Source organism: Rutidosis leptorrhynchoides, chromosome 4 (genome assembly GCF_046630445.1).
Source record: "Rutidosis leptorrhynchoides isolate AG116_Rl617_1_P2 chromosome 4, CSIRO_AGI_Rlap_v1, whole genome shotgun sequence".
NCBI classification, from domain to species: domain Eukaryota; kingdom Viridiplantae; phylum Streptophyta; class Magnoliopsida; order Asterales; family Asteraceae; genus Rutidosis; species Rutidosis leptorrhynchoides.
The window spans coordinates 149,682,045-149,754,133 of record NC_092336.1 but is presented as its reverse complement, the minus strand read 5'-3'; the positions used below and the strand labels follow the sequence as shown (position 1 = coordinate 149,754,133).

Below are 72,089 nucleotides of genomic sequence, written 5' to 3'. Positions count from 1 at the left end.
TGTTTTAATATGTATTTATACACTTTTGAAAGACTTCAATACACTTATCAAAATACTTCTACTTAACAAAAATGCTTACAATTACATCCTCGTTCAGTTTCATCAACAATTCTACTCGTATGCACCCGTATTCGTACTCGTACAATACACAGCTTTTAGATGTATGTACTATTGGTATATACACTCCAATGATCAGCTCTTAGCAGCCCATGTGAGTCACCTAACACATGTGGGAACCATCATTTGGCAACTAGCATGAAATATCTCATAAAATTACAAAAATATGAGTAATCATTCATGACTTATTTACATGAAAACAAAATAACATATCCTTTATATCTAATCCATACACCAACGACCAAAAACACCTACAAACACTTTCATTCTTCAATTTTCTTCATCTAATTGATCTCTCTCAAGTTCTATCTTCAAGTTCTAAGTGTTCTTCATAAATTCCAAAAGTTCTAGTTTCATAAAATCAAGAATACTTTCAAGTTTGCTAGCTCACTTCCAATCTTGTAAGGTGATCATCCAACCTCAAGAAATCTTTGTTTCTTACAGTAGGTTAACATTCTAATACAAGGTAATAATCATATTCAAACTTTGGTTCAATTTCTATAACTATAACAATCTTATTTCAAGTGATGATCTTACTTGAACTTGTTTTCGTGTCATGATTCTGCTTCAAGAACTCCGAGCCATCTAAGGATCCGTTGAAGCTAGATCCATTTTTCTCTTTTCCAGTAGGTTTATCCAAGGAACTTAAGGTAGTAATGATGTTCATAACATCATTCGATTCATACATATAAAGCTATCTTATTCGAAGGTTTAAACTTGTAATCACTAGAACATAGGTTAGTTAATTCTAAACTTGTTCGCAAATAAAAGTTAATCCTTCTAACTTGACTTTTAAAATCAACTAAACACATGTTCTATATCTATATGATATGCTAACTTAATGATTTAAAACCTGGAAACACGAAAAACACCGTAAAACCGGATTTACGCCGTCGTAGTAACACCGCGGGCTGTTTTGGGTTAGTTAATTAAAAACTATGATAAACTTTGATTTAAAAGTTGTTATTCTGAGAAAATGATTTTTATTATGAACATGAAACTATATCCAAAAATTATGGTTAAACTCAAAGTGGAAGTATGTTTTCTAAAATGGTCATCTAGACGTCGTTCTTTCGACTGAAATGACTACCTTTACAAAAACGACTTGTAACTTATTTTTCCAACTACAAACCTATACTTTTTCTGTTTAGATTCATAAAATAGAGTTCAATATGAAACCATAGCAATTTGATTCACTCAAAACGGATTTAAAATGAAGAAGTTATGGGTAAAACAAGATTGGATAATTTTTCTCATTTTAGCTACGTGAAAATTGGTAACAAATCTATTCCAACCATAACTTAATCAACTCGTATTGTATATTATGTAATCTTGAGATACCATAGACACGTATACAATGTTTCGACCTATCATGTCGACACATCTATATATATTTCGGAACAACCATAGACACTCTATATGTGAATGTTGGAGTTAGCTATACAGGGTTGAGGTTGATTCCAAAATATATATAGTTTGAGTTGTGATCAATACTGAGATACGTATACACTGGGTCGTGGATTGATTCAAGATAATATTTATAGATTTATTTCTGTACATCTAACTGTGGACAACTAGTTGTAGGTTACTAACGAGGACAGCTGACTTAATAAACTTAAAACATCAAAATATATTAAAAGTGTTGTAAATATATTTTGAACATACTTTGATATATATGTATATATTGTTATAGGTTCGTGAATCAACCAGTGGCCAAGTCTTACTTCCCGACGAAGTAAAAATCTGTGAAAGTGAGTTATAGTCCCACTTTTAAAATCTAATATTTTTGGGATGAGAATACATGCAGGTTTTATAAATGATTTACACAATAGACACAAGCAAGTGAAACTACATTCTATGGTTGAATTATCGAAATCGAATATGCCCCTTTTTATTAAGTCTGGTAATCTAAGAATTAGGGAACAGACACCCTAATTGACACGAATCCTAAAGATAGATCTATTGGGCCCAACAAGCCCCATCCAAAGTACCGGATACTTTAGTACTTCGAAATTTATATCATATCCGAAGGGTGTCCCGGAATGATGGGGATATTCTTATATATGCATCTTGTTAATGTCGGTTACCAGGTGTTCACCATATGAATGATTTTTATCTCTATGTATGGGATGTGTATTGAAATATGAAATCTTGTGGTCTATTATTATGATTTGATATATATAGGTTAAACCTATAACTCACCAACATTTTTGTTGACGTTTTAAGCATGTTTATTCTCAGGTGATTATTAAGAGCTTCCGCTGTCGCATACTTAAATAAGGACGAGATTTGGAGTCCATGCTTGTATGATATTGTGTAAAAACTGCATTCAAGAAACTTATTTTGTTGTAACATATTTGTATTGTAAACCATTATGTAATGGTCGTGAGTAAACAGGATATTTTAGATTATCATTATTTGATAATCTACGTAAAGTTTTTTAAACCTTTATTGATGAAATAAAGGTTATGGTTTGTTTTAAAATGAATGCAGTCTTTGAAAAACGTCTCATATAGAGGTCAAAACCTCGCAACGAAATCAATTAATATGGAACGTTTTTAATCAATAAGAACGGGACATTTCAGTTGGTATCCGAGCGTTGGTCTTAGAGAACCAGAATTTTGCATTAGTGTGTCTTATCGAGTTTGTTAGGATGCATTAGTGAGTCTGGACTTCGACCGTGTTTACTTGAAAAATGATTGCTTAACAAATTTTGTTGGAAACTATATATTTTTAACATGTGAATATTATGTGATATATTAATCTCTTAACGCGTTTGATATTATGTGATAGATGTCTACCTCTAGAACAAGTCCCATTGACTCACCTAATAATAATGAAGAGTCAAATGTAAATTGGAATGATTCGTGGACTGATTCACAAGTTCCCGAAGAGGAATCGGAAGAAGAGTCGGAACCAGAAGAAGAATCAGAACCGGAAGAAGAATCGGAACCGGATGAAGAAATAGAACCGGTGGGGGAAATAATAAAACGGTTAAGTAAAAGAAAATCCTCAACCAACCGACCAAGGTTAATTATGGTCAATGGTGTTTCCGCTAAGGAAGCAAAATATTGGGAGGATTACCAATTCTCCGATGAATCGGATTCTGACGTGAATTCTGATGATGTTATAGAAATTACCCCAACTGAATTTAAAAAGGCAAAAGAAAATAATAAGGGAAAGGGCATAAAAATAGAGAAATCTAATTCCAACCCCGATGAACTTTATATGTATCGTCAACCCCCGAAGTCCTTAAGTTGTAACAATGACCCGGGAACCTCTAAACCACCAGGTTTTTCTAAACCAATGTGGAAAATAACGGCTCGTATTAGGGGAACATCATATATCCCTAGAAACTTGGCAAAGCGAACCAAAACCGAAGAAGAAGAAACAAGCGAGTCAGAATAAGATAGTTGTATTCGTGTGGTGTAATATATGTAATATAGTGTGCTTATGCTTTATGATATATGTAAAAATTGCTTGTATTAATAAGTATTTTTTTTTATGAATCTAACTCTTGTCTTTTTTACAGTATAAAAATACAAAATGGATAGACAACCCAATATTTTAAGAGACCTACCCGGAGACATGATTGATGAAATCTTGTCTAGAGTCGGTCAGAATTCTTCGGCACAACTATTTAAGGCGAGATCAGTTTGTAAGACATTCGAAGAACATTCCAAGAATGCCTTGGTTTATAAAAGGCTTTCGTTCGAAAGATGGGGGATATCACATTGGGAAATCCATAAGTTACGATGTGTTTCCTTTGACGCATATATTGCGGGGAACCCAAATGCTATTTTACGCAATGAGTTAAGATATTATTTTGACTCAATATATCCGAATATTGGACTTCGTGATTTAGAAAAAGCGGCTAACATGCAACATAAAGAAGCATGTTATGCTTACGGATTAGTAATGTTCGCTTCTCACCAAAGTGAGAACAAGAACATCGGGCTACAACTATTAAACAAAACGTTCCCACAAGTGACGGAGTCGGTAATTGGGGTAAGAAATGAGGTTTTTAGATTGTTACGGGACTGTTGGACATTACGTAACCCTCGTCCCTTTGACGACGTTACAACACGCTGTCTTATCAACGGCCATAACGGTTATGTTCCACAAGACCAAGGATGGGAAGTAGTCCTAGTAAAACCAGAATGCATGACTTGTTTCTGGACGTATGAATTACGTGTCTTTATTGCCTTTGCTGAACGACTTGTGTACTAGCTAGAATTATCTTCACAACTATCTTGTATCAAAGTTATTGTGTGCTATAATTCATGCTTTATGTAAAATAAGCGGTATTGTAAGTTTGTAAAATATTGTATAAAAGTTTGAACGCGAAATATTATTATAATCAGTTTTTCATATAGAATTGTAGTAGTTGAATTGTATATTAGCTACTAAGTATGAACTTAACGGGTAGGTACTACCCGAATTTAAACTTATAAAACGCTAATATGAAGAAAAAGCTTTTATAAATGAGTTCATATTATGCTACAAAATACTATTAACTACTCTTAATATTCTGTATGATTAACTTGTTCCATTTGACTATTTTGAAGGAAATGGCACCGACTACTCGACACGCCGTGAATATGAATGAAGAGGAATTCCGTACTTTTCTAGCTTCAAACATATCCGCAGTACAGGCTGCGCTACATACCAACAATAACCTTGGATCTAGCAGTACAGGAAATCGTGTAGGATGCACCTACAAAGAATTCACTGCCTGCAAACCTTTGGAATTTGATGGAACCGAAGGACCGATCGGATTGAAACGGTGGACCGAGAAGGTCGAATCGGTGTTTGCCATAAGTAAGTGTACTGAAGAGGACAAAGTAAAGTACGCTACGCATACCTTCACAGGTTCTGCGTTAACATGGTGGAATACCTATCTAGAGCAAGTGGGACAAGACGATGCGTACGCACTACCGTGGTCAGCATTCAAGCACTTGATGAATGAGAAGTACCGTCCCAGAACCGAGGTCAATAAGCTCAAGACAGAACTTAGAGGGTTACGAACCCAAGGATTTGATATTACCACGTATGAAAGACGATTCACAGAATTGTGCCTATTGTGTCCGGGAGCATTCGAAGATGAGGAAGAGAAGATCGACGCGTTTGTGAAAGGATTACCGGAAAGAATTCAAGAAGACATAAGTTCACACGAGCCCGCCTCCATACAACAGGCATGTAGAATGGCTCACAAACTAGTGAACCAGATTGAAGAAAGAATTAAAGAACAGACTGCTGAAGAGGCCAATGTGAAGCAAGTCAAAAGAAAGTGGGAGGAAAACGGTGATAAGAATCACCAATACAACAACAACAGCAATTACAACAATAATCGCAACAATTATCCCAACAATCGCAACATCAATCGCAACTACAACAAACGGCCCAACAACAACAACAACAACAACAGCAACTACAACAATCATCCCAACAACAATAATAACCGCAACAACAACAACAATCAGAAGCAGCTATGCCAAAGGTGTGAAAAGTATCACTCGGGGTTCTGCACCAAATTTTGCAACAAGTATAAAAGAAATGGTCATAGCGCGGCGAAGTGCGAGGTCTACGGACCAGGGGTTAATAGAACGAAAGGAACAAATGGTGTCGGAACGAGTAATGGCGGAGCAAGTAGTGTCGGAGCAAGTTATGCCAATGTAGTTTGTTATAAATGTGGAAAACCGGGCCACATTATTAGAAATTGCCCGAACCAGGAGAACACGAATGGACAAGGCTGCGGAAGAGTTTTCAATATTAATGCGGCAGAGGCACAGGAAGACCCGGAGCTTGTTACGGGTACGTTTCTTATTGACAATAAATCTGCTTACGTTTTATTTGATTCGGGTGCGGATAGAAGCTATATGAGTAGAGATTTTTGTGCTAAATTAAGTTGTCCATTGACACCTTTGGATAGTAAATTTTTACTCGAATTAGCAAATGGTAAATTAATTTCAGCAGATAATATATGTCGGAATCGAGAAATTAAACTGGTTAGTGAAACATTTAAGATTGACTTGATACCAGTAGAGTTAGGGAGTTTTGATGTGATAATCGGTATGGACTGGTTGAAAGAAGTGAAAGCAGAGATCGTTTGTTACAAAAATGCAATTCGCATTATACGAGAAAAAGGAAAACCCTTAATGGTGTACGGAGAAAAGGGCAACACGAAGCTACATCTTATTAGTAATTTGAAGGCACAAAAACTAATAAGAAAAGGTTGCTATGCTGTTCTAGCACACGTCGAGAAAGTACACACTGAAGAAAAGAGCATCAATGATGTTCCTGTCGCAAAAGAATTTCCCGATGTATTTCCGAAAGAATTACCGGAATTACCCCCACATCGATCCGTTGAATTTCAAATAGATCTTGTACCAGGAGCTGCACCAATAGCTCGTGCTCCTTACAGACTCGCACCCAGCGAGATGAAAGAACTACAAAGCCAATTACAAGAACTTTTAGAGCGTGGTTTCATTCGACCAAGCACATCACCGTGGGGAGCTCCTGTTTTGTTTGTCAAGAAGAAAGATGGTACATTCAGGTTGTGTATCGACTACCGAGAGTTGAACAAACTTACCATCAAGAACCGCTACCCACTACCGAGAATCGATGACTTATTTGATCAACTACAAGGCTCGTCTGTTTATTCAAAGATTGACTTACGTTCCGGGTATCATCAAATGCGGGTGAAAGAAGATGATATTCCAAAGACTGCTTTCAGAACACGTTACGGTCATTACGAGTTTATGGTCATGCCATTTGGTTTAACTAATGCACCAGCTGTGTTCATGGACCTTATGAACCGAGTGTGTGGACCATACCTTGACAAGTTTGTCATTGTTTTCATTGATGACATACTTATTTACTCAAAGAATGACCAAGAACACGGTGAACATTTGAGAAAGGTGTTAGAAGTATTCAGGAAGGAAGAATTGTACGCTAAGTTTTCAAAGTGTGCATTTTGGTTGGAAGAAGTTCAATTCCTCGGTCACATAGTAAACAAAGAAGGTATTAAGGTGGATCCGACAAAGATAGAAACTGTTGAAAAGTGGGAAACCCCGAAAACTCCGAAACACATACGCCAGTTTTTAGGACTAGCTGCTTACTACAGAAGGTTCATCCAAGACTTTTCCAGAATAGCAAAACCCTTGACTGCATTAACGCATAAAGGGAAGAAATTTGAATGGAATGATGAACAAGAGAAAGCATTTCAGTTATTGAAGAAAAAGCTAACTACGGCACCTATACTGTCATTGCCTGAAGGGAATGATGATTTTGTGATTTATTGTGACGCATCAAAGCAAGGTCTCGGTTGTGTATTAATGCAACGAACGAAGGTGATTGCTTATGCGTCTAGACAATTAAAGATTCACGAGCAAAATTATACGACGCATGATTTGGAATTAGGCGCGGTTGTTTTTGCATTAAAGACTTGGAGGCACTACTTATATGGGGTCAAAAGTATTATATATACCGACCACAAAAGTCTTCAACACATATTTAATCAGAAACAACTGAATATGAGGCAGCGTAGGTGGATTGAATTGTTGAATGATTATGACTTTGAGATTCGTTACCACCCGGGGAAGGCAAATGTGGTAGCCGATGCCTTGAGCAGGAAGGACAGAGAACCCATTCGAGTAAAATCTATGAATATAATGATTCATAATAACCTTACTACTCAAATAAAGGAGGCGCAACAAGGAGTTTTAAAAGAGGGAAATTTAAAGGATGAAATACCCAAAGGATCGGAGAAGCATCTTAATATTCGGGAAGACGGAACCCGGTATAGGGCTGAAAGGATTTGGGTACCAAAATTTGGAGATATGAGAGAAATGGTACTTAGAGAAGCTCATAAAACCAGATACTCAATACATCCTGGAACGGGGAAGATGTACAAGGATCTCAAGAAACATTTTTGGTGGCCGGGTATGAAAGCCGATGTTGCTAAATACGTAGGAGAATGTTTGACGTGTTCTAAGGTCAAAGCTGAGCATCAGAAACCATCAGGTCTACTTCAACAACCCAAAATCCCAGAATGGAAATGGGAAAACATTACCATGGATTTCATCACTAAATTGCCAAGGACTGCAAGTGGTTTTGACACTATTTGGGTAATAGTTGATCGTCTCACCAAATCAGCACACTTCCTGCCAATAAGAGAAGATGACAAGATGGAGAAGTTAGCACGACTGTATTTGAAGGAAGTCATCTCCAGACATGGAATACCAATCTCTATTATCTCTGATAGGGATGGCAGATTTATTTCAAGATTCTGGCAGACATTACAGCAAGCATTAGGAACTCGTCTAGACATGAGTACTGCCTATCATCCACAAACTGATGGGCAGAGCGAAAGGACGATACAAACGCTTGAAGACATGCTACGAGCATGTGTTATTGATTTCGGAAACAGTTGGGATCGACATCTACCGTTAGCAGAATTTTCCTACAACAACATCTACCATTCAAGCATTGAGATGACGCCGTTTGAAGCACTTTATGGTAGAAAATGCAGGTCTCCGATTTGTTGGAGTGAAGTGGGGGATAGACAGATTACGGGTCCGGAGATTATACAAGAAACTACCGAGAAGATCATCCAAATTCAACAACGGTTGAAAACCGCCCAAAGCCGACAAAAGAGCTACGCTGACATTAAAAGAAAAGATATAGAATTTGAAATTGGAGAGATGGTCATGCTTAAAGTTGCACCTTGGAAAGGCGTTGTTCGATTTGGTAAATGAGGGAAATTAAATCCAAGGTATATTGGACCATTTAAGATTATTGATCGTGTCGGACCAGTAGCTTACCGACTTGAGTTACCTCAACAACTCGCGGCTGTACATAACACTTTCCACGTCTCGAATTTGAAGAAATGTTTTGCTAAAGAAGATCTCACTATTCCGTTAGATGAAATCCAAATCAACGAAAAACTTCAATTCATCGAAGAACCCGTCGAAATAATGGATCGTGAGGTTAAAAGACTTAAGCAAAACAAGATACCAATTGTTAAGGTTCGATGGAATGCTCGTAGAGGACCTGAGTTCACCTGGGAGCGTGAAGATCAGATGAAGAAGAAATACCCGCATCTATTTCCAGAAGATTCGTCAACACCTTCAACAGCTTAAAATTTCGGGACGAAATTTATTTAACGGGTAGGTACTGTAGTGACCCGAACTTTTCCATGTTTATATATATTAATTGAGATTGATATTTACATGATTAAATGTTTCCAACATGTTAAGCAATTAAACTTGTTAAGACTTGATTAATTGAAATATGTTTCATATAGACAATTGACCACCCAAGTTGACCGGTGATTCACGAACGTTAAAACATGTAAAAACTATACGATGACATATATATGGTTATATATATAGTTAACATGATTATATTATAAGTATGTATCTCATTAGGTATTTTAACAATGAGTTATATACATAAAAATGAGACTATTAATTTAAGAAACTCGAAAACGATATATATAACGATTATCGTTATAACAACGTCTTACTAGGTACATATGAATCATATTAAGATATTGATACACTTGATTAATTATGTTAAATGATAAGTAAATATATTATTAAGTGTATTAACAATGAATTGCATATGTAAAAATAAGACTACTAACTTAATGATTTCGAAACGAGACATATATGTAACGATTATCGTTGTAACGACATTTAACAGTATATACATCATACTAAGATATATTATATATCATAATATCATGATAATATAACAATTTAACATCTCATTTGTTATAATAAACAATGGGTTAACAACATTAAACAAGATCGTTAACCTAAAGGTTTCAAAACAACATTTACATGTAACGACTAACGATGAGTTAACGACTCAGTTAAAATATATATACATGTAGTGTTTTAATATGTATTTATACACTTTTGAAAGACTTCAATACACTTATCAAAATACTTCTACTTAACAAAAATGCTTACAATTACATCCTCGTTCAGTTTCATCAACAATTCTACTCGTATGCACCCGTATTCGTACTCGTACAATACACAGCTTTTAGATGTATGTACTATTGGTATATACACTCCAATGATCAGCTCTTAGCAGCCCATGTGAGTCACCTAACACATGTGGGAACCATCATTTGGCAACTAGCATGAAATATCTCATAAAATTACAAAAATATGAGTAATCATTCATGACTTATTTACATGAAAACAAAATAACATATCCTTTATATCTAATCCATACACCAACGACCAAAAACACCTACAAACACTTTCATTCTTCAATTTTCTTCATCTAATTGATCTCTCTCAAGTTCTATCTTCAAGTTCTAAGTGTTCTTCATAAATTCCAAAAGTTCTAGTTTCATAAAATCAAGAATACTTTCAAGTTTGCTAGCTCACTTCCAATCTTGTAAGGTGATCATCCAACCTCAAGAAATCTTTGTTTCTTACAGTAGGTTAACATTCTAATACAAGGTAATAATCATATTCAAACTTTGGTTCAATTTCTATAACTATAACAATCTTATTTCAAGTGATGATCTTACTTGAACTTGTTTTCGTGTCATGATTCTGCTTCAAGAACTCCGAGCCATCTAAGGATCCGTTGAAGCTAGATCCATTTTTCTCTTTTCCAGTAGGTTTATCCAAGGAACTTAAGGTAGTAATGATGTTCATAACATCATTCGATTCATACATATAAAGCTATCTTATTCGAAGGTTTAAACTTGTAATCACTAGAACATAGCTTAGTTAATTCTAAACTTGTTCGCAAATAAAAGTTAATCCTTCTAACTTGACTTTTAAAATCAACTAAACACATGTTATATATCTATATGATATGCTAACTTAATGATTTAAAACCTGGAAACACGAAAAACACCGTAAAACCGGATTTAAGCCGTCGTAGTAACACCGCGGGCTGTTTTGGGTTAGTTAATTAAAAACTATGATAAACTTTGATTTAAAAGTTGTTATTCTGAGAAAATGATTTTTATTATGAACATGAAACTATATCCAAAAATTATGGTTAAACTCAAAGTGGAAGTATGTTTTCTAAAATGGTCATCTAGACGTCGTTCTTTCGACTGAAATGACTACCTTTACAAAAACGACTTGTAACTTATTTTTCCGACTACAAACCTATACTTTTTCTGTTTAGATTCATAAAATAGAGTTCAATATGAAACCATATCAATTTGATTCACTCAAAACGGATTTAAAATGAAGAAGTTATGGGTAAAACAAGATTGGATAATTTTTCTCATTTTAGCTACGTGAAAATTGGTAACAAATCTATTCCAACCATAACTTAATCAACTCGTATTGTATATTATGTAATCTTGAGATACCATAGACACGTATACAATGTTTCGACCTATCATGTCGACACATCTATATATATTTCGGAACAATCATAGACACTCTATATGTGAATGTTGGAGTTAGCTATACAGGGTTGAGGCTGATTCCAAAATATATATAGTTTGAGTTGTGATCAATACTGAGATACGTATACACTGGGTCGTGGATTGATTCAAGATAATATTTATCGATTTATTTCTGTACATCTAACTGTGGACAACTAGTTGTAGGTTACTAACGAGGACAGCTGACTTAATAAACTTAAAACATCAAAATATATTAAAAGTGTTGTAAATATATTTTGAACATACTTTGATATATATGTATATATTGTTATAGGTTCGTGAATCAACCAGTGGCCAAGTCTTACTTCCCGACGAAGTAAAAATCTGTGAAAGTGAGTTATAGTCCCACTTTTAAAATCTAATATTTTTGGGATGAGAATACATGCAGGTTTTATAAATGATTTACAAAATAGACACAAGTAAGTGAAACTACATTCTATGGTTGAATTATCGAAATCGAATATGCCCCTTTTTATTAAGTCTGGTAATCTAAGAATTAGGGAACAGACACCCTAATTGACGCGAATCCTAAAGATAGATCTATTGGGCCCAACAAGCCCCATCCAAAGTACCGGATGCTTTAGTACTTCGAAATTTATATCATATCCGAAGGGTGTCCCGGAATGATGGGGATATTCTTATATATGCATCTTGTTAATGTCGGTTACCAGGTGTTCACCATATGAATGATTTTTATCTCTATGTATGGGATGTGTATTGAAATATGAAATCTTGTGGTCTATTATTATGATTTGATATATATAGGTTAAACCTATAACTCACCAACATTTTTGTTGACGTTTTAAGCATGTTTATTCTCAGGTGATTATTAAGAGCTTCCGCTGTCGCATACTTAAATAAGGACGAGATTTGGAGTCCATGCTTGTATGATATTGTGTAAAAACTGCATTCAAGAAACTTATTTTGTTGTAACATATTTGTATTGTAAACCATTATGTAATGGTCGTGTGTAAACATGATATTTTAGATTATCATTATTTGATAATCTACGTAAAGCTTTTTAAACCTTTATTGATGAAATAAAGGTTATGGTTTGTTTTAAAATGAATGCAGTCTTTGAAAAACGTCTCATATAGAGGTCAAAACCTCGCAACGAAATCAATTAATATGGAACGTTTTTAATCAATAAGAACGGGACATTTCACCAGCTGTGTTCATGGACCTTATGAACCGAGTGTGTGGGCCATATCTTGACAAGTTTGTCATTGTTTTCATCGATGACATGCTTATTTACTCAAAGAATGATCAAGAGCACGAAGAACATTTGAGAAAAGTGCTAGAAGTATTGAGGAAAGAAAAACTGTACGCTAAGTTTTCAAAGTGTGCATTTTGGTTGGAAGAAGTTTAATTCCTCGGTCACATAGTGAACAAAGAAGGTATCCAGGTGGACCCGGCAAAGATCGAAACTGTTGAAAAGTGGGAAACCCCAAAAACTCCGAAGCATATACGTCAATTTTTAGGATTGGCTGGTTACTACAGAAGATTCATCCAAGATTTCTCCAAAATAGCAAAACCCTTGACTATATTAACGCATAAAGGGAAGAAATTTGAATGGAAGGATGAACAAGAGAAGGCGTTTCAATTATTGAAGAAAAAGCTAACTACGGCACCTATATTGTCATTGCCTGAAGGGAATGATGATTTTGTGATTTATTGTGACGCATCAAAGCAAGGTCTAGGTTGTGTATTAATGCAACGGACGAAGGTGATTGCTTATGCATCTAGACAATTGAAGATTCACGAGCAAAATTATACGACGCATGATTTGGAATTAGGCGCGGTTGTTTTTGCATTAAAGACTTGGAGGCACTACTTATATGGGGTCAAAAGTATTATATATACCGACCACAAAAGTCTTCAACACATATTTAATCAGAAACAACTGAATATGAGGCAGCGTAGGTGGATTGAATTGTTGAATGATTACGACTTTGAGATTCGTTACCACCCGGGGAAGGCAAATGTGGTAGCCGACGCCTTGAGCAGAAAGGACAGAGAACCCATTCGAGTAAAATCTATGAATATAATGATTCACACTAACCTTACTACTCAAATAAAGGAGGTGCCACAAGGAGTTTTAAAAGAGGGAAATTTAAAGGATGAAATACCCAAAGGATCGGAGAAGCATCTTAATATTCAGGAAGAAGAAACTCGGTATAGGGCTGAAAGAATTTGGGTACCAAAATTTGGAGATATGAGAGAAATGGTACTTAGAGAAGCTCATAAAACCAGATAATCAATACATCCTGGAACGGAGAAGATGTACAAGGATCTTAAGAAACATTTTTGGTGGCCAGGTATGAAAGTCGATATTGCTAAATATGTAGGAGAATGTTTGACGTGTTCTAAGGTCAAAGCTGAACATCAGAAACCATCAGGTCTACTACAACAACCTGAAATCCCGGAATGGAAATAGGAAAACATTACCATGGATTTCATTACTAAATTGCCAAGGACTGCAAGTGGTTATGATACTATTTGGGTAATAGTTGATCGTCTCACCAAGTCAGCACACTTCCTGCCAATAAGAGAAGATGACAAGATGGAGAAGTTAGCACGACTGTATTTGAAGGAAGTCATCTCCAGACATGGAATACCAATCTCTATTATCTCTGATAGGGATGGCAGATTTATTTCAAGATTCTGGCAGACATTACAGCAAGCATTGGGAACTCCTCTAGACATGAGTACTGCCTATCATCCACAAACTGATGAGCAGAGCGAAAGGACGATACAAATGCTTGAAGACATGCTACGAGATTGTGTTATTGATTTCGGAAACAGTTGGGATCGACATCTACCGTTAGCAGAATTTTCCTACAACAACAGCTACCATTCAATCATTGAGATGGCGCCGTTCGAAGCATTTTATGGTAGAAAGTGCAGGTCTCCGATTTGTTGGAGTGAAGTGGGGGATAGACAGATTACGGGTCCGGAGATAATACAAGAAACTACCGAGAAAATCATCCAAATTCAACAAAGATTGAAAACCGCTCAGAGTCGACAAAAGAGCTACGCGGACAGTAAAAGAAAAGATATAGAGTTTAAAATTGGAGAAATGGTAATGCTTAAGGTTTCACCTTGGAAAGGCGTTGTTCGATTTGGTAAACGGGGGAAACTAAATCCAAGGTACATTGGACCATTCAAGATTATAGATCGTGTCGGACCAGTAGCTTACCAACTGGAGCTACCTCAACAACTCGCGGCTGTACATAACACTTTCCACATCTCAAATTTGAAGAAATGTTTTGCTAAAAAAGATCTCACTATTCCGTTGGACGAAATCCAAATCAATGAAAAACTTCAATTCATTGAAGAACCCGTCGAAATAATGGATCGTGAGGTTAAGAGACTTAAACAAAACAAGATACCGATTGTTAAGGTTCGATGGAATGCTCGTAGAGGACCCGAGTTCACCTGGGAGCGTGAAGATCAGATGAAGAAGAAATACCCGCATTTATTTCCAGAAGATACGTCAACACCTCCAACTGCTTAAAATTTCGGGACGAAATTTATTTAACGGGTAGGTACTGTAGTGACCCGAACTTTTCCATGTTTATATTTATATATATATTAAATGAAATTGTTATTTACATGATTAAGTATTTCCAACATGTTAAGCAATCAAACTTGTTAAGACTTGATTAATTGAAATAGGTTTCATATAGACAATTGACCACCCAAGTTGACCGGTGATTCACGAACGTTAAAACTTGTAAAAACTATACGATGACATATATATGGTTATATATATAGTTAACATGATTTTATTATAAGTATGTATCTCATTAGGTATTTTAACAATGAGTTATATACATAAAAATGAGACTATTAATTTAAGAAACTCGAAAACGATATATATAACGATTATCGTTATAACAACGTCTTACTAGGTACATATGAATCATATTAAGATATTGATACACTTGGTTAATTATGTTAAATGATAAGTAAATATATTATTAAGTGTATTAACAATGAAATACATATGTAAAAATAAGACTACTAACTTAATGATTTCAAAACGAGACATATATGTAACGATTATCGTTGTAACGACATTTAACTGTATATATATCATACTAAGATATATTATATATCATAATATCATGATAATATAACAATTTAACATCTCATTTGTTATAATAAACAATGGGTTAACAACATTCAACAAGATCGTTAACCTAAAGGTTTCAAAACAACATTTACATGTAACGACTAACGATGACTTAACGACTCAGTTAAAATGTATATGCATGTAGTGTTTTAATATGTATTCATACACTTTTGAAAGACTTCAAGACACTTATCAAAATACTTCTACTTAACAAAAATGCTTACAATTACATCCTCGTTCAGTTTCATCAACAATTCTACTCGTATGCACCCGTATTCGTACTCGTACAATACATAGCTTTTAGATGTATGTACTATTGGTATATACACTCCAATGATTAGCTCTTATCAGCCCATGTGAGTCACCTAACACATGTGGGAACCATCATTTGGCAACTAGCATGAAATATCTCATAAAATTACAAAAATATGAGTAATCATTCATGACTTATTTACATGAAAACAAAATTACATATCCTTTATATCTAATCCATACACCAACGACCAAAAACACCTACAAACACTTTCATTCTTCAATTTTATTCATCTAATTGATCTCTCTCAAGTTCTATCTTCAAGTTCTAAGTGTTCTTCATAAATTCCAAAAGTTCTAGTTTCATAAAATCAAGAATACTTCCAAGATTGCAAGTTTACTTCCAAGTTTTCTAAATCCATTCCAAGTAATCATCCAAGATCAAGAAACCTTTGTTACTTACAGTAGGTTATCTTTCTAATACAAGGTAATAATCATATTCAAACTTTAATTCAATTTCTATAACTATAACAATCTTATTTCGAGTGGAAATCTTACTTGAAATTGTTTTCGTGTCATGATTCTGCTTCAAGAACTTTCAAGCCATCCATGGATCCTTTGAAGCTAGATCTATTTTTTTCATTTACAGTAGGTTTATCCAAGGAACTTGAGGTAGTAATGATGTTCATAACATTATTCGATTCATACATATAAAGCTATCTTATTTGAAGGTTTAAACTTGTAATCACTAGAACATAGTTTAGTTAATTCTAAACTTGTTAGCAAATAAAAGTTAATCCTTCTAACTTGACTTTAAAATCAACTAAACACATGTTCTCTATCTATATGATATGCTAACTTAATGATTTAAAACCTGGAAACACGAAAAACACCGTAAAACCGGATTTACGCGGTCGTAGAAACACCGCGGGCTGTTTTGGGTTAGTTAATTAAAAACTATGATAAACTTTGATTTAAAAGTTGTTATTCTGGGAAAATGATTTTTATTATGAACATGAAACTATATCCAAAAATTATGGTTAAACTCAAAGTGGAAGTATGTTTTCTAAAATGGTCATCTAGACGTCGTTCATTCGACTGAAATGACTACCTTTACAAAAACGACTTGTAACTTATTTTTCCGACTACAAACCTATACTTTTTCTGTTTAGATTCATAAAATAGAGTTCAATATGAAACCATATCAATTTGATTCACTCAAAACGGATTTAAAATGAAGAAGTTATGGGTAAAACAAGATTGGATAATTTTTCTCATTTTAGCTACGTGAAAATTGGTAACAAATCTATTCCAACCATAACTTAATCAACTCGTATTGTATATTATGTAATCTTGAGATACCATAGACACGTATACAATGTTTCGACCTATCATGTCGACACATCTATATATATTTCGGAACAACCAGAGACACTCTATATGTGAATGTTGGAGTTAGCTATACAGGGTTGAGGTTGATTCCAAAATATATATAGTTTGAGTTGTGATCAATACTGAGATACGTATACACTGGGTCGTGGATTGATTCAAGATAATATTTATCGATTTATTTCTGTACATCTAACTGTGGACAACTAGTTGTAGGTTACTAACGAGGACAGCTGACTTAATAAACTTAAAACATCAAAATATATTAAAAGTGTTGTAAATATATTTTGAACATACTTTGATATATATGTATATATTGTTATAGGTTCGTGAATCAACCAGTGGCCAAGTCTTACTTCGCGACGAAGTAAAAATCTGTGAAAGTGAGTTATAGTCCCACTTTTAAAATCTAATATTTTTGGGATGAGAATACATGCAGGTTTTATAATTGATTTACAAAATAGACACAAGTACGTGAAACTACATTCTATGGTTGAATTATCGAAATCGAATATGCCCCTTTTTATTAAGTCTGGTAATCTAAGAATTAGGGAACAGACACCCTAATTGACGCGAATCCTAAAGATAGATCTATTAGGCCTAACAAACCCCATCCAAAGTACCGGATGCTTTAGTACTTCGAAATTTATATCATATCCGAAGGGTGTCCCGGAATGATGGGGATATTCTTATATATGCATCTTGTTAATGTCAGTTACCAGGTGTTCACCATATGAATGATTTTTATCTCTATGTATGGGATGTGTATTGAAATATGAAATCTTGTGGTCTATTGTTACGATTTGATATATATAGGTTAAACCTATAACTTACCAACATTTTTGTTGACGTTTAAAGCATGTTTATTCTCAGGTGAATACTAAGAGCTTCTGCTGTTGCATACTAAAATAAGGACAAGATTTGGAGTCCATGTTTGTATGATATTGTGTAAAAACTTGATAATGCTAAAAACGAACATATATTTCATAGCATTATTCCTCAAGAAAGACAAGCTTTTAGTTGCAATTGTTCTATTTACAAGTGATATTCGTTTAAATAATAAAAGGTGAAGATAAAAGACAGATTCAATTGAAGATGCAAACGACCAAAAAGCTCAAAAGTACAAAAGACAATCAAAGAGGTTCCAATTATTGATAAGAAACGTCTCGAAATTACAAGAGTACAAGATTCAAAACGCAAAGTACAAGATATTAAATTGTACGCAAGGACATTCGAAAATCCGGAACCGGGACCAGAGTCAACTCTCAACGCTCGACGCAACGGACTAAAAATTACAAGTCAACTATGCACATAAATATAATATAATATTTAAATAATTCTTATAATTATTTAATATATTATATTTATTTAAAACCGTCGGTAAACAAAGAGCCAAACTCCTCTGAGCTGTAAAAGCAAACTCCGCGACTCGCGGAGTTTGAAGGCCTAAAATGCCGCGAGTCGCGGAGCCCCAATTTCTGAAAATCCCTATAAATCTCGCGCATTCTGATCGTAAAATAATAATCTTTTTCTTCTCCTCATTCATACGTAAAATATATATATATATATTTATAATTTATATTTTAATTTTAATTTTAATTCTAATAATAAGGGTATGTTAGCGAATATTGTAAGGGTGTAAGTCGAAATTCTGTCCGTGTAACGCTACGCTATTTAAATCATTGTAAGTTATGTTCAACCTTTTTACATTAATGTCTCGTAGCTAAGTTATTATTATGCTTATTTAAAACGAAGTAATCATGATGTTGGGCTAATTACTAAAATTGGGTAATTGGGCTTTGTACCATAATTGGGGTTTGGACAAAAGAACGACACTTGTGGAAATTAGACTATGAGCTATTAATGGGCTTTATATTTGTTTAACTAAATGATAGTTTGTTAATGTTAATATAAAGATTTACAATTGGGCGTCCCTATAAATTACCATATACACTCAATCGGACACGATGGGCGGGGTATTTATATGTACGAATAATCGTTCATTTAACCGGACACGGGAATGGATTAATAGCCACTAGAATAATTAAAACAGGGGTGAAATTATGTACAAGGACACTTGGTATAATTGATAACAAAATATTAAAACCTTGGGTTACACTCAGTCGACATCCTGGTGTAATTATTAAACAAAGTATTAAAATCTTGTTACAGTTTAAGTCCCCAATTAGTTGGAATATTTAACTTCGGGTATAAGGATAATTTGACGAGGACACTCGCACTTTATATTTATGACTGCTGGACTGTTATGGACAAAAACCAGACGGACATATTAAATAATCCAGGAAAAAGGACAATTAACCCATGGGCATAAAACTAAAATCAACACGTCAAACATCATGATTACGGAAGTTTAAATAAGCATAATTCTTTTATTTCATATTTAATTTCCTTTATTTTATATTTAATTGCACTTCTAATTATCGCATTTTTATTGTTATTGTATTTAATTGCACTTTTACTTATCGTACTTTTTAATTATCGCAAGTTTATTTTATCGCACTTTTATTATTCGCAATTTCATTATCGTTATTTACTTTATGCTTTAATTTAAAGTCTTGTATTTATTTGGTTTTAACTGCGACTAAAGTTTTAAAATCGACAAACCGGTCATTAAACGGTAAAAACCCCCCTTTATAATAATAATATTACTTATATATATATATATTTGTATTTTTATAAAAGTAAACTAATATAGCGTTAAGCTTTGTTTAAAAAGATTCCCCGTGGAACGAACCGGACTTACTAAAAACTACACTACTGTACGATTAGGTACACTGCCTATAAGTGTTGTAACAAGGTTTAAGTATATCCATTCTATAAATAAATAAATATCTTGTGTAAAATTGTATCGTATTTAATAGTATTTTCTGTAAAAATAAGCTATTTTATATACTACTCTGCTAAAACATCAAGTATTTTTGGCGCCGCTGCCGGGGAGTCTCTTAAAAGCCGGAAGCGCAACGCTAATATAAAAAAAAATAAAGAAAAACGCATCGAATTTAAATAAGCTGTCATCTGAATTTCTGAACCCCGCGACTCGCGGGGTTTGATGCATTAAATACCGCAACTCGCGGAGTAATCCTGACACGCTGACAGAAACCCTAAACTGAATTAATTACGGGGTAATTAATTATTATTATTATTATTATTTAACCCTAATTATTATTATTATTATAATTAGTTTTATTTTAACTTTTACTTTTTATTTAATTTATGTATTTAGTATTAATTAGTTTTATTAAATTGTAAAATTAATAGTTTTAATAAATAAATAATATAAAAATAATATTTTTATAAAAATTGTACTTTTTACAACTTTTTGTATATTTTTATATTTTGTCCCTTTTTAATCGTTGTAGCGTAATATTTGTATTTTTAGCTAGTTTTTAGTTTTGAACTCAGTTTTTGCCATAGTTATTTTTACTTCTAGATTTTTAGGATTTGTCGTAGAATTCCTTAAGTGCTTTTTCTTTAGACTAAGATTTAGGTACTTTAGAATTTTGCGACACCTTTTTAAGTTTTAGTTTCTTTTTAAGTTATTTCCATTTGGGATTTAGTTTTTCCTGTAAACTTTAATATTTTTAGACACCTTTTACCTATGTATCAATTATCATTCCAATTAGTAATTTCAATTTGCGATTATAATTTTAAGTTAGTTGTAGTAATAAGGTTAGGTTAGTCAAGTACTTTTAAGTTTTATAAGTTTCTTTAATTTTTCCGTCACCTTTTATTTTTCAACCATTTTTCTTTTTCAACCTTTTTCCGACGAACTCTTTTTCTTTCTTATTTCTCGCTATTCTAGTTTTTAGGACATAGATTTTTATTCTACTTCTTATCTAATTTTCTTAAAATTACGAAAATTTATTTTAAGTGGTTAAATTGATAGACATCAAAATTTTCTGGTTCGTAGTAATAGTTGGATTTGTACGTGGACCGGGTTATTGGAGCCAAACAGTCCTCAATTATATTGAGACCAAACGAATCCTGCCCCTCTGCTGCATCTTTTGGCTATTCAAAACGTGGGCAAAATCAGAAAAGTCTATTAATTGGATAACTTATTATAATTTTTCTTTCCTTTTAAAAACTAATAGGATATTCAGTGAATGCACCGAGCAAGACGATCACCACCTTTTGTACGTTCACCACCTGTAACTAGATCAAGACATTTAGCAAATATAACCGCCGTTGATTTTTCTTTAGAATCGTCATCCAGTCGACCAAGTACTTCAGTTCAAATTTTCGATAATCCATTTTTTGAACCCGACCTCACAATTGAGAATCCGGAGAATATTCAGGAACGGTTCGTAGATCCTGAACCATTAAACTTTCCTCCGGAACCACCAAACATTCAAAAAGAGATTGTTGAGGAACGAACCATTAAATCAGAATCCTCTAGTGATTCCGATTCAACAAATTCAATTATGGAGAATCTGGAACCTTTAAGTATGGAAGACCGAATGAGAGCTAAACGCACTGGCCAAGGTCACGCAATTACTCATCCAGACATTAATGCGCCAGATTATGAAATCAAAGGACAAATTCTACACATGGTGACTAATCAATGCCAATTTAGTGGTGCGCCGAAGGAAGATCCAAATGAACATCTACGTACCTTTAATATGATCTGCACACTATTTAAAATCCGAGAAGTGGAGGATGAACAGATATATCTCATGTTATTTCCCTGGAATTTAAAGGGAGAAGCCAAAGATTGGTTGGAATAGTTACCTGAAGGGGCGATCGATACATGGGACGTTTTAGTTGAAAAATTTCTTAAACAATTCTTTCCTGCATCTAAAGCCGTAAGACTTCAAGCAGAAATCGTTACGTTTACACAGAAACCGAATGAAACTCTATATGAGGCATGGACTAGATATGGAAAATTGTTAAGAGGATGTCCGCAACATGGTTTAGATACCTGTCAAATAGTACAAATATTCTACCAAGGATGCGACATCACTACAAGGAAAGACATAGATATAGCAGCTGGTGGTTCTATTATGAAGAAAACCGAAACTGATGCTTACAAAATTATTGATAACACTGCTTCCCACTCACATGAGTGGCACCAAGAAAAAGATATCGTTAGATCATCTAAAGCAGCTAGAGCCGATTCTAACCATGACTTAGATTCCATTTCTGCAAAGATAGATGTTGTGGAGAGACGAATGGAAAAGATGACTAAAGATATTCACTCAATACGAATTAGTTGTGAGCAGTGTGGAGGACCACATTTGACAAAAGATTGTCTCAGTATTGAATTAACAATGGAACAAAGAGAGAATATTTCATACATAAACCAAAGGCCTGGAAATAATTATCAGAATAATTATCAACCGCCAAGACCAATTTACAATCAAAACCAGAATTATAACCGAAATATTCCATACAACAACCAACAAGGTCCTAGCAATCAACAAGTATCCAATAATACTTACAATCAGCAAAGACCTAATTTTCAAAACAAACCACCACAACAAACCAATGATAAAAATCCGAATTTAGAAGATATGATGACGAAGCTAGTTGAAACTCAAACGCAGTTTCTCACATCTCAAAAACAAACCAATGAACAAAATGCTCAAGCATTTAGAAATCAACAAGCTTCTATTCAAAATCTGGAACAAGAAGTAAGTAACCTAGCTAGGTTAATAGGTGAAAGAAAACCGGGAAGTCTACCTAGTGATACAAATGCTAACCCACGGAATGAAACAGCTAAAGCCATTACCACAAGAAGTGGTACAACACTTAAACCACCTGAAATACATGTAACTTCTGATGAAGCTATTCCTACTCCACAAGAACCACAACCTGATCAAGATAAGGAAAAAGAACCGGTAGTTGAAAAGGTTAATGAAGATAACACAGTTAAGGCTAAACCTTATGTTAAACCATACCAACCACCACTTCCTTACTCGAGTAAAATGAAGAAAGAGAAACTTGAAGCCGAGCAATCCAAATTCTTGGATATGTTTAAACAGATAAATGTAAATCTTCCTTTCATTGATGTGATTTCAGGAATGCCTAGATATGCTAAATTCTTGAAAGATCTAATCTCAAATAGAAAGAAAATGGAAGAACTCTCGGTTGTTACTATGAATGCTAATTGTTCAGCAGTGCTGTTGAATAAGATACCAGAAAAACTATCTGATCCAGGAAGTTTCACAATTCCATGTTTTCTGGGTAGTCTTAGTTCAATAGAAGCATTGGCAGACTTAGGTGCTAGTATAAATCTAATGCCGTATTCACTATACACTAAACTAGACCTTGGAGAATTGAAACCAACCAGAATAAGCATACAACTAGCCGATAGATCAATAAAATATCCTAGAGGGATAATGGAGAACATGCTAGTTAAAGTTGGTACTTTAGTATTTCCAGTAGATTTTGTTGTTCTGGACATGGAAGAAGATTCTCAAGTTCCTCTCATATTAGGAAGACCATTCTTAAACACGGCTAAAGAAATGATAGACGTGTTCGGTAAGAAATTGACCCTAAGTATAGAGGATGAGAGTGTTACCTTTTCAGTTGATAGAGCAATGCAACAACCACAATCTGCAGATGATACATGTTATTATATTCAAACTATAGATGCACATGCAGAATTATTAGAAGAATTTCCAGAATTACAAGGAACAGGAGAATGTTCTTTAGGAGAAGGTAATGAACCAATTGATGAAGCTGAAATGTTAGCTACACTAATAGCTAATGGATATGAACCAACAACAGAAGAAATTCAAATACTAAAAGAAGAAGACAGATATCGATATAAATCATCGATAGAAGAAGCTCCGAAATTAGAATTAAAGCCACTTCCAAACCATTTGGAATACGCTTATTTACATGGTGAATCTGTATTACCTGTAATAATATCATCTTCTCTTACTGAAAATGAGAAATCACAACTCATTTCTGTATTGAAAGCTCATAAACCAGCCATTGCATGGAAGATTCATGATATTAAAGGAATAACGCCAACGAAGACTAAATCCTAATATGCAAGATGTAGTTAAGAAAGAGATTATTAAACTGCTAGATGCAGGTCTAATTTATCCAATCTCTGATAGTCCATGGGCAAGCCCAGTTCAATGCGTACCTAAGAAGGGTGGCATGACTGTCATTACAAATGAGAAAAATGAGCTTATTTCTACTAGGACTGTAACAGGATGGCGTGTATGTATTGATTATAGAAAATTAAATGACGCCACCAGAAAAGATCACTTTCCCTTACCTTTCATAGATCAAATGTTGGAAAGATTAGCCGGAAATAGTTACTATTGTTTTCTAAATGGATTTTCCGGATATTTTCAAATTCCAATAGCACCCGAACATCAAGAGAAAACCACATTGACGTGCCCTTATGGTACTTTTGCTTACAAACGCATGCCATTTGGACTTTGCAACGCCCCTGCAACCTTTCAAAGGTGTATGATGGCGATTTTTCACGACATGATAGAAGAATGCATGGAAGTATTCATGGATGACTTTTCAGTCTTCGGTGATACATTTGAATCATGTCTAGTTAATCTTGAACGAATGCTTATTAGATGCAAAAAATCAAATCTAGTACTTAATTGGGAGAAATGCCATTTCATGGTTAAAGAAGGCATCGTTCTTGGACATAAAATTTCAAAAGAAGGAATTGAAGTGGATAGAGCTAAAGTAGATATAATTGCTAAACTTCCACATCCCACCAATGTTAGAGGAGTTAGGAGTTTTCTAGGGCATGCCGGTTTTTACCGACGTTTCATAAAAGATTTTTCTAAAATTGCCACTCCTATGAATAAACTCCTAGAAAAGGATACTCCATTCATCTTTTCAGATGAGTGTATCAAATCTTTTAATATTCTTAAAGAAAAACTCACTAATGCGCCGATCATGATCACACCAAATTGGAATCTACCATTTGAACTAATGTGCGATGCAAGTGATTTTGCAATGGGAGCCGTTTTAGGACAAAGGATTGAAAAACGATTTCAACCTATATATTATGCTAGTAAGACGTTACAAGGAGCACAAACGAACTATACAACTACTGAAAAAGAACTCCTTGCTATTGTCTTTGCTTTTGACAAATTTCGATCATATCTCGTTCTAGCAAAAACGGTGGTCTATACCGACCATTCTGCTCTTAGATACCTATTTTCAAAACAAGATGCTAAACCAAGATTAATCCGTTGGATCTTACTCTTACAAGAGTTTGATATTGAAATCTGAGATAAAAGAGGAGCATAAAATCTCGCCGCTGATCATCTTTCTCGTCTTGAAAATCCCGAATTAGAAGTTCTAAATGAATCGGCCATACAAGACAACTTTCCTGATGAATATCTATTGAAGATAGATTATAAAGAAATACCATGGTTTACATACTATGCAAACTATTTAGTATGTGGATTCCTTGAAAAAGGATTATCGTACCAAAGACGAAAGAAATTCTTCAGTGATATAAAACACTATTTTTGGGAAGATCCACATCTGTTTAAAAGTTGTCCCGATGGAATAATACGCCGATGTGTATTTGGAGATGAAGCTAGTAAAATTTTAAACCATTGTCACACAGGACCAACAGGAGGGCATTATGGGCCTCAACTAACAGCAAGAAAAGTTTATGATGCTGGATTCTATTGGCCTACAATTTACAAAGACGCACACCTTCTTTGCAAATCCTGTGATGCTTGTCAAAGGGCCGAAAAAATAAGTCAACGTGATGAAATGCCACAAAATGTCATCCAAGTATGTGAAGTATTTGACATTTGGGGTATTGACTTTATGGGTCCATTTCCAAAATCTCATAATAATCTATATATACTCGTAGCCATTGATTATGTATCTAAATGGGCGGAAGCACAAGCTCTCCCAACTAACGATGCACGAGTTGTAGTCAACTTTTTAAAACGTCTTTTTGCAAGGTTTGGAACACCGAGAGCTTTGATAAGTGATCGGGGTACTCATTTCTGTAATAATCAACTTGAGAAAGTTCTTAAAAGATATGGAGTAACTCATAAAATCTCCACCGCATATCATCCACAAACAAGTGGACAAGTTGAAAATACCAACCGAGCCTTAAAACATATTCTAGAGAAAACCGTAGGATCAAATCCGAAGGAATGGTCCATTAAATTGGAGGATGCACTCTGGGCTTTTAGAACAGCCTACAAAACTCCAATTGGAACCACACCTTTTAGACTTGTTTATGGAAAAGCATGTCATCTTCCAGTAGAAATTGAACACAAAGCATTTTGGGCTTTGAAAACATGTAATCTTGATTTACATGAAGCTGGACGTCTACGATTAAGTCAACTAAACGAATTAGAAGAATTAAGACATGAAGCATACGAAAATTCGTTAATCTATAAAGAAAGAACGAAGAAATGGCATGATAAAAGAATCAGAAGTTCAAAAGAATTTAAAGAAGGAGACAGAGTTCTTCTTTTCAATTCACGATTCAAGCTATTTCCTGGAAAATTGAAATCAAGATGGTCTGGACCATTCATAGTCAAAAGAGTTTTCCCATACGGAATGATAGAATTAATAAATTCAAATGGGATTGAATTTAAAGTTAATGGTCACAGAGTTAAACATTACATACATGGTCCGATGGAAGTCGACAACGAAGTTAATCACAATTTCGACACCACAGCTAACTAAGTGTGGGGAGAATCAAGTCTTTAAAGGATAATATGTATTTCTGTTAGAGTTAGATTGTCTGTTTTCGTGTAGTTCTCGAAAATGGAACCCGAATGGTCTTTCCCTGGCAGACCCTAAAGAACTAGTCTTCTTCCCCCATTCTGAATTTTTATTTTTTTTAGGTTTTTACAAAATGAAGACTGCCTGTGAACTAAACCATGGTCTAATGCTACACGCTTTGATCACTAAACGTAATAATGACATACTACCGAGTGAATTAGTATCAGTAATCAGAGAAAGAATGGACGGAGTTAGAAAAGAATCCAGATGCGAAGATAATAAGTTACAATTTGGTAAAGGAAAATCAAAATCCGCAGCAAAAAGAAGAGCACGACACCTAGAACGATGTCACAAATGCGAAAAATGGTCACATGGAGGTAAATGTTCAAATAATCAAACCTATTCAAATACCAAATTTGTTACTTTATGCAGAGACGGACCGTTCATATGTTTAGAAGAAAAGACACTGAATGCTCGAGGTTACGCCTATGTAGCTATGGAAAACCAATTAAACCGACTATCTTATGAATGGGATAGATCATATAACTAAGAAATCTATTTCACAGGTATGTTTGTACAGTTTTTATTGTATTTATTTTTATTTTTAAACCTTTTGATAATAAACGCTAATTTGTTCGCTATAAAGTATTAAATTGGTATTGAATAAAATTAGGTTTGGCGACCGAAATTATTGATATCATTCAAAAATTTATTACATCACTGCGAAATTTAACGTTTATTCTTAAGGTATAAATATCTTTAATCAATCAACCCAAAATATTTCAAAAATTCGTCATGAGTTAAATTAGGTCTTGGAACCGAAATTACTTTACCGAAAAGAGAGGCGCATATTTTTGATAATATTTGATTGATTAAAGTGGGATAAAAAGCCAAAAAGATTTTTAATTTTATTTTTACCATGTTTTTAAAATTAATATATAAATCTTAAATTAATATTGTAAACTTTGTAAAAACAATATATTTAAAATTGTAAATATTTGAAAAATTAATATAAGTTTGGTGTGAATTTTTTTTTATTTATTTTTAAAATATGAAATTTTAATTTTATGCATTTTAAATTTTAAGTTTGGTGTGAATTTTTAATATTAATTTTGAATTTTATATTTAAGTTGTGTGAATTTAAAAACAAAAATTTACTTTATCTCATTAAGTTAAAAATATGATTTTTAAAATTCGTCGTAAGTTGAAGACTAGGTCTTTGAACCGAAATTGCTTTACCCGAGGGAGGGACGAGAACTTTTATTATCATTATTTTTAATCTTATTGAATTAAAGTATGCCAAAAACATTAAAAAAAAAAACCCAAAAATCTTAGCTTTTAAAACAATCGCTACAAAAAGACAAATTTTAAAATTTTGTCGAAGGACGGACTAGGACATCGATCCGAAACGACCTCGTTCTAAATAACAAGGGAAACAAAATTTTAAAATTAATTACTTAATTGTTTTATAAGTTAAAGATTATATAAAAAAAAAAATAAGCAAACTCCGCGACTCGCGGAGTTTGATGGGTCCAAACACCGAGAGTCGCGGGAGGACCGAAATACAGAAAAAATAAAAAGAGCTGCAACTGATCAGTCCACACCTCAAACCAAAAAAATACTGCGAACATATACGCGAAAAAACCCCAAAAACACCCCCAAAATCACAATTTTTAACCGTTAATCACCAAATTTTTTACTAAAATCATGTTGAGAAGGATGCTATCAAGGAATTACTCAAGAAAAACGGTAAATTTCTACACCTAAACACCATTTAATCTGAAATTAGTGTTCTTGAGCAATTTTTTTTCCCAATTTGATTTTGATGCTTTTTAGTGTAATCAGGCTTAAATTGTTTATGTATTATGCTTGTATAACCTAGATTGATGCTGTTTAACATGATTAGAAGCCTTAAACTTCAAATTTTGAGTAATCTAGGGTTTGTGTTCTTGAGCAAATTTGGGGCTTTTTGATATAAACAGGTTATGGCCGATTTTTGTCATGAATTGTTGCTAAATTAAGTAGTGTAACATGTTTAGGTAGTTAAATGATCCAAACTTTGAGCCTAAACATGATTTTGAGAATTAAAGTGGACTTTTTCAAGTCTAAAATTCATGAACTTGATTTTTGAGAGATAATGCCATTTGAAACTTGTTTAATTGCTAGTAATGATTATTTTGACATGTTATTTGAATTGAATGCTTATGAACTTGGCGAACATTTTCGTATATGCTTATTTGAAAAAGTGTAGATTTGATAAAAATATGAAAATGAGCTTAAGTTTGATATAAATTGATCATGTCATTGTAATTATTTTGATTGATGATTTTGCTGACACTAATGCATATTTGGATGCATAAAAATTGTGTTTGATGTGTTTTGCAGACTGAAAGGGGTGAATCTTCATCCCAAGCTCGCAATGCTCCTACTGAGAATGCGGAACAACAGGAGGTGGATAACTACTACAAGCAGGATATCCTCATCCGGTCATGACATTTTCTGATATGCACTTGGAAGAGTTGCACCCGAACCTGAGATTTGACAGACTTTGGATAGATTATCCAAAATACCAGAGGGGTTTGCATACTCTTCATTCTAAGGTTGTTGAGGTACCGAGAGTCATAGAATGGGGACCCTTAGAAGCTGTAGAATTGGCCGGGCCAATTAGGGAATTACTTGTACAGAGGTATGGTAATTCTACTTTTAATGACTGGGTACGTTTATTCACCATGCGTAGACCTGTATATAAAGTATGGTGTGAAGAATTGTTGTGTAGTATAGAGTTGAATGATCGGGTAGCTAGTTTAACCGATCGTTCTTTTATTAGATTTTTGTTAGGCGGTTCGATGCGCCACATGTCTTTACTAGACATGGCTCAGGCTTTACGTATATATACGCCTGAGGAGTTAGCATCTGCCGATTGTAGAGGGTTGATACTAAACGGTAGAAAGATAGATGAAAATTTTGATACACACGGTGTGTGGAGTCAAATGACAAGCCATCACCGTTTCAAAGGGGGAAATTACTCTTTTTTGGATATAGATAGAGCCGAATTAAGAGTGATTCATAGGTTTTTAGCTAATTCGATTACACAAAGAGGTAAGAACAAGGAAAAGGTAAATGAACAGGATTTGTTTTACCATATGTGTATTCGAGACCCACAAAGCGTTGTAAGTATACCATATTGTGTGGGTTATTATTTATCAGCTATGGTTAGGGGGATGAGACCGCATAGCATAATAGGAGGTGGTATTTTTATTACTTTGATTGGTGAATATCTCGGTGTGGATATAAGTCGGGGGGATTATTAGTAGAAGAACCAGAACCCCGCGATACTATAGGTTTAAATGTATACCATGGTGTGAAAGTTTTGAAAAGGCGAAATAACGCCGCAGTACCATACCATGGTAGACATCCACAGGTTGAGAGAAACCAACAGCAAGGTAATGTAGGAGGGGGAAATGAGATGCAAGAAATGCAAACGTTTATAGCTTCACAGGAGTACGAAAATGCTAGACAGAGAGCATTTGAAGATTGGCAAGTTCATCAGAACCAAATCATAGCTCATTGCCAACATATAGGTAGAAACTATATTCCTACACCGAAACCCATCTTCCCTCCCTGGACTATAGAGATGCAACCACCGTATCCTACGTATAACCCTGCCGAAGCATTCTATAGCACCTATGGTTATGCTTGGAACCCCTATTGGTATCAATATCATCCATAGTCTACTTATTTTTATTTATTTTGTAATTTGTATTGTTGATACGTTTAATACTTATGTTAATATTGTAATAGTTGTTATAATTTTCTAACTTTTATTCTTAGATTTTATTAATTTTTGAATGTGGGGTAATATACCAAACTTCAAAAATATGTATATATGTTTGCAGTTTATCTTATGTACACAACAGGGTAAAACAACGCATTTTCAAAGACTGGCATTAAGTTCAGCAAAAGCAACTAATTTTGACGACAAGATGCAAAATATATGTGAAATAACAACAAGACGGAATGAACAAATGATGTGCACCATTTATCATTCAGCAAACAAACGCCAATATATTTGGAAACTTTGGTAAAAATTTAATCATTTTCACACAAATCACCCTCAATAATTTAAATTATTACTGATTTCTTGCAAATGAGGGCATTGCAAGATCGTAAGTGTGGGAAGGGGTTAAATTCTTTCGGATTTTAAAATTTTTTACTTTATACACTTGGTTACCATTAAAAATACTAGTAAAGCAGTAGTTGTATTAGAATCTAGTGCTCTCTGATAAAAAAAGAACAGCCCTAGTCTTATATACTGACTACCCAATTCTAGTAAAATTTTTCAAAATTTTCAATTAAATGAACTCAAAATCATGTTTATACATATTTATGAACGATAAAACTAGGTTTTAACAACGAAATTATTGTTACCTCGGAAAGGACATAAATTGAGAAACAAACCAAAATGTTAAAATTCATTTAAAATGGAATAGAGGACGATAAAAAGGAAAATAAAAGCCAAGTGTGGGAAAATTTACCAAGTTATCTTAAACATATGTCACATATATCTGTAACAAATAACTGAAAATACTTTTGCTTTGGACTAAACTAAACTGTTTTACCCGATGAAAGAAAAGAAGAGATGGATCTACACGATGAATCAATTCCATCATTAAAAGGAAGTAAAGTCTTCCGAAAAAGACACGCGCTTCTTGATTTAGGTCATGAAGTTGTCATCCAGACCAGCTGTAGGTTGACGAAAAATCTAGAAAAGTCATCACTAAAATCAGCAGGAAATCTACGGACCTCAGCATTAAACAGGGTCGCCAAGTGGTCAGATTTATCCTAACCATGAGAAGGATTTATCTTGTAAAATAGGGGGGCACCATGCAAATTTGCTGGATAAGACTAATGAATCAGATCCCCAGAAAGGATAATCTCCTTAAAGATTAAAAATCAGCTTTTAAGACTGATATTACTCAATCCTAGAGATTGACCTTAAAGATTGAGAATTATAAACTCATGGAATTCAATGATATCTAAACTCGAACTTGAACGAGAAAATATTTTGATCAAAATTACAAACCGATTTATTTTCTGAAAACCCTATTTTCAATGCGTTCATTACCATTGAATGTAAAATCCTAGGAATTCACCTGGAATTCATTAGGTCACCTGAACCAAATCGGGTGTCAACCGTAAGAACGGTGGTTGCATAGTGGTCAAAGACAGGACCTTGTGCCATACCGAAAAATTATAAGGGCGAGCTTTACTATTGCTCCTACCAAGGATAGTAATTGCGTCCGACACGTTATAGACCATAATTAAAAGCATGTCAGGGGGCATTGCCTTAACAGTTGCTTGTTCAACGCTTTCCTTTACAACCGAACGGTAGTTTACCGAAAAGTAATATACGGGACAAGTAAACTGGACGTGTTGCTTTCCAAATACAAGGTTAGCAAGTGGGTGACACAAAACCATAAGTTTTGAGCTAAAATTTTCAAATCTGAAACCCACCAAACCCACAAAAATATTTTGCAAACACCGGCAAAGGGTTATTCCGGAAAACTTATCTAGGGTAAAAACTAGATTTAATTTTCAATAGATCAAATGTTTTCATAAAGATCCAATTTCCTTAATGGATCTAAATTTTTATAGTCATGTGGGACTGTAAACCATATCGTTACTACCATTGTTTATACCACCGTATAGAAATCACTGATGTACAAAGTGTGAAGAATAAAGAAGTGATTCTAGTATTTCAAGACGATATTGCTTGAGGACAAGCAACGCTTAAGTGTGGGAATATTTGATAATGCTAAAAACGAACATATATTTCATAGCATTATTCCTCAAGAAAGACAAGCTTTTAGTTGCAATTGTTCTATTTACAAGTGATATTCGTTTAAATAATAAAAGGTGAAGACAAAAGACAGATTCGACGAATTGAAGACGCAAACGACCAAAAAGCTCAAAAGTACAAAAGACAATCAAAGAGGTTCCAATTATTGATAAGAAACGTCTCGAAATTACAAGAGTACAAGATTCAAAATGCAAAGTACAAGATATTAAATTGTACGCAAGGACATTCGAAAATCTGGAACCGGGACCAGAGTCAACTCTCAACGCTCGACGCAACGGACTAAAAATTACAAGTCAACTATGCACATAAATATAATATAATATTTAAATAATTCTTATAATTATTTAATATATTATATTTATTTAAAACCGTCGGTAAACAAAGAGCCAAACTCCTCTGAGCTGTAAAAGCAAACTCCGCGACTCGCGGAGTTTGAAGGCCTAAAATGCCGCGAGTCGCGGAGCCCCAATTTCTGAAAATCCCTATAAAGCTCGCGCATTCTGATCGTAAAATAATAATCTTTTTCTTCTCCTCATTCATACGTAAAATATATATATATATATATATATTTATAATTTATATTTTAATTTTAATTATAATTCTAATAATAAGGGTATGTTAGCGAATATTGTAAGGGTGTAAGTCGAAATTCTGTCCGTGTAACGCTACGCTATTTTTAATCATTGTAAGTTATGTTCAACCTTTTTACATTAATGTCTCGTAGCTAAGTTATTATTATGCTTATTTAAAACGAAGTAATCATGATGTTGGGCTAATTACTAAAATTGGGTAATTGGGCTTTGTACCATAATTGGGGTTTGGACAAAAGAACGACACTTGTGGAAATTAGACTATGAGCTATTAATGGGCTTTATAGTTGTTTAACTAAATGATAGTTTGTTAATGTTAATATAAAGATTTACAATTGGGCATCCCTATAAATTACCATATACACTCAATCGGACACGATGGGCGGGGTATTTATATGTACGAATAATCGTTCATTTAACCGGACACGGGAATGGATTAATAGCCACTATAATAATTAAAACAGGGGTGAAATTATGTACAAGGACACTTGGTATAATTGATAACAAAATATTAAAACCTTGGGTTACACTCAGTCGACATCCTGGTGTAATTATTAAACAAAGTATTAAAATCTTGTTACAGTTTAAGTCCCCAATTAGTTGGAATATTTAACTTCGGGTATAAGGATAATTTGACGAGGACACTCGCACTTTATATTTATGACTGATGGACTGTTATGGACAAAAACCAGACGGACATATTAAATAATCCAGGAAAAAGGACAATTAACCCATGGGCATAAAACTAAAATCAACACGTCAAACATCATGATTACGGAAGTTTAAATAAGCATAATTCTTTTATTTCATATTTAATTTCCTTTATTTTATATTTAATTGCACTTCTAATTATCGCATTTTTATTGTTATTGTATTTAATTGCACTTTTACTTATCGTACTTTTTAATTATCGCAAGTTTATTTTATCGCACTTTTATTATTCGCAATTTCATTATCGTTATTTACTTTATGCTTTAATTTAAAGTCTTGTATTTATTTGGTTTTAACTGCGACTAAAGTTTTAAAATCGACAAACCGGTCATTAAACGGTAAAAACCCCCCTTTATAATAATAATATTACTTATATATATATATTTGTATTTTTATAAAAGTAAACTAATATAGCGTTAAGCTTTGTTTAAAAAGATTCCCCGTGGAACGAACCGGACTTACTAAAAACTACACTACTGTACGATTAGGTACACTGCCTATAAGTGTTGTAGCAAGGTTTAAGTATATCTATTCTATAAATAAATAAATATCTTGTGTAAAATTGTATCGTATTTAATAGTATTTTCTGTAAAAATAAGCTATTTTATATACTACTCTGCTAAAACATCAAAACTGCATTCAAGAAACTGATTTCGATGTAACATATTTGTATTGTAAATCATTATGTAATGGTCGTGTGTAAACAGGATATTTTAGATTATCATTATTTGATAATCTACGTAAAGCTTTTTAAACCTTTGTTTATGAAATAAATGTTATGGTTTGTTTTAAAAATGAATGCAGTCTTTGAAAAACGTCTCATATAGAGGTCAAAACCTCGCAACGAAATCAATTAATATGGAACGTTTTTAATCAATAAGAACGGGACATTTCACTCTAAATCCCTACAACCAACGCTCTGATACCATCTGTAGCGACCCGACAAAATCGTCATTGACGGCGCCATCTACTTAGGTCCCGTTACGTGGTCATAAGTCTTTAAAACAACATTTGACCAAAAGTATGTCGCATTCATTTCAAAAGTAAAGATGTTTCAAGGTTTACAAGGTAGTTCGACAACTAGTTACATAACAAAGTTTAAAGTACAATTGAAACATATGCGACACAATTTGAAAGTAGCCAAGAGACGCTCCATGTATGCATGTATACTCGACATCCAAGCAAGTATCAAAAGTAATGAGCGGAAGCATGTATCACAAAACGTTCAAGGACCTGAGAAAAACATAGAAATATGTCAACGAAAACGTTGGTGAAATCATAGGTTTAAGTATGTAAGTACAAGTGAACCACAAGATTTATAACATTGATATATTAGTAACACATTCCAAAAGTTAATATTCACGAGCACCCAATTATCAATGCTTAACATTCCTTCCATAGAACCCCACCACAATAGTGTTAGAACATACACTGTTTCTCGAAAATATATTTCATTCGTAAATGGTAGCGAACCGTTTGAATGAGGGTTTGTCAAACCCATATGGCCATATAACATAAGTTCTAGCTTACACCCGGCAAGTGTAACTAATGATAATCGAATTGAGGATTTTTGTTCAAACTCGTATGTAGAATGTTTGTTTTCCTGTACTTGTGTTCACTTAGTAAAAAGAACTTTTATGTTTTCTCATCCCAATGTAAGTTCAAAAAGAGTAAAAGTGGGACTATGATCTCACCTTGAGTGCACGTATGTAAAAGTACTTCAACAAGTAAACGTGTGCAAGAACGAATGCTAGTCTTGACCTAAACAAATAGGTTTGTATCAATAACGGTAAACACGAAAGGTCAAAGTGTTCAATTAGTCCTATGGCTCGTTAAGACTCGATCATAATAGCATGTGAATCAAATTGTCATGTTTCATGCAAGGTACAAGTATAAAAGCATGTTAGAACGATTGCACAAACATTTGGTTAAGTTTGATTAAAAGTCAACTTTGGTCGGGTGAAAGTCAACACATTCGGGTCGGGTCCCGAACTATTTTTCTGAGGTTTTTAATCATATATGAGCATGTTGGAACAAGTTACATGTGAATCGGAGGTCCATAGCATGTCAAACATTTTTCATAAAATGACCAAGTTGGACTGTCCCCTGATAGGCAAACTGGAAGGCGTCCAAAATTGCTGGACGACGTCCAGTATTAAAGGCCTGGACCGCGTCCAAAAGACTGGACGGCGTCCAAATATCTGGGCAGAAAACATTTTGCTGAAAACACACAAGTGCACGAACCAAAACTCAAACAATCCTAATTTATGACCCGCAAACAATCAAGACGCGTATCTTATATCATTGGAAAGGTATTTTGACGAGGAAAACATCTAAACACATTTCATCAATCACATTTACCTTTACAACAACCAAAATCACATTCAAAGCTCATCATTTAATGCATTCAAGTTCATAAATGCAAATCAATGATTCGGCAACTAATTTACATGAATGATATGCCGTTTCGAAGGTAATCAAGCATACAATACAACCTAACACTTACTAATAACATCTCATGTCATTCAAAGCATCAAAAGTCCATTTCAAGTTCATCAAACCCTAACCCAAATTCACCCAAATCAATAATCAAGTTCATGAAGTTTTCTAAAGCAACCTACACATCAACTTGAAGCTAGTGAGACTAGGAACACATTTAATACTTGCACTTTATGATAACAACAACATTAAATCATCCAAAACTCAAAATCAAACACACACTTTTCATGTTCATGCTAGTTACACTAAAACAACGAGATCGAGCATATAAATCATATATTCATGTTAGACTTGAGCCATAGACACTAACTAACAACTTTATAAGTTAAAAACATCAAGAACACAAAATCTAGTGATTTTAGAAAGTTACCCAAATGTAATGAAATCGGTATGGAATCGAAGATGAAGTTGCAAGGATTCCAAAAATGTAGTTTGTTTTGCAAAACACCCGCTAGCTCGGATTTGGATGATGATTCTTTGAAATTGGGTGTTGAGAGAAAATGGAGGAAGTAGTAAAGATGAAAGAGAAGTGATGAATGGATGAGCATGGTTTGACCACTTTGACCTAGTCAAAGGTTTGGTCATTTGGCAAGTTTGGTCCTTCAAGTTTCATTCGGGTGCGTGAATTACCTAAACGAGATAATTTAAAACGCGTATCAACGGGAGATGTTATAAACATATAACGGACTTTAAATAAGTAAACGGAAAAGTAAACGGAAAAAGGCGGGATGTTACACTAGTTAGCATTATCCCTTGGTGTACCACCGAATTGGCACTAGTTTGAATCATATGGAGAAACTGCCCTTTAATCTCACAATCATCCGGCACATTAGGTTGTGCAATCGCATGACCATTACCGGTTCTCGTGGCCTTCATCAATGTCTCCATCATCTCTGGTCACCCATCTTATTAAACTCAGATTTCACACTAGCAGCCTCAGTATCTGAAAAATAATAGGGTAATACCGCAAAATCCTGTACTATTGATTGCTCTTCCTTAGCTTTTCTATGTGTTTGATAACCTCTTATAGGCACAAAAACGGGATTCACAATTTCACATTTGTCAGAACCCTGTCTCATGCACTTCCACCTAACCTTCAATCACACCACATCAAATAACGCGTAAAACCAAACAAGAAAACAAAACGTAACTTCCTCGAAAATGAATTCCCACAAAAGGATCGAACAACTAAGAGTTATTAAAATCCTATCCCCGGCAGCGGCACCAAAAACTTGATGTGGTCAAACTACACCTATTAAAATTAAGACTAAATTAAGTGTTTAACTCCATGCGAATGAGCAACTAGTCTCAATCAAATGTAGCTAGCACAAAGCAAGTCTGGATTGTCCACAGAGAGCAATGTTCATAATTCAAATAATTAATGATTGTTCTAGAGATAATGGTTTGAAAAGTGGGATTTTGTAATTAAACTTTAGTGCGAAATAAAGTAAGCGGAATTCAGATGTTAAAAAGAAATGTTCACTTGGTTGATTCACAATTATGGTGGATTGTCCTTAACAGTTAAAGCCAATTATATGTCAAAGAGCATATAATTCAATCCCCCAAACTTGACTAACTCACATTAATTTGCTCAAAAGACCAACTATATAATGCTTAAGCTATTAAGATTCTATCTGAATTAAACTCACGAAAAACCCTTAACTAAAAAGATCACTAAATGTAATTATCACGATTATTAAGTTAAATATCCATTCAATCACCAATTACACTCATATGCAATTGTTTAAATCACCTAAATGTTGAAGTATAATCTATTTATCATTAATTATCTCCCAATAACCATTCAGTAACATATATAATTGAATTCAAGTAATAAACATGCATAACAATGGTTCCATAAATAAACTTAATAACAATTTAACGAATCAAACATAATAATCCATATAATAAGACAATCCAAACCATGAAAGCTTCACAACCATGCAAACATTAGGAGTTTAGCAAGACTTGTTTATGAAAATTCATAGATACACTCATAAACAATGGAATCCATAATAATATCACTAAAATTAAGGAAATTTCGAGAACCAATGATGATCTAAGACCCAATCTTCAAGTCTTCTTGATGATAACTCCTTTGAAAAGGCCATTTTGGCTCGCGTAAGGGAGCCAATTAAAACTCATATTTGGCCTACAAAACTTGTTACCTTTATACTTTAAACCAAAACGAACCGAGGCTTGTTTTCTTGACTTTTTAGCTTCAAAACTCTCATAAATCACCATCAATACCCCCAAAACACCTTATGGACTAAAAAGGGGTTAGCGTCATAAAATGTAGATATATATACTCCGAATAAGCACGAAGATAAACATAAATGAAACCGATATTGCGATATGAATAGGTATGGATGAAGCAATATCAATACATCATACAAAAATAGTTTTTAATGTTCGACATATAGACTTCCCTGAGTGGCCACCGAGATACGCATAATACGCAATTCACCGGGTACAAGGTTTCGCGCTCGGAGACTTGATTACCCGAGGTTTACCCTTCTATGGAGGATCCAATGTGCTCGTTCATAGGGGGTTTCCTTGCTAGTCCAAAAACATACATTTCAGGGCACATCTGCTACTGTAGATTTGGTCAACTGGTCACAGAACTTTATAATAAAACATCTTAAAAAATAAATAACACTTAAATACGAAGACGTTATGAATTTATATATTATTTTCGTAATTATTACAATAACACTATAATTCGTTTTTAAAGTTTTTACGTTTATATAGAATTTATTATTACAATTTTCAATAACAATAATTAAGTAAAAATTTATGGTAAACTTGTACGGTTATATATAAATCATTATCCTTGGAAATTTATTTATGAATATTGATTTATCCTCAAAACTTTAATTGAATAATGCTAATTAAGAAAATAAATTATAGAGCCCTTACGGTTATATAAAAATCATTTCAAAGATGGAACCTAGTTGATATATATATATACTAGGTTTTTGAGCCCGTGCGTTGCACCGGAATGTAAAAAACCTTGAAAAAATGCAATTTGCAGTTCATATTAGTATGTAAATTGCGATACTAAAAAAATAGGAAATGTATAAGAATTATTTAACAGCCCGTGGTGTGGACAAATTTGAAAAATTGTGTGTTGCACAGTGGGTAAAATAATCGTGCAAAACTAATTAACTTTTTCAAACAATTATTCTTTAGAGTTTAAAAGCCCGTATGTTGACAAATTTAAAAAGTTCTTTTGAATTTAAGAGTCCGTAGTGTTGACAAATTTTAAAAGTGTTGTTTTTTTCTAACTGAGATGGTAGATTTTTGAGTCTGTGTGTTCCATTCATTCTTCAACACGTTTTAAATCTCTATCATATTATTACTTATGAGCTCGTGCGTTGTACGAATGTTGTAAATTTATGTTTTCGCATTATCGAGTTTTGAGCTCGTGGATTGCATTGCTGTTAATAGCAAAAAAAAGTACGTGTAATGGTATCGAATGATTAGAGTATTTAAATAACGTTGACCGAATTTTAAAAACATTATGATCAACATCCAATATTGATAAAACAAATAAATTTAAACTTAAGTAAACCATCAAGGTGATGAGTTCTCAAATAAAAGTGACGATGTTGAATAGTGACTTGTCGTAATTAGTAGATATATTTATAATGGTGAGTTGTTTCAAGTAATGTTTAGCTAGCCCTTTTTACAACTTTTAACAGCTTTTATCTTAACAACTTTTTTCAAAATGTGTTAAAAACGTTTTTAACAAATGTTATAAAGTCGTTACAAAAACTATTAAAAGGAGTTGTTGACAAAAAAAAAAATGGTCGTAATCAACATAGTTGTTACAAAGCTACACGTACAACTCAATATATGTGGAAATATGACAAATAAATAATAAATAATTAATAGTAATTAATTAATACATTCTAAAAAATAAAAAATACGATATATCCTTATTTTTAGGATGAAGTTATATAGATTGATTTAAATCCATTCTTAATATATTACGGCATTCCACTATAATAATAATAATAATAATAATAATAATAATAATAATAATAATAATAATAATAATTGTAAATAATATATATAATCTATAAAAATAACCTATACATATAATAATCCATAAATAACATTCAACCACAATCAAAAATAACTTTTTCGTTTATATATATATATATATATATATATATATATATATATATATATATATATATATATATATATATATATATATATCAAGAGAATATTATTCTATTATTTCAGATATTATCCTATGTGATATATGAGGATCTATATACGAGGTGTACCTTAATCTTAAATTCTAGTTTAATTGTTTAATTAATTGATTAATAATATATATATATATATATATATATATATATATATATATATATATATATATATATATATATATATATATATATATATATATATATATATATATATATATATATATATATATATATATATCTTTTAATTAGTTATTATAAGAGGATCAATATCTCTCCTAATTAAAGAAGCTTAGCCCTTTATGGCCATAGGATTAGTTGAGAGATTTCATCTCAACCATCCATTTACCATATTAGCTAACAAAAAAACAAGCTTAGCTAATCATCCATTATAAAGTCTAAAATACCCTCAAATTAAATGGTAAATTACATCAGGTACCATGTATTTAGTCCTAAACTGTATCCATGATTATCCCATGAACTAACCAAAATGGACAACTAATACACCTAAAAAATTACGCTCGCAATCCGTCGATCTTCCATGAAATTAATCTTTGTTGAAACAATCATCATCTCCAAAATCATGCGATCAGAGGCTGAGGGATCACCAACAACTTAAACCCTAAATCAATAAATAAATTTAATATTCATATAGATCGATGAGTGTCCTTAGCTTCGAATGTCGGCATATGTATCAGTAATATATGTTATGTGTGGAAAAAAATTCTGAGCTTCTAATTGTCTTGAGGTTCATCCGCAATATGATATCATCAGGTATATGATATCTTTATGAATTATGAATATATCTATATCTATGGTTTGTATTTTAATTATAAAACGTTTCTTTGAATTCTTATCTATTATTGTTATCCGAATTTTAGTCGCATATAAATAAAATTAAAATTTTTAATTACGTGATTTTTGTACATCTTTGCATTTAATTGATACTAGGCAATTTCATATACCATATTTAAAAAAATCTTCAAAATATTTCATGGTCAATGGCAGGATCATTCTAGAAAAAATTCAAATACAAAACATATTGTAAAAGATATCGCTAAAACAGCTGTTATGCTGTTTATTTTTGGAAAATTTAAATTTAGTAGCAACAATTATTTTCAACTTAATCAATTTGATGAATTGTATATTATACTGCGAATTACATTTTCAAACTTTCTACAATTACTACCCAAATGATGTATTATAAATACCATGCTACACCAGTCGATTATATGCACTCAAATCTGTTTTCTCTTTAAGCATTTCATCAATTTAAAAAAAAAAATTCGTAATGGCTGCAGTTGTTGAACCTACTCCTTTGAACTTATTGACAATTGATGTTAATGGTGCTGTTGTTAGGGTTAAGGTTTTTGTCACATGGAAAAAAACCTATTTCACGATGCTCAGGTTCAACACTATTTCTTCATTTTATTTCTTAATGATTTGGTAGCATGTTACACAAATATTTATTTTCACGTTTTTTGTGCTATCAAAAAATTAGGTTATTTAACAATCATATTTTTGGGTTTATTTATGAATTCTCTTCATTAATTATTATTTTTCCTGTATAGCAGGGCAATAAAATTCGAGCTTCTGTACCGAAGAGGTGGATTTCGTTTTATGAGCCGACTTTCGTTGAGGGCAAGTATCTGGAATTGTCCAACTTTGGGGTTGTTGACTGTGATGATAAGTTGAAGTTAATACCTAATGCACTTAAGATAAGCATCTTTAGATCGACTACTATTACTGTGTGTCCTTTGTTCGACATTGCAACCGAGGGCTTCAGCCTAGTTCATTTTCAAAAGCTGTTGGAGTGGAGATTTTCAAAAGATGCGGTTTTTGGTATGAGTTGTTAACCCTAATTGATTCTATTTGTTATTTATATTTTTAAATACAACTATGCAGTTCATGATTAATGATGCCTAAGATTATTACATATTTTTAATAATTACATATTAGGCTAAAATGTTCTTTTAAACAGATGTTCTTGGTGCATTGGTTGAAATGAAACCAATGCGTATCAAACGTGAGAATGGAGTTGATAACAAGTCTTTGGAGTTTACTCTGAAAGATAACAGGTATTATTCCTGATAAAAGAACATTAACTGGTATAAAAAATCCATTAAATTTTTCAAACTTATGTATGTGTCATGTGCAGTGGTATTGCAATTAGGTGTGCCTTATGGGCTCACCATGCAACTAGAGTTTTTGAGTGCGTGTCTGCTAGAAAGAATGATATCGACTCCATTGTTCTACTTATGCACAATTGTAAATTAAGAGAGTGGCAAGGTAAGACCATAAAAAAATCACACCAATAGTCTATATGGTTGATAATGTTTAAAATTGTAGACAAATACCAATTAAGTACTGATTGTTTACTGTATGCCACTTATTAGGTGTTCCACAAGTGAGTAACCAGCTCTGAGGTTGTCGTGTGTATATTAACGATGATATACCTGCTATCAACCGCTTTAAGGCTGAGTAAGTTATAGCATCTATGTATTACCACTACAAAAAACAATAGTGACTTCAAAATGTTGAAGTAAATGATATATCATCATCATTTTGTGTAAAACCATATGATTGTAACTGAAGAGGGAGTCAGCTTACAATCTACTCTTGGTGATATTCAAACCCAAACCTTACTCGAAATGGCAATTGAAAACTTCAACAAACCTGAGGCAAAAAACTGTCAGGAGGTTGGAGATGTTCATGAGGTTAGTTGTATTTATGAATATTTCGAAAAACTAATTGTCCAGTACATATATAATTGTAAATGATCACATGTAAAATTGCTGTTGCATTAAATATATGTGACTACCTGTGTAGTGAGGGGTCGAGTATCAAACTTTTGTGATGAAGAAGCTTGGTACACGTACGCTTGCAACGTGTGTCATAAAAAAGTTGAAGCAATTTGGTGTATTGACACAACTTCAACTAAATATAATTGTGTGAATTGTGGTGATGTGAATGACGTTTCTCCAAGGTATTAGAAAATTTATCGAATAATCAGCTACATTATGCATATGAAAGAATTGTAACGCATGTTTAGACCATTTTGGTGACTTTGAAAATATGTTTCAACATTTTTGGAAATTAGCATACTAATATATTCTATCATTACAGAATCAGAGTTACTATTGAAGTTGAAGACACATCTGGATCATGTTCATTGGTGGTATTTGATACACAATTGTCGAAAATGATGAAGAAAAGTGTGAATTGGCTAAAAATGTTAGCTGAATGTGTGAGTATCTCCTGTTTAACACACTTACGATGAACTTATAATGTACTTGACTAATAATCTCATATTTCACTAGCTTATGTATGTGTCCTAGAATAAAAAATTTAATATAAGTACTTCAAGGATATCATTTTTTCAATAACATAAGATAAATATTCATTTAATGTCATTGTATCCTTCAAATATGTAGTCTGTTGATGCGCATGTTATTCCTAACGAGTTAAAGGAATTACTGTACAAGCCCTTCGTGTGGATGATACGAATCACTGACTTCAATCTAAAATACAATTATCCGGGCTATACGGTTGATAATGTAACTGATGATATGGAAGTCTTTGAAGCTATTGATACTAAGTTGAAATCTGGAGCTACTGTGCACACCAATGCTTCCACTTCAGCGGATATCACACCTGTTAAGGTATGTGTCATTAAAAGTTAAATAGGTTACATTCACATTACCATACAATATAATATGATTACATCTCATTAAAACACACGTACAATGAATAATGTTTGTAACCTCTAACATGCTAGACACATGCTGATGTCTGTAGTGACCCAAACTTTTCCATGTTTATATATATTAAATGAAATTGATATTTACATGATTAAGTGTTTTCAACATGTTAAGTAATCAAACTTGTTAATACTTGATTAATTGAAATAGGTTTCTTATAGACAATTGACCACCCAAGTTGACCGACGATTCACGAACGTTAAAACTTATAAAAACTATATGATGACATATATATGGATAAATATATATATATAGTTAACATGATATTATGATAAGTATGTATCTCATTGAGTGTATTAACAATGAACTACATATGTAAAAACAAGATTACTAACTTAAGGAATTCGAAACGAGACATACATGTAACGATTATCGTTGTAACAACATTTAAATGTATATATATGTCATATTAAGATATATTATTACATCATAATATCATGATAATGTAATGATTTAATATCTCATTAGATATAATAAACAATGGGTTAACAACATTTAACAAGATCGTTAACTTAAAGGTTTCAAAACAACATTTACATGTAACGACTAACGATGACTTAACGACTCAGTTAAAATGTATATACATGTAGTGTTTTAATATGTATTCATACACTTTTAAAAGACTTCAAGACACTTATCCAAGTACTTCTACTTAACAGAAATGCTTACGATTACATCCTCATTCATTTTCATCAACAATTCTACTCGTATGCACTCGTATTTGTACTTGTACAATACACAGCTTCTAAATGTATTTACTATTGGTATATACACTGCAATGATCATATTTTAGTAGCCCATGTGAGTCACCTAACCATGTGGGAACCATCATTTAACATCTAGCATGAAATATCTAACAAAAATACAAACTAATGGAGCCTATATGGAGACTCCATATTCACGTGAATGAGGTACCTCACAAACACATTAATTTTGCAACTTACATGCATCAAACTACTCGCTATCAAGTTTTCTTCCTTTGTTCTAAGTGTTCTTCATCATCTTCAACAAAATCTAGCTCAATCTAGTTCATAAATCCATACATAAACCAAGTTATAAAACAACTACTCAAGAACACACCAACACTTCCAAGTTTGCTAACTTACTTCCAATCTTGCAAATCCACTTTGAGTGATCATCCAACCTCAAGAAATCTTTTTTATTTACAGTAAGATATCTTTCTAATATAAGGTAATACTCATACTCAAATGTTGATTCAATTTCTATAACTTTAACAATCTTATTTCGAGTGAAAATCTTACTTGAACTTGTTTTCGTGTCATGATTTTGCTTCAAGAACTTTCAAGCCATCCAAGGATCTTTTAAAGCTAGCTCTATTTTTCTCAATTCCAGTAGGTTTATCCACAAAACCTGAGGTAGTAATGATGTTCATAACATCATTCGATTAATATATATAAAACTACCTTATTCGAAGGTTTAAACTTGTAATCACTAGAACATAGTTTAGTTAATTCTAAACTTGTTCGCAAACAAAAGTTAATCCTTCTAACTTGACTTTTAAAATCAACTAAACACATGTTCTATATCTATATGATATGCTAACTTAATGATTTAAAACCCGAAAACACGAAAAACACCGTAAAACCGGATATACGCTGTTGTAGTAACACCGCGGGCTGTTTTGGGTTAGTTAATTAAAAACTATGATAAACTTTGATTTAAAAGTTGTTCTTCTGGGAAAATTATTTTTCTTATGAACATGTAACTATATCCAAAAATCATGGTTAAACTCAAAGTGAAAGTATGTTTTCCAAAATGGTCATCAAGACGTCGTTCTTTCGACTGAAAGGACTACCTTTACAAAAACGACTTGTAACCTGTATTTCCGACTATAAACATATACTTTTTCTATTTAGATTCATAAACTTAAGTTCAATATGAAACCATAGCAACTTGAATCACTCAAAACGGATTTAAAACGAAGAAGTTATGGGTAAAACAAGATTGGATAATTTTGCTTGTTGTAGCTACGTGAAATTTGTAACAAATCTATACAAATCATATCCTAGCTAACTTATATTGTATTATACATGTATTCTAATATATTATGTAATCTTGGGATACCATAGACACGTATGCAAATGTTTTGACATATCATATCGACCCATGTATATATATTATTCGGAACAACCATAGACACTCTATATGCAGTAATGTTGGAGTTAGCTATACAGGGTTGAGGTTGATTCCAAAAATGTATATACTTTGAGTTGTGATCTATCCTGAGACGTGTATACACTGGGTCGTGGATTGATTCAAGATAATATATATATCGATTTATTTCTGTACATCTAACTGTGGACAGCTAGTTGTAGGTTACTAACGAGGACAGCTGACTTAATAAACTTAAAACAGTAAAACGTATTAAAAATGTTGTAAATATACTTTGAACATACTTTGATATATATGTACATATTTATTATAGGTTCGTGAATCGACCAGTGGCCAAGTCTTACTTCCCGACGAAGTAAAAATCTGTGAAAGTGAGTTATAGTCCCACTTTTAAAAATCTAATATTTTGAGATGATAATACATGCAGTTTTATAAATGTTTTACGAAATAGACACAAGTAAATGAAACTACATTATATGACTGAATGATCGAAGCCGAATATGCCCCTTTTGCTTGGTAACCTAAGAATTAGTAAACCGATCTACTAATTGACGCGAATCCTAAAGATAGATCTATTGGGCCTAACGAACCCCATCCATGGTTGCGGATGCTTTAGTACTTCGATGTTGTTTTATCATGTCCGATGGATGTCTCGGAATGATAGGGGATATTCTTATATGTATCTTGTTAATGTCGGTTACCAGGTGTTCATCATATGAATATTTTTTTATGCATGCTGTTTACAAGAAATGGAAATATGAAATCTTGTGGTCTATTATTATGATTTGATAAATATATAGGTTAAACCTATAACTCACCAACATTTTTGTTGACGTTTAAAGCATGTTTATTCTCAGGTGATTATTAAGAGCTTCCGCTATTGCATGCTAAAATATGGACAAGATATGGTGTCAGCATGATTGTATAATATTGTTTAAAACTGCATTCGAGATTTATTTTGTTGTAACATATTAATATTGTAAATCAATATGTATTGGTAGTGTGTAAGTGTGATATTTTTAGATTATCATTTCTGGATAATCTAGGTGGTGTCTTTTTAACCTTGTCGATAAATTAAAGGTTATGGTTTGTTTTAAAAACGAATGCAGTCTTTGAAAAACGTCTCATATAGAGGTCAAAAAACCTCACAACGAAATCAATTAATATGGAACGTTTATAATCAATATGAACGGGACATTTCAGTTGGTATCCGAGTGTTGGTCTTAGAGAATTAGAAATTTGCATTAGTGTGTCTTATCGAGTTTGTTAGGATACATTAGTGAGTCTGGACTTCGACCGTGTTTTCTTTAAAAACGATTGCTTAACACTTTTGTTGAAAACTACAAATTGTAACATGTAAATATTATGTGATATATTAATCTCTTAACATGTTTGATATTGTATGATAGATGTCTACCTCTAGTACAAATCTCATCGACTCACCTAATAATAATAAAGAGTCGAATATATATTGGGAAGATTCACAAATTCCCGAAGAGGAACCGGAAGAGGAGGAACCGGAAGAAGAGGAACCGGAAGAGGAGGAACCGGAAGAGGAAGAACCGAAAGAAGAAGAAGAGGTTCTGGAGGAAGAAATATTGATACCTACAGTAAATCGGTTAAATAAAAGAAAATCCTCAACCAAGGGACCAAAGTTAATAATGGTCAATGGTGTTTCCGCCGAGGAAGAAAAATATTGGGAAGATTACCAATTTTCTGATGAATCAGATCCCGATGAGGATTCCGATGATGTTATAGAAATTACCTCGACCCAATTTAATAAAGTAAAAGAAAATAATAAGGGAAAAAGTGTAAAAATAGAGAAGCCTGATTCCAACCCCGATTAGCTTTATATGTATCAGCAACCTCCGTATTTCCTAAATTGTAACAATAACCCGGGAACCTCTAAACCACCAAGTTTTTCTAAACCATTGTGGAAAACGACGGCTCGTATTAGAGGAACACCATATATCCCTAGAAAATTAGGAAAACGAACCAAGTCCAAAGAAGAAGAAACCAGTGATTCAGATTAGGGAGTTGTAATCATGTTGTGTATTATATGTATTGTAGTGTGCTTGTACTTTTATGTTCTATGTAAAAAGAAAAATTTGCTTGTATTGTTTGTTAATTATCTTTTATGAATCTAATCCTTGTCTATTTTACAGTATAAAAACAAAATGGACGTTAAGGGTAGACAACCGAATATTTTAGAAGACCTACCAGAGGATATGATTGAGGAAATCTTGTCTAGAGTCGGTCAGAATTCATCAGCACATTTAGTTATGGCGAAATTAACTTGTCAAACATTTGAAAGACTTTCCAGAAATGCCTTAGTTTACAAAAGGCTTTCCTTTGATAGGTGGGGTATATCACATTGGGGAGACCGTAAGTTACGCCGTGATATCTTTAAAGCGTTAAATGCGGGGAACCCAAATGCAATTTTACGCTACGGGTTAAGAACCTATTTTGACTCAACATATCCCAACATAGGATTTCGTGAGTTAGAAAGAGCTTCTAACATGCAACATAAAGAAGCATGTTATACTTACGGGTTAGTGATGTTCGCTTCTCACCAAAGTGAGAAAAAGAACATCGGATTACAACTATTAAATGAAACATTCCCACAAGTGATGGATTCAGTAGTTGGGGTGAGAAACAAGGTTTTTAAATTATTACGAGGCTGTTGGAGATTACGAAACCCTCGTCCTTTTGACGACATTACAACATGTTGCCTAGCTAATGGTCATAACGGTTACTTTCCACAAGACCAAGGATGGGAAGTCGTCTTAGTAAAATCAGAATGCATGACTTGTTTCTGGACTTATGAATTACGTGTCTTTATTTCTTTTGCTCAACAACTTGTGTATTAACTAGAATTGCCTTTATAGCTACCGTGTAGTAAAGATATTATGTGCTATATTTCATCCTATATGTATTATAGTGGTATTGTATGTTTGAAAAATATTGTATAAAAGTTTGAACGCGAAATATTATTGTAATAAGTTTTTCATATAGAATCGTAGTAGTTGAATTGTATAATAGCTACTAAGTATGAACTTAACGGGTTGGTACTGCCCGAATTAAAACTATAAAATGCTAATATGAAGAAAAAGCTTTTATAAATAAGTTCATATTATGCTACGAAATACTAATGACTACTCTTAAATTCTATATGATTAACTCAATTCTTTTGGCTATTTTTGAAAGAAATGGCACCGACAACTCGTCAGAACTTGAACATGAGTGAGGAAGACTTCAGTGTTTTCCTTGCTGCGAACATAGCCGCAGTGCAGGTCGCAATGCAAAATAACAACAATAACTCTGGTTCTAGCAGTGGAACAAATTCCACAAGAAATCGTGTAGGATGTTCTTACAAAGAATTCACTGCCTGCAAACCTTTGGAATTTGATGGAATCGAGGGTCCAATTGGATTGAAACGGTGGACCGAGAAGGTTGAATCGGTGTTTGTCATAAGTAAATGTACTGAATAAGACAAAGTAAAGTACGCTACGTATACCTTCACAGGTACGGCACTAACATGGTGGAATACCTATCTCGAGCAGGTAGGACAAGATGCTGCTTACGCACTACCGTGGTCAGCATTCAAGCAATTGATGAACGAGCAGTATCGTCCCAGAAACGAGGTCAACAAGCTCAAGGTAGAGCTTAGAGGATTACGAACGCAAGGTTTCGATATCACCACGTACGAACGACGATTCACCGAATTGTGCCTATTGTGTCCCAGAACGTTCGAAGACGAAGAAGAGAAGATCGACACATTTGTAAAAGTGTTACCGGAAAGAATCCAAGAAGATGTGAGTTCACACGAGCCCGCCTCCATACAAAAGGCAAGTCGAATGACTCACAAATTAGTGAACCAGATCGAAGGAAGGATTAAAGAGCAGATGGCTGAAGAGGCTAATATGAAACAAGTCAAGAGAAAGTGGGAAGAAACCAATGACAAGAGTCACCAATACAACAACAACAATCACAATCACAATCACAATAACTATCCCAACAACCGCAACATCAATTGCAACAACAACTTCAACAAACGTCCTAACAACAACTACAATAACCATCCCAACAACAATAACAACAACAACAATAACAATCCCAACAACAATCTCAATAACAACAATCGCAACAAAAACCAAAAACAGCCATGCCAAAGGTGTGAAGAGAATCGCCAGGGGTTCTGCACGACATTTTGCACCAGTTGTAGAAGAAATGGTCATAGTGCGGCAAAGTGTGAGGCCTGTGGACCAAAGTTTAACAGAATTAAAAGAACAAATAATGTCGAAACAGATAATGCCGCCATAGTTTGCTTTGCATGTGGAAAACCGGGCCACATTAATAGAAATTTCCCGAATCAGGGAATACTAATGGGCAGGGCCGCAGAAGAGTTTTCAATATTAATACGGCAGAAGCGCAGGAAGACCCGGAGCTTGTTGCGGGTACGTTTCTTATTGACAATAAATCTGCTTATGTTTTATTTGATTCGGGTGCGGATAGAAGCTATATGAGTAGAGATTTTTGTGCTAAACTAAGTTGCTCACCAACGCCCTTGGATAATAAATTTTTACTCGAATTAGCAAATGGTAAATTAATTACAGTAGATAATATATGTCAGAATCGAGAAATTAAACTGGTTAGTGAAAAATTTAAGATTGACTTAATACCAGTAGACTTAGGGAGTTTTGCTGTGATAATCGGTATGGACTGGTTGAAAGAAGTGAAAGCAGAGATCGTTTGTTACAAAAATGCAATTCGCATTATACGAGAAAAAGGAAAACCTTTAATGGTGTACGGAGAAAAGAACAACGCGAAATTAAATCTTATTAGTAGTTTGAAGGCGCAAAAACTAATAAGAAAAGGTTGTTACGTCATTCTAGCACACATCAAGGAAGTTAAACCTGAAGAAAAGAACATCAGTGATGTTCCCGTAGCAAAAGAATTTCCCGATATATTTTCGAAAGAATTACCAGGATTACCCCCACATCTATCCGTTGAATTTCAAATAGACCTTGTACCAGGAGCTACACCAATAGCTCGTGCTCCATACAGACTCGCACTTAGCGAAATGAAAGAATTACAAAGTCAGTTATAGGAACTTTTAGAGCGTGGTTTTATTCTACCAAGCACATCACCGTGGGGAGCTCCTGTTTTGTTTGTCAAGAAGAAGGATGGTACATTTAGGTTGTGTATCGACTACCGAGAGTTGAACAAACTTACCATCAAGAACCGCTACCCACTACCGAGAATCGACGACTTATTTGATCAACTATAAGGCTCGTCGATTTATTTGAAGATTGATTTACGTTCTGGGTATCATGAAATGCGGGTGAAGGAGGATGATATTCCAAAGACTGCTTTTAGGACGCGTTACGGTCATTACGAGTTTATGGTTATGCCGTTTGGGTTGACTAACGCACCAGCTGTGTTCATGGACCTCATGAACCGAGTGTGTGTACCATACCTTGACAAGTTTGTCATTGTTTTCATCGATGACATACTTATTTACTCAAAGAATGACCAAGAGCACGAAGAACATTTGAGAAAAGTGCTAGAGTTGTTAAGGAAACAAAAACCGTACGCTAAGTTTTCAAAGTGTGCATTTTGGTTGGAAGAAGTTCAATTCCTCGGTCATATAGTGAACAAAGAAGGTATTCAGGTGGATCCAGCAAAGATTGAAACCGTTAAAAAGTGGGAAACCCCAAAAACTCCGAAACACATACACCAATTTTTAGGGCTAGCAGGTTATTACAGGAGATTCATCCAAGATTTTTCCAAAATAGCAAAACCCTTGACTGCATTAACGCATAAAGGGAAGAAATTTAAATGGAAGGATGAACAAGAGAAAGCGTTTCAATTGTTGAAGAAAAAGTTAACTACGGCACCTATATTGTCATTACCTGAAGGGAATGATGATTTTGTGATATATTGTGACGCCTCAAAGCAAGGTCTCGGTTGTGTATTAATGCAACGAACGAAAGTAATTGCTTATGCGTCTAGACAATTGAAGATTCACGAGCAGAATTATACGACGCATGATTTAGAATTAGGCGCGGTTGTTTTTGAATTAAAGACTTGGAGGCACTACTTATATGGGGTCAAAAGTATTATATATACCGACCACAAAAGTCTTCAACACATATTTAATCAGAAACAACTGAACATGAGGCAGCACAGATGGATTGAATTGTTGAATGATTACGACTTTGAGATTCGTTACCATCCGGAGAAGGCAAATGTGGTAGCCGACGCCTTGAGCAGAAAGGATAGAGAACCCATTCGAGTAAAAGCTATGAATATAATGATTCATACTAACTTTACTACTCAAATAAAGGAGGCGCAACAAGGAGTTTTAAAAGAGGGAAAATTAAAGGATGAAATACCCAAAGGATCGGAGAAGCATCTTAATATTCGGGAAGACGGAACTCGGTATAGGGCTGAAAGAATTTGGGTACCAAAATTTAGAGATATGAGAGAAATGGTACTTAGAGAAGCTCATAAAACCAGATATTCAATACATCCTGGAACGAGGAAGATGTACAAAGATCTCAAGAAACATTTTTGGTGGCCGGGTATGAAAGCTGATGTTGCTAAATACGCAGGAGAATGTTTGACGTGTTCTAAGGTCAAAGCTGAGCATCAGAAACCATCAGGTCTACTTCAACAACCCGAAATCCCGGAATGAAAATGGAAAAACATTACCATGGATTTCATCACTAAATTGCCAAAGACTGCAAGTGGTTTTGATACTATTTGGGTAATAGTTGATCGTCTCACCAAATCAGCACACTTCTTGCCATAAGAGAAGATGACAAGATGGAGAAGTTAGCACGATAGTATTTGAAGGGATGGAATACCAATCTCTATTATCTCTGATAGGGATGGCAGATTTATTTCAAGATTCTCGCAGACATTACATCAAGCATTAGGAACTCGTCTAGACATGAGTACTGCCTATCATCTACAAACTGATGATCAGAGCGAAAGGACGATACAAACGCTTGAAGACATGCTACAAGCATGTGTTATTGATTTCAGAAACAGTTGGGATCGACACCTACCGTTAGCAGAATTTTTCTACAACAACAGCTATCATTCAAGCAATGAGATGGCGCCGTTTGAAGCACTTTATGGTAGAAAGTGCAGGTCTCCGATTTGCTAGAGTGAAGTGGGGGATAGACAGATTACGGGCCCGAAGATAATACAAGAAACTATCGAGAAGATCATCCAAATTCAACAACGGTTGAAAACTGCCCAAAGTCGACAAAAGAGCTACGCTGACATTAAAAGAAAAGATATAGAATTTGAAATTAGAGAGATAGTCATGCTTAAAGTTTCACCTTGGAAAGGCATTGTTCGATTTGGTAAACGGGGGAAATTAAATCCAAGGTATATTGGACCATTCAAGATTATTGATTGTGTCGGACCAGTAGCTTACCGACTTGAGTTACCTCAACAACTCACGGCTGTACATAACACTTTCCACGTCTCGAATTTAAAGAAATGTTTTGCTAAAGAAGATCTCACTATTCCGTTAGATGAAATCCAAATCAACGAAAAACTTCAATTTATCGAAGAACCCGTCGAAATAATGGATCGTGAGGTTAAAAGACTTAAGCAAAATAAGATACCAATTGTTAAGGTTCGATGGAATGCTCGTAGAGGACCTGAATTCACCTGGGAATGAGAAGATCAGATGAAGAAGAAATACCCGCATTTATTTCCAGAAGATATGTCAACACCTCCAACTGCTTAAAATTTCAAGGCGAAATTTATTTAACGGGTAGGTACTGTAGTGACCCGAACTTTTCCATGTTTATATATATTAAATGAAATTGATATTTACATGATTAAGTGTTTCCAACATGTTAAGCAATCAAACTTGTTAAGACTTGATTAATTGAAATAGGTTTCTTATAGACAATTGACCACCCAAGTTGACCGGCGATTCACGAACGTTAAAACTTGTAAAAACTATATGATGACATATATATGGATATATATAGTTAACATGATATTATGATAAGTATGTATCTCATTAAGTATATTAACAATGACCTACATATGTAAAAACAAGACTACTAACTTAAGGAATTCGAAACGAGACATACATGTAACGATTATCGTTGTAACAACATTTAAATGTATATATGTCATATTAAGATATATTAATACATCATAATATCATGATAATGTAATGATTTAATATCTCATTAGATATAATAAACAATGGGTTAACAACATTTAACAAGATCGTTAACTTAAAGGTTTCAAAACAACATTTACATGTAACGACTAACGATGACTTAACGACTCAGTTAAAATGTATATACATGTAGTGTTTTAATATGTATTCATACACTTTTGAAAGACTTCAAGACACTTGTCCAAGTACTTCTACTTAACAGAAATGCTTACGATTACATCCTCATTCATTTTCATCAACAATTCTACTCGTATGCACTCGTATTTGTACTTGTACAATACACAGCTTCTAAATGTATTTATTATTGGTATATACACTCCAATGATCAGCTATTAGCAGCCCATGTGAGTCACCTAACTATTTAGGAACCATCATTTAACATCTAGCATGAAATATCTAACAAAAATACAAACTAATGGAGCCTATATGGAGATTCCATATTCACGTGAATGAGGTACCTCACAAACACATTCATTTTGCAACTTACATGCATCAAACTACTCTCTCTTAAGTGTTCTTTCTTTGTTCTAAGTGTTCTTCATCATCTTCAATAGAATCTAGCTCAATCTAGTTCATAAATCCATACATAAACCAAGTTATAAAACAACTACTCAAGAACACACCAACAACACTTCCAAGTTTGCTAACTTACTTCCAATCTTGCAAATCCACTTTGAGTGATCATCCAACCTCAAGAAATCTTTCTTATTTGCAGTAAGATATCTTTCTAATATAAGGTAATACTCATATTCAAACTTTGATTCAATTTCTATAACTTTAACAATCTTATTTCGAGTGGAAATCTTGAACTTGTTTTCGTGTCGTGATTTTACTTCAAGAACTTTCAAGCCATCCAAGGATCCTTTGAAGCTAGATCTATTTTTCTCAATTCCAGTAGGTTTATCCACAAAATCTGAGATAGTAATGATGTTCATAACATCATTCGATTCATATATATAAAACTACCTTATTCGAAGGTTTAAACTTGTAATCACTAGAACATAGTTTAGTTAATTCTAAACTTGTTCGCAAACAAAAGTTAATCCTTCTAACTTGAAATTTAAAATCAACTAAACACATGTTCTATATCTATATGATATGCTAACTTAATGATTTAAAACCTGAAAACACGAAAAACACCGTAAAACCGGATATACGCCGTTGTAGTAACACCGCGGGCTGTTTTGGGTTAGTTAATTAAAAACTATGATAAACTTTGATTTAAAAGTTGTTCTTCTGGGAAAATGATTTTTCTTATGAACATGTAACTATATCCAAAAATCATGGTTAAACTCAAAGTGGAAGTATGTTTTCCAAAATGGTTATCTAGACGTCGTTCTTTCGACTGAAATGACTACCTTTAAAAAAATGACTTGTAACATGTATTTCTGACTATAAAAATATGCTTTTTCTGTTTAGATTCATAAACTTAAGTTCAATATGAAACCATAGCAACTTGAATCACTCAAAACGGATTTAAAACGAAGAAGTTATGGATAAAACAAGATTGGATAATTTTGCTTGTTGTAGCTACGTGAAATTTGTAACAGATCTATACAAATCATATCCTAGCTAACTTATATTGTATTATACATGTATTCTAATATATTAGGTAATATTGGGATACCATAGACACGTATGCAAATGTTTTGACATATCATATCGACCCATGTATATATATTATTCGGAACAACCATAGACACACTATACGCAGTAATGTTGGAGTTAGCTATACGGGGTTGAGGTTGATTCCAAAAATGTATATACTTTGAGTTGTGATCTAGCCTGAGACGTGTATATACTGGATCGTGGATTGATTCAAGATAACATATATCGATTTATTTCTGTACATCTAACTGTGGACAACTAGTTGTAGGTTACTAACGAGGACAGCTGACTTAATAAACTTAAAACAGTAAAACGTATTAAAAATGTTGTAAATATATTTTGAACATACTTTGATATATGTATACATATTTGTTATAGGTTCGTGAATCGACCAGTGGCCAAGTCTTACTTTCCGACGAAGTAAAAATCTGTGAAAGTGAGTTATAGTCCCAGTTTTAAAAATCTAATATTTTGGGATGAGAATACATGTAGTTTTATAAATCTTTTACGAAATAGACACAAGTAAATGAAACTACATTATATGGGTGAATGATCGAAGCCGAATATGCCCCTTTTGCTTGGTAACCTAAGAATTGGTAAACCGATCTACTAATTGACGCGAATCCTAAAGATAGATCTATTAGGTCTAACGTGTGACAACCCAGAAATTTCCAACCAAATTTAAACTTTATCTTTATATTATTCCGACACGATAAGCAAAGTTTGTTAAGTTAAATCTCAAGAATTTTAAATTGTGTTCATACATTCATTATAACCTCGACCAAATTCTGACGATTCACGAACCGTTATATATAAATAAATATGTATATATATGTATATATATATTATAACTTGAGAATATTAATAAAGTATTAAACGTATAATACTTTACATGAACGTATTTGTTTCAATATGTTTATCGATGGAATTAGAAGATAATATCAAATGATTGATTTATCAGATACATTATGATATGATTACGGGTCTATGTTATGAGGTCCACTGTGATTTAAGAAATCTATTCTTTTTGACAACATTCGGAAAATGGTAAAGTGATTTATAAGTAAGAACGTGAAGTGTAAATAACTTAGATGTTGGATATCGACAAGTTAAGTAACTCGACATTTTTCATTAAGATGATTTCATACGTTTATTTAACCTTTGAACTTTATCCCATGCTTCACCAACAAACTGTAATTTAAAAACTGGAAACCTATTATGAATATATATGATTCTACTTTTCTAAAACATTTTATGATATAACGATTTCCATTATTTTAACCTTTAAACAAAATGATTCTTAAAAATATATTTGGTTTTGGAAAACAAAATTATTATATTTATTTGATTTAGTTTCAAACGTACAAAAACGCTTTCAGTTTAAAAAGAACTTTATTATTAAAACGTATATAACTTTTATAAATATCTAGAACCACTTTTGACAACTCATTACTTAACCAGTATGATAAAGATAACGATATTTATATTTTATTTTATTAAATATATATAACGATTTAAATTAATATTATATATATTTATACGCGTATTATACGTACATAGTTTTATACTTTTACTATACTTAAACTTTACCTTTACTTTATTTTTACTTTACTTTAACTTTAATAATTCACTTTAATAATTCATACTTTAATAATTCACTTTAATAATTCATACTTTAATAATATACTTTAATAATTCATACTTTAATAATTCACTTTAATAATTCATACTTTAATAATTCACTTTAATAATTTATACTTTAATAATTCACTTTAATAATTCAAAAATCTATTATAAATAAAATTCAATAGGTTTCATTATTTCATAGAAACTTAAAAATATTTTTCTCTAAACTCTCTCAATCGATTTACATATATATATTTACTCCGTATTATTTCAAGACATTATTAGTATACATAAAATATTTCGTCAGAGTGCTGTCCGAGTGATTTCGAAATTTTTTTTCGAGTGGGATTGGATTAAGGAAATTATGGGTTATATCTATGGAGGTGATTGGGTATGGTTCATGGGTATGCTCGTGAGGTCAATATAGTGTTTATCATTTCCGTTGCGTCTACGTACCTTTCCTGCAATATTGAATCTCAATATTGATACGTGAGTACTCATAATTTAACTTTTACATACTAATAATGTATCCCTGACTAGTGCTCGAGTATATAGGATTATGCATGTTTGTACTTTTGATATTGCCTTTAGTTAGGTTATGTTGAATCCTGAATTAGTTATATATGCGACTGAGATAAGGTATAAGATATGCATGTCGTTGGAAAGCTAGCGAAAAATTAAGAACTTTTCATTTAGATATCAAATGATTTTGATGAACGGATTTGAAGTTATAGTCCATCGAATTTTTGTATTATTATTAAAAATGATTATTATTATCGTCGTTCTAGTTTCATCATATTATTATTATTATTATCTTTATCAATAAAAGGATTTATCATTAAAAATTGTTATTTTTTTTTATTATTACTATCGTTATTATCGTTAAAGTTATAATTAGTATTATTATTATTATCCAATTATTATTATTATTATTATTGGTATTATTATTATTATTATTATCATTATTAATATATATATCATTATTTAAAAATAGTTATTGTTATTGTTATTATTATTATTATTACTATATTATCATTAAGATAATTATTAGTATTATCGTTAATAATGTTATAGTAACTATCATTATTAATATTAGTGTAATTAAAATAAATATTTGTAACAGCTAATTATTTTGATTACTATTATTATCATTATTACGAACACGATATAAAAGACGATTAAAAGCTATTAAACGAAACGATTAGAAAATAATGGGTAAGAGTATCATGATGAAATTAAAATATTATAAGATATTGATTTAGATAAAATTATCGTTCTTATTATTTTTATCATTACTATTATTATTAAAATTATCGTTAGTATTAAAACTATCATTTTAACAAAAATTATCATTTTAATAGAAATGTCATTGTTACTATAAAATATCATTATTATTATTATTTTAAATAGAATTATTATTTTAAAGATAATATTAAAAATTATCGTAAATATTAAAGTTATCATAGTTAGAATTATCGTTTTATCATAATGTCATCTTAGTAATTATAAATATTGATATTTTTATAATAATAATTATTATTACATAATAATATAACTTTTACTTACTATCATTATAGATATTATTTTATCAAATAAATATTTGATACAAACATATTTTACTACGTGTAATAACTTACTTTAATAATACCTATCATATTATCTTTATAATATTAAATGAACCCTATAAATTTTATTACTTAATATATATAAAAGTATATTTTATTATATAAATATAATATAAAATTTTATTTATTAATAAATAAATTATATTATTTACTCTAATAAATCTTTTAAAAATATTTAAAAATAAAAACGACGATATTTAAACTATATATTAATCATGTATAGATTTTTTGGAAATTATTTTGAGTTAAATTTACTTTTGTTGACTTTTGCATATTAGTCTCGAGCATTAGGATTGTGGTACACTATGACTTGAACTAATTTGTTAGACAAATATTGACCAACACATAAATATATATAATTAATTTAGGTTCGTGAATCCGAGGCCAACCTTGCACTTGTTCAATGACGTTATATGTATTTTGACTACGAAATACAGTATGGTGAGTTTCATTTACCTTTTTTACCCTTTATATTTTTGGGACTGAGAATACATGCGCTTTTATAAATGTTTGACGAAATAGACACAAGTAATTGAAACTACATTCTATGGTTGAATTATCGAAATCGAATATGCCCCTTTTTATTAAAGTCTGGTAATCTAAGAATTAGGGAACAGACACCCTAATTGACGCGAATCCTAAAGATAGATCTATTGGGCCTAACAAACCCCATCTAAAGTACCGGATGCTTTAGTACTTCGAAATTTATATCATGTCCGAAGGAGGATCCCGGAATGATAGGGGATATTCTTATATGTATCTAGTTAATGTCGGTTACCAGGTGTTCACCATATGAATGATTATTTTTGTCTCTATGCATGGGACGTATATTTATGAGAACTGGAAATGAAATTCTTGTGGTCTATTAAAATGATGGAAATAAATGATTATGATAAACTAATGAACTCACCAACCTTTTGGTTGACACTTTAAAGCATGTTTATTCTCAGGTGTTAAAGAAATCTTCCGCTGTACATTTGCTCATTTTAAAGATATTACTTGGAGTCTTTCATAGCATATTTCGAAGAACGTTGCATTCGAGTCATTGAGTTCATCAAAAATTATTATTAAATCAATTTATATTTGGATAATGGATATTATGAAATGGTATGCATGCCTGTCAATTTTCGATGTAAAGAAAGATTGTCTTTTAAAAACGAATGCAATGTTTGTAAAATGTATCATATAGAGGTCAAATACCTCGCAATGTAATCAACTATTGTGAATCGTTTATAATGTATATGAACGGGTCCTTTCATAACGAACCCCATCCATGGTTGCGGATGCTTTAGTACTTCGATGTTGTTTTATCATGTCCGATGGATGTCCCGGAATGATAGGGGATATTCTTATATGCATCTTGTTAATGTCAGTTACCAGGTGTTCACCATATGAATGATTTTTTTATGCATACTGTTTACAAGAAATGGAAATATGAAATCTTGTGGTCTATTATTACGATTTGATAAATATATTGGTTAAACCTATAACTCACCAACATTTTTGTTGACGTTTAAAGCATGTTTATTCTCAGGTGATTATTAAGAGCTTCCGTTGTTGCATGCTAAAATATGGACAAGATTTGGTGTCAGCATGATTGTATAATATTGTTTAAAACTGCATTCGAGATTTATTTTGTTGTAACATATTAATATTGTCAACCAATATGTATTGGTAGTGTATAAGTGTGATATTTTTAGATTATCATTTCTGGATAATCTAGGTGGTGTCTTTTTAACCTTGTCGATAAATTAAAGGTTATGGTTTGTTTTAAAAACGAATGCAGTCTTTGAAAAACGTCTCATATAGAGGTCAAAATCTCGAAACGAAATCAATTAATATGGAACGTTTATAATTAATATGAACGGGACATTTAAATGTCAACATTACACAATATGCTGAATTGGATGTCAATCAGTTTACCAAGCGTAAACCAACAGCTTGCAAAGAATTGAACGAGATGGATGAGGTATAAATGAGATTAATTATGTTACAAAAAAAATATATAGCTGTTTAAACATTCTGTACAAATTGTGTAATATAAATTTTACCTTCCAATTAGGTAAACAAATATGTTTTGAGAGGTAAAATTAGTGGGGTTGCAACTGAGGATGGGTGGATTTCCTTCACTTGCCAAAAGTGCAAGACAATGGCTGGACCAAAGTACGGTCATAAGTCTGTGGCTGATGGATTTGAATGTAGCACATGTGGTGTTATTACGGGCGTTGTTCAAAAGTAAGGCATTGTCTATTTTTTAAGTTAAATTATATATATTTGTTGACTGATTACTAAATGTTATGAGACAATAAATTTAAGCACAAATTGCGGTAACATTATTGATTACTAAAATCCTTTTTTTATCGTAAAAAAAAAAAAAAAAAAGAATACGCACGGCTCTTGAAATTGAGGATGAGACTGGTCGCTGTAACTTAGGGCTATTTGATGATTCACTAGCAACCTTGCTGAAACTAACTGTTGAACAACTACAAGATTTGGCTGAAAATGTAAGCATACGTATGCCTTAATGTCACTCAAATCTATTAAATGAGTTTTTTCGAAATACCCCAAATCCAAATACATACATCTTTATATATTTATTTTATGTTTTTCAGGCAGTGAATCCTACCACTGTACCAAATGAGCTTAATGCAGTTTTGGGGAAGCAGTATGTCTTTTCGGTCCGTGTTACTGACTGCAACATTCAATTGAACTATCGTGGTTATACTGTGTTAAACTTATCAGACTCTGAAGAGGTTTGAAAGGCAGTTGAACAAAAATTCAAGGAAAAATGGGAACTATCTGATTCAGCAAACAGTTCACCGACACAGCAGGTATGTATCACCTTAACTGATAGACTTTAATGTGTGCAATGGCAAAATATTTAACCATTAACTTAATTATGCAACAGGAAATTGCATTGAAAACTCCAAGCACAAGTAGTTCAACCAAACGGAAGACTGACCATGGACCTGATGATGATGAAGGTGATACCCTAACTGGTGGCACTGGTGCAGGAATTGCAGCCTTAAAAATACCACGCATGGATGATCTTTGAATGCAATTTCGATGCCCCTCAAGTTTTATGTTAATCAGTATGTTTATTTTATTTCAAGGTCGTTTGCGTATGCTTTTATTTGTTTGAATAAGTTTCGATACAATTTTGTTTATTTACTTATACTATATATTTCCTTGAGGGGTCAAGGCACTTTTTAATATTTTAAATAATAAAGTTGATTGTTTTAATTCCTGGCTTTTACTTTGATTGATTTCCAATTGTGCAGTTGTTCTTTATATGTCTGATATCTTAAGATTTATCAATGTCAAATAAAATAAACATAACACTTATTGAAGTACTTAAAGATCAGTGTTGTTGTTGAACATGAATTCAAGCGTGTTCTGGATGTCTTTGAATATGCAAGTTTTTTAAAGAATATCTTTACCAAAAACCTGACACGCATGTACATTAAAGACAACTTTCCATCTTTTGAGCACAAACTGAAAGGTTTGCAATTAACACAGATCAATTGGAACAATATGCTTACTTTATTCAATCAATAAACTGGCTTAAATAGCCTTATAAATCAAACGGTAAACGAAGAACGAGTACAAGCTACTAATTCGGATCTCAACAAAATAAACGGAATAACAATTCAACCTAAATAGAACGTGCAAGCAAAACATAATGGACTATCATTTACTGGACAGGCCCAATACGTTTGCTGGACTAGCCCAAAGATCCAACAAACCCTCCCTTGATCTAATTGTCCTTTAGATGACAATTAGTTCAACCTAGATGCAGCAACAAGGCCCATTTCTTCTCTGATCCTCTGGTAAGTTTCACGCTTCAATGCCTTCGTTAACATGTCAGCCAGTTGTTCTTTTGTACCATAAAACTTCAGCTCCACAGTACCATCTTTTGTAAGCTCTCGCAAAAAATGATATCTTACCCGAATGTGCTTCATTCGCCCATGAAACACTGCGTTTTTGGACAGCTTAATTGTAGACGTGTTATCACACATAATGATTATACTTTCTTCTTGTTCATAACCGATATCCTTCATTATTTTCTTCATCCATAAGGCTTGACAAGCGCATCCAACAGCAGCCACAAATTCTGCTTCCGTTGTTGATAAGGTAACTATGGGTTGCTTCTTGGATGACCAAGCAACTGCACCACCACTCAACATAAATATGTATCCAGAAGTACTTCTGCTATCATCGTTGTCACCTGCATAATCACTGTCTGTATACCCCAGCAAATTCAGATCACCATTTCGTTTATAAAATATCCCAACATCCATAGTTCCTTTGATATAACGTAATACCCTTTTCAGCACAGAAAAATGTAGTTGGGTTGGGCAGCCCACGAAACGACTAATGAGGCTTACAACATACCCGATATCCGGCCTAGTTGCACATAAATACATCAGGCTCCCAACAATCAGCTTGAATGCCGTGACATCCACCTTAATGCCCCCTTCATCCTTGTCAATTTTAAAACCAGTGGTGATTGGATTACATACCTCATTATAGTTGCACATGCCAAACCTTTCTAAAATTTCTGCAGCATATTTTTTCTGACTTATGAAAACACCATCTTCTCGCTGTACCACTTCAATGCCCAAAAAATATTTCAACTCTCCCAAATCGGTCATATCGAATTCTTTCTTCATTGAAGACTTAAAAGCTTCAATTGTCTTCAAGCTGTTACTAGTAACTAACAAGTCATCAACGTATATACTAACAATAACAATATTACCATCACTTTCTTTGACAAATAGAGTTTGTTCGCTTGGACTCATCTTGAAACCTTCCTTGACAAAATAAGATTCGATTCGATTGAACCAAGCTCTCGGAGCTTGCTTCAAACCATATAAAGCTTTTTCTAACTTGTACACCATCATTTCTTTGCCCTTTATTTTGTACCCTTTAGGTTGTTCAACGAATACTTCTTCCTCTAACTTGCCATGTAAAAAGGCCGACTTCACATCCAATTGATGTAGCTTCCACCCATTTGAAGCTGCAACTGCCATAATGATCCGAACAGTATCCATTCTTGCCACTGGTGCGAATACTTCACTATAGTCAACACCATGTTTTTGTGCATACCCTTTCACAACCAATCTGGCCTTGTGTTTGTCAATGTTACCAGACTCATTTAGCTTCGTTTTATATACCCATTTAACACCTATGGTTTTCGCTCCTTCTGGCAATTCAACCAGAGACCATGTGTTATTATGCTCGATCGAGTTTATTTCCTCATCCATAGCTTTCCTCCATACATCATGCTCGGCAGCTTCCTCATAATTCATTGGATCTGTTGAAATCATGTACATAGCTTCCTCATAGTTCATTGGATCTGTTGAAATCATGTACATTAAGTTCGCCTCATCATCAGATAACCCCTCTCCTGATACATAATCTTGGATCCAAGTGGGAGGATTTCTTTGTCTTGTGTTTCCCTCCCTGAATGTTGCTCTTTGATCTTCTTGTACATCAGATTCATTACTCTGACTTGGTACCTAATCATGATTTGGTACCTGATCATTCTCAGCTGCTTGTTCTTCATTATTGTCACTTTCTTCCCCCCATTCTAGCTCCATTCTTTGAGCATTCACATAACTCTTATCCCAATTCCATGCCATTTCTTCATCAAAAATAACATCCTTGCTCACTGTGATTTTCTTTGTGAGTGGATTATACATACGATAACCCTTAGATTCTTCACTAAAACCCAATAAAACACAACGAATGCTTTTATCTTCCATCTTGGTTCTTCGTGCATCCGGAATGTGTACATGCCCAACACATCCAAATATTCTAAAATACTCCACATTAGGTTTTCTATTACTCCAGGTTTCCCCCGGTGTTATGTTTTTAACAGCCACAGTTGGTGAACGATTTAAAACATGATTGACCCACCTGACTACTTCAGGCCAAAATGTTTTAGGGACACTTTTCTCACACATGATAGCACGAACTAAATTCATTATGGTTCTGTTCTTGCGCTCAGCTACTCCATTTTGTTGTGGAGTGTACGGAGTGGTGAGTTATCTCTTTATTCCCTTTTCTTTGCAAAAATCATTAAATTCAGTCGAGTTGAATTCACCACCTCTATCTGTCCTTAAACATTTAATCTTCCTTCCTATCTCATTCTCTACTTGTGCTTTAAATGTTTTGAAATAGGTAAATGCCTCAGCCTTCTCCTTCAAAAAATAAACCCAACATTTTCTAGAAAAGTCATCTATAATGCAAAAGACATAACTCTTACCACCATTAGATGAAGGAGATATTGGCCCACAAAGATCGGCATGAACTTGTTCCAGCCTTTCAGCAGCCCTCCATACACTGGTTTTAGGAATCGGCATACGTTGTTGTTTTTCCTTTCACACAAGACTCGCATGTAACAGCATCAGTAATCACCTTTGGTAGCCCAGTTACCATTCCTTTATGATACAAGATTCTGAGACCTTTGTAACTTAAATTCCCATATCTTTTATGCCATAGCTTCGACTTATCACTTTCACTGACTTTTAAACAATTCACTTCAGTTTGCTCATTATTCACAGTCAACAATTTATACATTCTATTTGATGACTTTTGCATACTTGCTATCTTACCCATCACTGGATGGTAGATTGTGCACATTCCATGTTTGAACAAGATTTCATAACCTTTCTCTTCCAATTGCCCAACACTTAGTAAGTTATTGTTTAACTCCGGAACAAAGTAAACATCACTTACAACATAACTAGCTTTATTGACAGAAAGCTTAATAGAACCTTTACCTTCAACCTTCATTCGTGTATCATTACCGAGCTTGACCGTGTGTTTGAAAGAGTGATCTAACTCTGTAAATGTGGCCAGATTACCACACATATGGTTTGAACATCCCGAGTCCAAGAACCATGCATTCGTCTTTGAATGACTCATCTCATGGGTCATTAGAAGCATTTCATCATCCTCGTCATATTCTGCAAAGCTAGCCTCCTTATTCCATTTTGGACACTCGTATTGAAAGTGACCTAAACCATGACATTTATAGCACTCTACTGTGGATTTGTCAAAGCTTAATCGTCCTCGACCTCTACCTCTGTATAAACCTCGTCCTCTACCTCTTCCACGTGTGCTTGAATAGTCTTCCACTTTCAAAGCTTGATCCTCACTATCATTGCTGATCCGTTTAAATTTCTGCTCGTGCACCACTAATGAACTTTGCAATTCGTCAATGGTCATATTCTCCGTATCTTGAGCCTCTTCAATTGACACAACTATGTATGTGAATTTATCAGTTAGAGTACGAAGAATCTTTTCAACGATCTTTGAGTCTGGCAACACTTCACCATTACTTCTCATTCTGTTTGAAACAGCCATAACACGTGCAAAATACTCCGTGATTGTTTCATCAGCTTTCATTGCCAAAACTTCAAATTCTCTTCTCAACGAATTCAACAAGGATCGTTTCACCTTAGAATTTCCCCCAAACTTCGACTTCATGGATTCCCACACAACCTTGGAAGTACTATGATCTAGTATCTGCTCAAAAACCTCTCGACTCAGCGCCTGAAACAAATAATGTTTCACCTGATGGTCTTTCATGCGTGCTGCATCAAGTTGCTTTTGTTGTGCCTCACTCAGAGGTACACCTGGGCGTGCAGGTTCAACGACACCTTACTCAATGATATGCCATAAAGCTTTTGCACGAATCAAATTCTCCATTAATTCACTCCAATGATCGTAGTACCCATCAAATTTAGGTATCTGGGTGTGGGTTTTATCATCCGCCATAGCCATTCGATTCAATTGAAGTTTGGTGGTTTGATTTGGTGGTATTTACGCTCTGATGCCAAATTGAAAGGTTTGCAATTAACACAGATCAATTGGAACAATATGCTTACTTTATTCAATCAATAAACTGGCTTAAATAGCCTTACAAATCAAACGGTAAACAAAGAACGAGTACAAGCTACTAATTCGGATCTCAACAAAATAAACGGAATAACAATTCACCCTAAATAGAACGTGCAAGCAAAACATAATGGACTATCATTTACTGGACAGGCCCAATACGTTTGCTGGACTAGCCCAAAGATCCAACACAAACTGCATACTAAAGTTATTTTACAACAAATCAAAGCCCAATTGCTTCTAAATGAGCTTAATGCAGTTTTGGGGAAGCAGTATGTCTTTTCGGTCCGTGTTACTCTGACTGCAACTTTCAATTGAACTATCGTGGTTATACTGTGTTAAACTTATATCAGACTCTGAATAGGTTTGGAAGGCAGTTGAACAAAAATTCAAGGAAAAATGGAACTATCTGATTCAGCAAACAGTTCACCGACACAGCAGGTCTGTATCACCTTAACTGATAGACTTTAATGTGTGCAATGGAAAAATATTTAACCATTAACTTAATTATGCAACTGGAAATTGCATTGAAAACTACAAGCACAAGTGGTTCAACCAAACGGAAGACTGACCATGGACCTAATGATGATGAAGGTGATACCCTAACTGGTGGCACTGGTGCATGAATTGCAGCCTTAAAAATACCAAGCATGGATAATGCAATTTCGATGCCCCTCAAGTTTTATGTTAATCCATATGTTTATTTTATTTCAAGGTCGTTTGCGTATGCTTTTATTTGTTTGAATAAGTTTCGATACAATTTCGTTTATTTACTTATACTATATATTTCCTTGAGGGGTCAAGGCACTTTTTAATATTTTAAATAATAAAGTTGATTGTTTTAATTCCTGGCTTTTATTTTGATTGATATCCAATTGTGCAGTTGTTCTTTATATGTCTGATATCTTAAGATTTATCAATGTCAAATAAAATAAACATAACACTTACTGAAGTACTTAAAGATCAGTGGTGTTGTTGAACATGAATTCAAGCTTGTTCTGGATGTCTTTGAATATGCAAGTTTTTTAAAGAATATCTTTACCAAAAACCTGACACGCATGTACATTAAAGACAACTTTCCATCTTTTGAGCACAAACTGCATACTAAATTTAAAAAGTCCAATTGCTTCTAAAATCCTTTTGGACGATTTGGCCCAACACAACTTACTTTACTTTAAGTGTTTATGATCGTTACTATATTTGTTTTTCTAAGTTATATGAAACAAACAAAATGAATAAATCAGAGATGGAACATAGTTTTAACGCAACAAAATAAATTTAATACAGATCATTTTTTAAAAAAAAAATATTAGTAAATTCCATATGTTACTTAGACAAGGATATCAAGCGTGTTATAAGCTTTTAAACTGGGCCCATTAAGCAAACAATGAACTGGTAATCCATGTAAGACGAGCCCAACACAACACAAACCTTCACGAATCAATTACCCTGTTGTGCAGAAATTAGTGTTAACATAAAGTTTAACCAGATACGAACGTCTCCAACAACAATATACTGTAAGTCGAATCTTCTCATTCTATGTTTTTCTCATGAAGTCCTTTTGATAATTTGGGATTATGTATGCTTTATACCAGAAAACAGATAAACACTTGAAATCAATCGATATATTCAATATACTGATACATTCAACTAGAATTACGGTTTTTAAATGACTCATTTTTATTGGTGATCGTACACCATTTGTGTTTTACATATGATCTATGTTTTACATTCAATTTTTTAAGTTACATACAATGAACCCTAACCGAGAATTGCTATCACTGGAGTTTTTTTAAAAATTAGGGATTATGACATCGTTACCCGTATGCTTCAGTTATAAATTATTGGTTTTAAAATAAAGTATTTTGAGACTCAATTTTAGATAAAACGCGGTTAAGCCATTGATGTTACATTCAAAATGTTCGTTTATTGCATCAGCAAAATTGCCAAACAACATGGCACACAGGACTGATGTAACAAATTCTTATGATTCGAAAGCAAAGGAAATCGAAATTATCGAAATCTCAGATGACAGCGGCACCGAAGATAACAAAGGCATTCCTATAAGCGGATCCGAAATATCAAATACTCAACTTCCTGCAATATCTGGAGATATGCATGATAGGCTTATTATTGCCGATTTCAAAGTTCCCAAAGGAAAAACATATGTAAGCACCTATTATTCAATACTTTTAATTTCAATATTTTGGCTTATATTCTATAATATATGGAATATCAAATCATAATGCAAAAAAATACCTATCCTTCTGCATATGTTTTATGTTTGTCTGTGACTATATTCTAAGTTGATCGACTGCTAAAAAATGTATTATGTTTACATATAGCGTCTTCCGAAAGAATTCGCTAAACTACCGGAACTAAGGGGTCGTATGACAGTTGAGATCCTTGATTTGCGAGATGAGATAATGAACTAGGGCTTGATGGTGGATCCTAATAAGAAAAGGCCAAATTTATACGTGTCAGGTGGGTGGCGTCAATTTGTCCGGGAAAATCGCTTGAAACCTGGTCAACTGTATTTCCTCGCCTACCATCGAATTTTTCACATGTTTGCTATCGGCAACATTCCCAATCACCTGACATGAAGTTGTTGCAGCTATTTACCACAATGTTAATCTGCAATTTTCCATCTAATAGCAGGTGTTATTTTGTAAATTTCGAATATTAACGTCATGCTAACATGTTACTACATGTATCAATTGTGATATCCTACTTTTTGTATGTTTATATGGATATCACACTAATTTAGTAGAATGCATCGTATTCACGGACTTAATGTAACCAACTGCCGTACATGTCTATTGAACCGTTAATCTAGCAACTGTGGAAGCATGTTTCATAGTACTTTGTATTCCGCATTAACAATATTAATCTGTAATGTTAATGAATGTTCTGTTACTCTCTAATATTATTAAACTTTATGTATGTTTATACTTTTGCATTACTTGTTGTACAATATACACAATCAAACTATTCTGACTATTTGATGTAGATTTCACTTTTTAACATCGAACCTCTGATCTATAACAAAAGGGCATGATATATGTGTGTACTCACTCATATAATAGTCATCCTTTACCAGAATAGCATACTATCCAATTACGCTATATCGGTTGTAAATTTAATCATTAATCAATTTCAAATTCAATCGCCAACCATTCTCGAGATTTCATATGAAAATTAGTCGGGAGTCCATTTAATTTAGATTATGTGTACCTAAAGTTACTAAAAACTCTATTTCAATTGAATAATTGCTAATCATATTGGATCATCTCTTTTAAACTATAAGTTAAAACTTAATTTCATATTATGAATATTATACTTTTAAGATAGTCCAAAAACTTGGGCTTTTGATTTAACAGCCCACAAACACAATTAGTATTTTTGAATGTCTGTGTTTAATTTTAAAAAAATTGAAATTTAATCTAACACAAACACCACTTTATGTTCCCGCTCATATGGTTATTATTGATTGTAGACTTTCCAAAATTATCACAAACAAATCAATACAAAATATCCGATTGAAATTCTCCTTTTTTTTCTTTCACTCTTTGGTATTATTTTAAAGCATAACTGCAACAACAATCGCTGCTTTACCAAGATATCATGGAAGGAACTTCAACAGGAAAAACTTATTCGAAGAGGAAGAGGAAGAACATCCAACAAGCTTCAACTGAACAATCGTGTAAAAATATTAATCCGAACCTTTCGGAACCTATGACGGTTCAATCGCGAAAAAAAGGTTATGTTTTCTCAATTCATTGATGTTTAGATTATAATTCATATGAAATAATTATTCCTGTCCCTTTTTTTCTTATGGAATTTAATTGTTGATATTAAATTTATTAACTTTGGGGTATTTACGATTCTGTTAATAGTCCCACTAATTTAAAGTCAATGAAATTTATTAAAAGATACTGATATGTATCCTAATTTCATTATCTATTCGCACACATAGTGTTTGATCAAATGTCCCTAGATCGTTCATAAATAAAAGTAAAAAAAAAAATTAAAAAATTACATAGGCAAAATCATTTATACTCGCATCATTTTTATCGATCTTTATTACAGCCCAAACTCAAGACTGCAATAATTCTACAATGTCCGTTAGTGTAAACACACCTGCAACCAATCGAAGAGGAATGCGGACTAAACAAAATATTCAACATCAAGTACAGTCACTTGAGAGCGCTTTCGCAACGAAAACGATGTCTCCATCACCATTATCTCGCGTAATGATAATGCTAAAAACGAACATATATTTCATA

At 33.2% G+C, this 72,089-nt stretch overlaps 1 protein-coding gene across 1 annotated transcript; it reads left to right on the top strand.

Moving 5' to 3' along the window:
• The first annotated feature begins 42,212 nt into the window (after positions 1-42,212).
• On the top strand, positions 42,213-62,950 carry LOC139841129 (uncharacterized). Its single transcript, XM_071831362.1, has 13 exons — positions 42,213-42,287; positions 42,496-42,763; positions 42,903-42,999; positions 43,080-43,210; positions 43,517-43,645; positions 43,751-43,907; positions 44,048-44,168; positions 44,356-44,583; positions 61,814-61,864; positions 61,958-62,130; positions 62,279-62,399; positions 62,508-62,648; positions 62,804-62,950. Exons 1-13 carry the CDS (start codon positions 42,213-42,215, stop codon positions 62,948-62,950), a joined length of 1,839 nt encoding a protein of 612 aa, XP_071687463.1.
• The last annotated feature ends 9,139 nt before the right edge of the window (positions 62,951-72,089 follow it).

Excerpts from the sequence above, each read along its gene's own strand:
- LOC139841129 (XM_071831362.1), top strand. The coding sequence starts at position 42,213 with ATGGCTGCAGTTGTTGAACCTACTCCTTTGAACTTATTGACAATTGAT. Across the intron at positions 43,000-43,079 it reads TTTACTCTGAAAGATAACAG|TGGTATTGCAATTAGGTGTG; the intron begins GTATTATTCCTG and ends TGTCATGTGCAG. Across the intron at positions 62,131-62,278 it reads ATTACGGGCGTTGTTCAAAA|AATACGCACGGCTCTTGAAA; the intron begins GTAAGGCATTGT and ends AAAAAAAAAAAG.